This window comes from Pholcus phalangioides, unplaced genomic scaffold, assembly GCF_987345545.1.
Source record: "Pholcus phalangioides strain wild (caught in Gottingen) unplaced genomic scaffold, Ppha-v1.0 ptg000008l_1, whole genome shotgun sequence".
Classification (NCBI taxonomy): domain Eukaryota; kingdom Metazoa; phylum Arthropoda; class Arachnida; order Araneae; family Pholcidae; genus Pholcus; species Pholcus phalangioides.
In genome coordinates, this window is record NW_028301601.1 from 56,396,444 (window position 1) to 56,462,858 (window position 66,415).

At 37.6% G+C, this 66,415-nt stretch overlaps 1 protein-coding gene and 1 long non-coding RNA gene across 2 annotated transcripts; both read left to right on the forward strand.

The window, feature by feature from the left end:
• Positions 1–26,906: 26,906 nt before the first annotated feature.
• Positions 26,907–28,595, forward strand: LOC149084570 (uncharacterized). Its single transcript, XM_089235328.1, has one exon. It carries the CDS (start codon positions 26,907–26,909, stop codon positions 28,593–28,595), a length of 1,689 nt encoding a protein of 562 aa, XP_089091454.1.
• A 26,700-nt stretch (positions 28,596–55,295) lies between these two features.
• LOC149084571 (uncharacterized) lies at positions 55,296–60,669 on the forward strand. The gene is made up of 3 exons (XR_016192991.1): positions 55,296–55,616; positions 56,863–57,130; positions 60,421–60,669. It is a non-coding gene; the product is annotated as an uncharacterized LOC149084571 (long non-coding RNA).
• The last annotated feature ends 5,746 nt before the right edge of the window (positions 60,670–66,415 follow it).

Here is a 66,415-nt window from a genome sequence, read left to right on the forward strand (position 1 = left end):
AATTCTGCCGATTGGTCCGTTTCTTTCTTTCTTTTTTGCTTCCCCCTCTTTTGCGGATGTATCATCACCATCATTATAAAACCCTTAAATTTCAGAACCCCACCGGTAATATTTCCTCTCTATCCTCCTCCCCTTTTACTATGTGTGGACATCTCTTTCTCCACAGCCCACGAAATTTTTTCTTCCCAGTGGCAATTCTTGGAACTCGTACCTCGTCGTTCCACTATGAGCGTAGCCTAAGTGTTCAAATTTGTTAGTTTAAGATTGTCAGTCAGGTCGCATCTGTAGTAGTCCTGGTCCGATGGCGATATTCCCTGAACGGATTTCAGATAGGAACAATTATATTATAATGTTGAAGTAACTTTGAAAAGAAAAATGCGCAGCTACTACATTGAGCATGGAATGACCGGACCCACCCCCCCCCCCCGCTTCTTATTTCAGAGAGAAATCGAAGCTTTCCCGGAGGATGGGTGTATCTGGATTTTTTTTTTCTTTTGTAATTCAAAGGAATCTTCACGAGGTGCATTTTTAAGGTTAAATAGTTGTTCTATGAAGATTTCGACAACTGGCTGATGCGAAAGTAAATCCAGCCGGTGAAAAGAAAGAAAAGATAATTCAACTGGGGTTTTTCGAAGAATCAAACCCACGTCCTCTCACTTACCGGGTGACTGCGCTAAACTATAAAATCAACAAATCCTCTTGCCTTAGTGCTAGTGTGTACTGAAAGGGACCGTATATGAACAGCCAGACCATCTGTTGGCAATGTCAGAAATTGTGAGCTTTGGCCTGAGTTAGGTCTTTCTGTTAATGTATGATTTCGCACGTACTTTAAGGAAAGATGATTCGTTGGCTCTGTAGTCTAGTGGTGCTCACCCTGCAAGGGAAAAGACGTGCGTTCGATTTCCTGTGCGGGTGGAGTACTACTACTACTTAACCGCACATGCATCTCCTGCACATTCCTCTACGGAATTTCTAACGAATCGGCACATGCCGGAATGTGTATCCTAAGTGTATGCTTGGCTGTAACGTATTTATGTTTTGTGTTCATGCTGCCATCTGGCTGCTGTTTTCTGAAGTAAAGATGGCAATGCTTGAATTTTCATGTTTTGTCAGTATCGTGTTGTAGTCCTGCCTGCTGCTCTCTGTGGAGACACTTCTTCAAACGGGAAGCAGACTCACATTCGTGCCTCGAAGCTGGAAAACAGCATAAAAGCAACTTCAGCCGATCACGACTGTGCCGTCAACGGGGTTCAAACCTGGATCCTCAGGACGAGAGTCCAGCACGATGCCCACACGACCGCACAGCCGCTCGGATGGAGTGCTTCAAAACTCCCTCTCCGGCAAGACTCCATATTGTCAGAAAGTTATTTTACATGCATGAGAATCACATCAAATGCAGGAGACAAAAACCAAGGGGCGATGAGAGACTGAACTGTTTATTAATAACAATTGACAACATAATTTTGTTAAGGAAGTTAAAAACATTCTAGGTGGTAGTTATAAAAAGGTGCTAGCAACATCCGACCAAGCAAGAAGGTTAGGTGAAGAAGGCCCCATCTAGAATCGTGACGATCTTCATTTTATAGCCGAAGATTGAGGTAGTGCGCATGCGCCGCTGCATAACTCCGTCCCCAGTGTGTCGGTAGACGATACTTGACTCTTCTTCCACTCCTGTTTATGTAATTATGGCCCATTGGTTGATCTTCTGGTTGAGCATGTGACGTTGGCCGCTGGCTCGTTGATTCAGACAAAATCTTGGCATCGGCAGGTATCATATACGCGGTTTGGTTCGATCAATATTCACGAATCTTTTTCCTGTATTGAAAAGAATAAGAAAATTTTTATCAAATTGCTTTTTTACCAAAAATGGTCCTTCGTAGAGGGGTTGAAGAGACCTTTTAGTTGAACCGCGTCGCACAAATACACGTGAACAAGATTTAAGTTCACCGGTACGTAAACTTGATGTGATGAGTGATGTTCAGCTGGCACCGGTTTCACTTTGCACATTAATTGTTGAAGTTCAGATGCAAAGTCCGCTGTCTTTAGAGGTTTTCTTGGTTCAACGACCATGTCCCCTGGTAGTTTAGTTAGCGCGGTAGCCCAGGTCGATAAGATATTCGCCTGAAGTACCAAAGGATGATTAGAGGTTCGATTCCCGGTTCGTCCTTGTCAGAAAACTTTCCTGACATAGGGGTACAGTAGAAACGGTGACATGACTACAGAAAAATTTGCTACTACAGGGAGTCTCACATCGAGGGGTTAGCGCACCATCATCTCGGTGAGTATAAAAAAAAAGGCCGCCGTTCGGAATCGGCAATAAATTGTACGTCCAAGTCTAATTAGCCCTCGTGTGCAGAAAATGACCGTGGTGTGACGAAAATGATCAAATGTCCCCTGGCAGATGTAGTAGAGTACCAAGAGGGATCTCAGCTGACGAGGTATTCAGATCTTCTTGATGAGCTATTATGAACCCCCAGGAGTACCAGTGGCAAAGCATTCGCCCCGTTCAAATCTTTGTGGCACGTTCGAGCTTGCTCGAATAAACGATGTGAGGTCAGTCACTCCATTGCACTTTGGGTGGTAGGAAGTTGCCCTAGCGATTTCTGTACCCATGAGCTTGTAAAGGGCACGCAATTAACAGCCGTAACTGCATTTTCAGAGCACTCGCAAATACCGAAAGGAAATGCACCGCCAAATAATTCACCGACATCAGGTCGACAGGAGTAGATGAACAAGTGACTGAATGATCGAATAAGCAAGTGTACGAATGAGTGAATGAATGGGTGAAACTGACCTGTCACTAGAACTAGCTTGCTCTTGCTCACTCACTCACTAGGTCACTCAGTCAATCACTAGGTAGCTCAATCTATTGCTCATTCACTGTGTCGCTCTCTCTGTCACTCACCGGGTCACTCATTATATCACTCACTCACTACAGGTTGATCATTATATCATTCACTTACTTCCCGTTTCACTCACCAGGTCACTCACTGTATCACTCGATCACTCACTTGATCTCTAGGTCGTTCATTGGTCTCCCTAGGTCATCCACTTACTCACTGTGTGACTCACTTTTTCATGCACCAGCTGGCTCACTCACCATTACACTCATTCACTATAGGTCACTTACTCTATCTCTAGGTCTTTCACTCCTCAAAACTAATCACTCTTTCACTGACCCACTAACTACCGTATCATTTACTGACTCGCTCACTCGGTCATTCGTCGCTTACTTACTGTCTCATGGCTCCTGTCGAACTGTGAATTTTTTGTCGATGAATTGTTGGTGGGAAAACTTTCTTAGCCGTGAATTTTCCGGGGAATTGCATTTCAGTGGATTTTTGACGGTGAATTTTCCCTAAACTATTCCAAAGCTAAATCCCCGATGATACCGATTTCATCATATGAGTATCTAACCACGCGATTCAATACACAAAGAACACATTCACGTCAAATTTTGCTGCCGTGTCTATAACACACTACCCGATTTTTTTTTTCAAATCAATTTCCTATCCTACTTCGTCAGTGCTGGTATCTATTGACTCTTTTGGATGATCTAGTTTCCTTAGAGTTCCATTAGATATCTTCGACAAAAGACATAAATAAATCTGCGTGTAAATTATATTAATTTCTGATTACAACTAATGAAACTGTCTAAAAGATTGGATTAGAGTGCCTGTTGACGTAAAAATTGAGTTTACAAATATGAAACCTTGATTGTATGATGTCATTATCGGTAACCACATCACCTAGTGTGTTTCTTCATGAAATCTTCCTCAGGGAAGTGCCATGATGTTCATTGCTCAGTAGTTTGGTCAACGAATAGCGGTAATAACCTACGTATTTCGATTCTATCAAACATTTTAGTAGTTAAAGGTTTTCTTCTAATTGATTATCGAAAAAAATTTCTCACAAAATCCACTAATGTTTTCAATTACCATACATCACAAACAATTGCGCATGTGTGGAGTGGAATCGCACTATCGCAATAGAGCGACTCTTTTGTCTACCTTGTTGTTTATTAGGAAAATCGATCTGACTGACAATGAAGATATATCGAATATTGGAACTTAGACGTCAGAACATTGGGCGTCACACAGTTCTTCAGTTGTTTGTGCTACTGATGAAGGAACTTCATATAGTTCCGAAACGCGCATAGCCGTGGTTCTTGTGCAATTTTGGGTTTATTTACGTCGGCTTTCAATTGTAGTATCTAACCCAAAAGGTAATTAATTTCTATGTGAGACGTGTTTTTTGGATGACCTTGATGAGAAAGAGAAAGAAATGACTGCATTATAATCGTTGCAATAAAGTATTCGAGAAGAATGTAATTGCATTTCATACAGGGCCGCCTTTACCATGCATGGGGCCCGCATGGTTTTACGTGGAAACGTCGATAACTACTACCAACCTGCACCACTGGAATTTCTCGAGGTCTTAGACGAAAATTTTGAGAAATTTAAGGGATTCAGCTTTGATAACGCAGGTATGGACAATTTCTTCATATCACTGCCGGTCCTTACTTTCAACGAAATACGGCTAATTGAGTAAAAGAGATTTCACACAGTAGTTAGAGGGTGCAAGCTGAACTATTTGCCCAGAACGATAACTATAGGCCTGCTCTATATCACTGAATGAGAGCCAAGAGAAACATCGTTATACGAGAGTTTCACTGTATGATATTGAACATGGAATTTTGAAGGCAGGAGGATGAATTGACGCAATCGACTGACAAATTGGGAATTTTGAAAATGAATTTTGAAATTCGGATTTTCACAGAGATATATTTTAATAATCAATCATATTATTTACTTGAATACATGTGTAAATACAGGTATCATCAATACACTCCTGTCATTGATTGACACATTACTTCAACAGTTTCCATCGGACCTTCAGTTTATAGACCTCAGTGTAGAAGCGCCGACGGTATCATGCTCCTTATCAGACTCCTTTAGTTGAGTCATGATGAGGACCGCGTAAGTCACAAATGTCCCAACGCACGTTAGGATACTGCTTTTGCTGATATTAAACATGTCAGCGGCAGTCATGTATATAATTTCTCTATCGACCATGGATCTCAGTAGATGCGGATAATTACCTGTCTGAGAATTTCTTCGATTGGTGAATACGTAATTTTCGTATATTTTTCGGCATTCCGTCTTCACCTGATGTTGGGCTTGAGGAATCTTAGAAGATACGACGATAATTCCGAACATCGTGAAAACACTGTAAATCGAGTAAATTGTGAAGGAAAAGACAGTCTTGGGATCTGCCTTGTTTACGTCACGATTGAAAAAGAAATTTGAAATCAGGAGAAATAACATCGCGTAATTGTACATGAAAATAACCATCAAGGTATCAGAGAACGCGTTTCTCATCTCTTGAACGACACTCAGCATTCTTTCGTGTAAACGAAACATCAATGAAATCTTTCTATCCGATACCTGCCCTATATTCAAACACGTTTCTTTGAATGTCATGAACATACAGTAAATGTTACTACAAAGCACATAGTACACTATTATCAAGAATGTCGGGGCAACAGCTAAGAAATGCGATTCAAGTACAAACCCAAACATAAGAATGAAAACCGACAAAATTCGTGGACATTCCCCTGAACTGAAACAATAGTAATGCATGTAGTGATCAGGGAAACGTATAATAGAAGAGATATTAACCACTAGCGCCAACACATTGTACGTGACTGTCACGAAAATCATTTTGTGAAATAAACTGAATTTTAATGTTGAGAAGTTATTCTTTCTAAAAATTGCATCGACATGATATGCAACCGCATATATTTCGCTGGAATTGAACTGCACCGACAGCCAGATAATCGAACGTAGTAATTTCATGCAAAAAAAGAAAAACGTAACACCAACGTATACTTCGTAATTATTGACTGAAATTTCCCGCATCGCTGCTCGCACCACGTGGAGAGCAAAGACGTAGATGTAGCAAAGCATGCCCAGAATCGTGAACTTGTTTGACAATAGTTTGCGACAAAATATCCCATGACGTAAGCGACTGTCGATGCAACATATTCTCATGACTCGTATTATGCGACGAGTAGTCGCTCGAATCTCTGATCCGGACTTGGCATCGTCAGAATTTCCTGAAAACCACATCATATCCCAATATATTTCGACTTTATGACGATGTACTTTGAAATTACAAGAGATAGTTAAATGTTCTCTCTCTCCCACATATATCTGTATTTCCAATTTACATTTCTCGCTTGTAGATTCTAGCGTGAATGGCTCTGATATCCCTACAATTTCTCAAATGCGTTAGACTCTCGAACACTGCGCATGTTTTAAGCGAGTTGAATGTATACTTGTTTCTGTTGCAAGGAACGTCTAATGTATGTGTATTTAATCTTCTTCTTTATTTTCACTTTTCGCTTCATACATAAACCTTTTTGTTTTCCTCAAATAAAAGAGAGGGCGGTAACTACATAAGCAAACTGATAACATACAGTACATACAGCGATGAGAGTCTCATTACTTTGCAGAAGTTGAAGGTCGAGCTCATTTGAATTGCTACAACGACGCCGAGGCGAAATCATTGATTCAATCTCATCTTGATTTTTTTGGTTTCAACGTTTTGCCTTTTTTTCAATCATAAAAAACCAGACATATACAAAATACAGCTTCTAATAGGATTTTGGAAGACGAATACACACACGTACGACATTGTGGAAAGCACTCAAGATAATGCCCGATAATCGTAATAAGTTTTGATCTCTCCAAATCGTAATAAGGTAGTTTCTACTGCTAGAACATCTATTTTGATAAATGCGAATCTAGATGCTATTGCTGTAGTAATGCTTTACATTTTGTAAATTTATTCCATATTTATTAATTTATATTATCTTATATATATAAATGCGAAAGTGCATGTATGTTCGTTATACAAATCTACAATTTCAGACCCATCGTCACCAAATTTTGCATGCATACCAAACAGAACCGAAATTGGACCATAGGCTGCTTTAAAACTTAATAACTTGGGCAGATGCCCGAAATGGGCGAATAACTGTCCGGCGAAAGTGGTTCCTGAGGCCCCAACATTCACTTTCAGAATGTTTACTTCGGTTGTCGTGGCTCTCTAACAATGCGTTTCAGACTTGCACATGCCTTTACAATGGCTTGTCACTTCTTTAATGCTGCATATGTATAACTAGCAAAAATGACCCGTGCCGCCCGGGTTTTCTGTTTATGTATAACAGTTTATTCCTTCATAATGGTTTGCCACTTTTACAATCCTCCCAGTAATTGAAGAAAACCCGGGAAGCGCTGGGTATTTCTGTTAGTTAACATAATAAATTTGATGAATTTGGACATGACGATGGACTTGATTTTTGTTTACCCTACGCATACACACAATCATGCTTTACGCATGTATATACAAAATTGTCTTTCTTCATCACGCCTTAGAAAGGCTATTTGTAAATCGTCAGGCATTCTGCAAATTATTAGGTTTCGAGACGACGAAATAAATTATATTCGGTTCTGTGTGTAATTGTCACCGCCCACACAATTTCTTACATAAAGGGTAAATTAATGGTTTCTTCATCGTGAATATCGTAACAGTTACAAAATTTACTATTAGTTTTCTAACATTCCTTAACTACATCGAACATTCTAGAATGTTTAACACGGACAACAGACAGACAGACAGACATGACAGCTGACCGCCCAGAGAGACCATCTTGGGATGGTTTGCGCTCTTTCCCAAAGGGATGGACGGTCTCGGAGAGCCTGATATCACACTCGAAGAATATCACACTGGATGAAAAATACTGGCGCAAATCAGTCCAGCCCGTCATACCTCGACACACAAACTCTCAAATATTGACACGTTGATATAAATACATATTACTATTCTTAAATTCCAATTTATGTACATTGTATGCTTATACCTGTATGTATAACCTGTACCTTTTGCATACACTTTCGATTGTCACGAAACACATATTATAATATTGCACACATTAAAACATATGCACAAAGCAAAATGAAATTGAGGGGGGAAAAAATTATCAGTCTCATTTGAATCAGAACCAGAATCCAGCTAGCATTCACGGACAACCACTTATCACACACACAAACACACACACACAAAAATACTCATCATATAGTTTCATGGTGGACAGTAGCGTATTTACAGGGAAGGGGGGTGGGGGTAAGCCGGCTATAGCCTATATAATTCATACTGTTCCGGATAATTTTTTACAAGTCCTTGCAGAGGAGAGGTAAACACTTTGCAGAACATTACAAATTTATTCACAGAACAGCAATTTTTACATGTATTTACAAGCTGAGATACACGCTAATGAGATCAGAGAGTTCTCTTATTGAGCGTGTGGTCGCCGCATGTTCACGATATCTACAGACAAAATGTTCGGAAGCCCGTATTCTGTTCCCTGATTGGTTAATTTAGTAGAGGGTGGTCAGGCCTGGCCATTTATCGTTGGCGACAAAATAATAACGTTAGCAAACATCCTAACATAAATACCACGGGAAAAAAATACTTGAAGCGGAATAGCAAATATTAAAAAGAAAAGCCCCTCCCCCCCCCCTTCCATTTCATTGGATCTCTTGTGATATGAATATTAATTTCAAGAAATAATCATTTCCTGAGGTGTATACCCCGAGCAGGGCCGCAACTAGATACTTTGTCATCCGAGGCAAGCCAGCATTTTGGCGCCCCTTGATGTAGAAGAAACAGTTAAAAGGTGAATTCGGCGCCCCCTTCTGGTTCAGCGCCCGGGGTACCAGACGCACCCCCTCCCCAGTTACGGCCATGGCCGCAACTGGGGGGAGTCAGACTTTCCACGGGTCCTTCTATAGTTAATTTAGAGCGTGAAAAAGTAAAAAATTATGAGAATTGTCTCGGGCCCCAGAGTTAGAGCCCTGTCAGCCCCGCCCATGTGGAGGCCGTGGTTGCGGCCCTGAAATCCCAGCCGTAGGCATATATATATATAATATATATGAATTGGCGTCGTCGTGTTCCCCCAGATGTTCAAGTCTATCATCGCCTATGCTGGTGACCCGTGTCCACCCACAATTACGGGTCTGACAGAGCCAGGATGATTCTTTTTACTATTTTTTTAAATTTTTATATTTTTCACAGAACAAATTTACTGTGGGGGATGGGACGCCAAAGATCCCAGCCGAAGGATGTGGGGTAACCTATACATTTTTTGTGTAAGTTACCGTAAATATAATAAATCCGGTGATTATGGACCATCGTGGCTCCCACAGCCTGAAGCAAGGTCCCTCCCTAGGCTGGGATATTTTGTGGGCCCGCAGACCAAACTTTTCATGGTCCCTTCAACAGTGAATTTGTAGCATGAAGGGAAATGATTGTCCCGGGCCCTACCTAACCTTGCGGGGTCATGGCGACCATTATATATTGCATACCATCGTGCCCTTCCCCCAGAACTTGTCTATGTATGCCTTACACGGGTGGAACAGTGTCATCTTAACACAAACTCACCCGAGCCTGGCGGGATCGTCTTCAAATTTTCTTTAGTATACATGTAAATTCATAGGCAGACCATTTTTAGTCAGGTAGGACCTCAGAAAAATCTTTGTCAGACATCCACCCGCGTCTCAGGTAGCTGTTTAAGATCTGAAGTTGTCTTACATAGCCAGAAATTTTTTTCTGCGGGGAGAGAGAAATCTACTCCTTTCAATGACCTTGCTTTGATTGCACCCAGCATAATGTTAATTCTTGAAGTGGTTTCCAATTGGGCTGTTGAGCAGCACTCGTGGGTGCTAGCAAGCAATAGGCGAGATGAGTTTTAAATCATTAATCTATAGAGAAATTCAAAGGCATCTCGTTACAGCCTTCGCTCCTCTGGACCATTTCATCAGCCCCTCAGAAGTTATTGGTTGACAAGGAGGAAATAAGTTTGGGAAACTGGGCTGATCACTTCCCCATGGTGTCAGAAGTGTTTCAATCATGTGGATGATTGTCTTGAGCTTCACATAGGAAATTTTTTGTTTCTGAATCGATTCTGGAATTATTTATTTTAATAATTTAGGATTCTCATCAATTTTGGAATTATCTCTATATCTAATTCTAAATTTTCGATTAGTTTTGGAATAGTTTCTTAACTAAATATTAGATTTCTTCAATTCATTGCTAGAATTATTTCCTTCATTTATTCTAGAATTATTTCTTTTATAAATTCCGAAATTACAGTATTTATTTCTTCTTGCATAAATTCTGAAATTACTTTTTTCATTGATTTCGAAATTATTTCTTCAATTAATTCTCTAGAATAAATCATTTTTCAATGTTTTCAACTATTTTCAGGAAATGATCAGCGGGCCACACGTTCAAGACCCCTGGTATAATGGAAAGGCTATACAGTACTTACCATAGCGGTTTCTTTGTTCGTCACATCTTTTACTCTTAAAAACAACGGTTTTTCTCTCCTCGTCATTTCTGATTACTTTATAACAGTAATTACTAGGAAGATCCTCCATTGCGATCAATGTGATTTGGTCCTGAGAAGCGCCTTTTGTTAAATTAATAAAATTAAGCGTAAGATTGAAAATTTAAAAGATAAAAATCGAGAGAGATTGCCGAGAGAAATGTATAAAGAACGTGATGGTAACCTCTCTCTCCCAGCAAAATTCCCGCAAAAATTTCCCATTTGACTAAATTTTTCTCACGCATTCCAAAATCTTTATGCAAGACGGAGATCCTCCACACATTGCAGGTGTGTTAAGAATGTTCGTAAAACACATTTTAAAGAAGAACGTGTCATCAGCCAGCATTTCCCTAAGCTATGTCCTCCCCGATCCACGGACCTTAATCCGTACGATTTTTGGCTTTGGAGGCATTTGAAACGTCTGGTAAGTTGTGACAATCCCAGAACTTTAACTGACCTTAAAGGCAGCATTTCGCGCCACGTACTGAACATTACCCCGCACACGTCTTTAAAACTTCACGTAGTCTATCATGCGTTCCGTGATTGAAGCTGTAGTCACAGGATCAATAATTTTCCAAAGCCACAATAAAAGTGGTTTCGCCTTACTTGCTGACGATTCGGCACACCTCAACCCGACTTTAACATGGCCGTGGATGAACCTCGAATTTGGGATCCCCTGCTGCACGAGTCAATGATTTTCGTCCGGATTGATTTCTCAACGCTACCTTTACCCCCTTATGACACTCTTAGGGGTGGAATTTTAAAAAAAAAAACCATCCTTGATACTTAGTCTGATACTATGAAGCAAACGTTGTGACCAAATTTCATGAATATATAGCTTTAGCGGTTTCAGGTGATTTCTCAATGTAACCTTTGAAGCCTCCTCTGGAGTTGACTTTGGAAAAAAAAGTTTCAGTTAGTCATTACGTCATGAATGAAAACTTGCAAATAAATTTCATGAATTTTCTTCATGAAACTTCAGGTTTCGGCAGGGCGATGATGAATCAGTCTGTATTAAGGACATGCTATTTTATATGATTTGGTGCCTACCCGAGCATCTAACATCGAACTTTGGCCAGGGATTTTTCAGCTACTTCACAGGCCAAAGACCGAATAATTCCTGATATTTGACAGTTACGTTAGCAAGTCAACTTTGATGAGAACTATGAGAGCCGTAAACAAGGATCTCAACTTTTTTGATATCAAATGATATTGTATATATAATCATTTTTACCTTTCTCAAAAAAAAAACCCAATCAACTCTACTTTTGAAAAAGTATATATAATAAATAAGCAAGAATAATAACTTCTGCAACAGCGATTCATTTTGATTGCAGTTTCTCATCGACATTTCAAAAAAATTTAAGAAGAATTAAAAGTAAAACGTTCCAAAATTGTCAATAGATGACACCACTAACATAAAATAATGATCGTTATTCCAGTGTAGAAATTGATGCATAGAAAGTGGAATTATATTGCTTATAGTTAAAATACCCAACTTGCTAAACTTTTTTTAATGGAAGTGATTTTGAAATATTTTTACGTGATTTATTTTACTTAGAGAAGCGTCACAGACACACACACACACGAGTAGAATTCTCATTTTTGATATGAAACCTATTGGTGTTGAAAAAGTGTTTTGCTTTAAAATTTACTTTAAATGAAACTACTTTCATTTCGGCGGAAGGCGAGCCAAAGCGAGAGAACAATTGAAATGGACAACTTTTTTCCCCTCATCTTTTTTTTACGGGGGGTGGGTCTGTTCCCCCCCTTCCCTCTACGTACTTGTTTCATCAGAAAAGAAATCTTTACTGGACTAAACTTGCATCGGTATAACATGATGATAATTATATCTACAAAACAATCATGTTCAAGAAGTAGGCGGAAAAAAATCATGCATGGTAGGTCAGGAATTATTTCACAGAGATATATTTTAATTATCAATCATATTATTTACTTCAATACATGTGCAAATCTCGTCAATTGACTCGTTATTGATTGACACAATACTTTTTTGTGTCAATTACAGTTTCAATCGGTCCTTTAGTTTATAGACCCCAGTGTAGAAACGTTGACGGTTTCAGGCTCCTTATCAGACTCCTTAAATTGAGTCATGATGAGTACCGCGTAAGTCACAAATGTGCCAACGCACGTTAGGATACTGCTTTTGTCGATATTAAACATGTCAGCGGCAGTCATGTATATGATTTCTCTATCGACCATGGATCTCAGTAGATGCGGATAATTACCTGTGTGAGAATTTCTTCGATTGGTGAATACGTAATTTTCGTATATTTTTCGGCATTCCGTCTTCACCTGATGTTGGGCTTGAGGAATCTTAGAAGAGACGACGATGATTCCGAACATAGTGAAAATACTGTAAATCAAGTAAATCGTCAAAGAAAAGACATTCTTAGGATCCGATTTGTTTACGTCACGATTGAAGATAACATTTGTAATTATGAAAAATAACGTCACGTAATTATGCATGAAAATAACGATCAAGGTATCTGAGAACGCGTCTCTCATCTCTTGAACGACACACAGCATTCTTTCGTGTAAACGAAACATGAATGAAATCTTTCTATCCGATACCTGCCCTATATTGATACACATTTCTTTGAATGCCATGAACACACAGTAAATATTTTTGCAAAGCACATAGTACACTATTATCAAGAATGTCGGGACAACAGCTAAGAAATGCGATTCAAGTGCCAATCCAACAAAGAGAGTGAAAAACGACAAAATTCGTGGACATTCCCCTGAACTGAAACAATAGTAATGCATGAAGTAATCAGGAAAACGTATAATAGAATAAATATGAACCACTAGCGCCAACACAACGTACATCACTGTCACAAAAATCATTTTGTGAACTAAACTGAATTTTAATGTTGAGACGTTATTCTTTCTAAAAATTGCATCGACATGATATGCAACCGCATATATTTCGCTGGAATTGAACTGCACCGACAGCCAGATAATCGAACGAAGTAATGTCATGCAGAAAAAGAAAACCGTAACACCAACGTATACTTCGTAATTATTGACTGTAAATTCCTGCATCACTACTCGCACCACCTGGAGAGCAAAGACGTAGATGTAGCAAAGCATGCCCAGCATCGTGAACTTGTTTGACAATAGTTTGCGCCAAAATGTCCCATGACGTAAGCGACTGTCGATGCAACATATTCTCATGACTCGTATTACGCAACGAGTACTCGTTCGAATCTTAGATCTGGAATTGTCATCGTCAGATTTTCGTGAAAACCACATCATATCGAATATATTACGACTTTATGACGATTTAGTTTGAAATTACAAGAGATATTTAAATGTTCTCTCTCTCATATATTTGTACTTTCAATTTACATTTCTCGTATGTAAATTCTATCGTGAATGACTGATAACTACAAGTTCTCAAATGAGTTGCACTTTCAAATACTGCGTATGTTTTAAGCGAGTTGAATGTACACGTTTCTATTGCAAGTGACGTCAAAGTTATGTATTTAATCGATTTTTTTTCACTTGTTTCTTCATACATACAATGTTTTGTTCTCCCCAAACAAAAGAGAGGACTGTACCTATATAAGCACACTGATAACGCACAGCAATGACAGTCTCATTACTTTTTATAAATTGAAGATCGATCTAATTCTAATTCTTATTGCGAGGCCGAGGTAAAATCATTGATTCAATCTCTTCATCTCCGAATTGGTTTTTACATTTTCTTCAGCCAGGCGTAAACAAAATATAGCTTTATAATAAGATCTTTGAAAGATAAATACACACGACATTGTGGAAAGCACTCAAGATAATGACCGATAGCCGTTATATTTCTTGAACTTCTCCATATTGTAATAAGGGAGTTTCTATCCATAGAACATTCATTTTTAAAAATGCGAATCAAGATGTTATTGGTATAGTAAAACTGTTCCATATATTCATCAATTTCTATTATTTATATGATCAATTTAATGAGTTTGGACATCATGGAACGTTGGACATGGTGTTTGTTTATGCTACACATGCTTGCACTCATGCTTTACACATACATGTACAAAATAGTCTTTCTTCATCACGACGTCTCAGAAAGGCTGCTTGAAAGTCGTCAGAGTAGCTTATTAGTCTTATAGATAATAAACAAATAAAATTATGTTCTGCTTGTAGTTGTTATCTTCCACAATTTCTTGCAAAATGGACAAATTAATGGTTTCTCATCGTGAATCATTACAGTTACAAAACGTATTATTAGTTTTCTAACGTTCCTTAACTACATCGCAGAATCGAACAATCTGGAATCTTGAACACAGATGAGCATGTATAAAATGCTCATCATCATACCTGGTGGACAGTGGAGTATTTACAGGCGGGCTATGATCCGGTGCGGCAAGTTCAGACAGAGCTGCAAATTTCAGAAATGAGTTGCCAAGAAAATTAGTAGAATTATACGGGAAGTTCAAGACGAATTTTGTAATACCCTCAATAAATCCGCCTCTGCCCAGACAGCAAGGGACTAGGTCAGTGAGTAACCAAAACAGTGACCTGGAGAGTTTGCAAGCACGTGAGTGAGCAAAAGAGTGACTTGGAGCGACAGCAAGCATTTGAATGACCAGACGAGTGACCTACAGAACGAAGGCCCAGGTCAGTGAGTGACTTTGAACGTGCGTAATTATGTGAGTGACCAAAGCATTGTACAGGCCTGTGAGTTACCAAAATAGTGTGCAAGCCCGTGAGTGACCAAGACAGTTTAAAAGCTTGTGAATGACTGAAAGAGTGACTTCAGAAACACAGGTGTAGTTGCAGGAGGGGGGGGGGACTACAAACGGGATATAGTACAGGTTGGCGAATTCGGGGAAAGAGTGGTCAAGACAATTGGGACAATTCTCCCAACAAGCGGGAGATGGGCAGCAGAATTCCTGTAGCCCGCAGGCGGCAAACCCATAAATGCATCTCTAATGATTAGGTATATGTAAATTTCGCAAAAAAAAAATTCAGGTCAGAAATTTCGTAATTTGTTCACAAGAAAAATTTTATTTTTCACAAAAAATAAAAAATTAAAAAATAAATAAAATATATTTTAAAAAATAGCATATCATAGGCCCTCGGCTAAAATGATATTTCTGAGGGCCCCTATCTTGCTAGAAATGCTTACTGTCGGTAATTCGAACCAGATCTCATTTTACTCAGGTCCCTCTGCATTTGAGGTTTTTGGGCCATGGACCCAGTCGGACCCATGCATCAAGTCGACACTGGTTGGATGTGATGTGTAAAGTCGATTTATTTCAACTCTTTTCTGCTGCTGTGTCTTCAGCAGAATACTATGCAGTTCATCAATTCCAACATACAGTAGAGTCCCGTTTATCCGACGTCCCACCGCATAAAAAAAAAGATCAAGCACCAACTGTTGAGAGTTCATAATTTCACATAACGATGTATTTAAGGCTCTAGAAACTGCAATTAAATGCATTAAGCAACATAAAGAAGCTACAGGGAATCGGCATAATGATGCTGCAAAGATGGCGAGATTTGGCACTTTCGAAGAAACGGCAGTCGTCAGAAAAAAAAAAAAACAGGCTACGATCAAAATTTTTTTAAATCATCGCAGGACTGAACTTTTTTAAGTACTGTATTTAACTTCAAAATATTCTGTAACTGTAAATTCATTTTTTCACTTAATTTTTTCTGTTGTTTTACTGCAAACATGATTATTAGGTTCGTAATGTGCAAAATTAAAACATAGTTTGACGTTTAATAGGCTTTTCCTTAACACCTCCCTATCATCCGACGTTCTGCCGGCCCATTTATGTTGGATAAGTGAGACTCTACTGTACCAATTTGTCAATTTTTTTTCCTCGTAAAAATGTCCTTGAAATTTGAGCACAAAAAATTTCAAATCTACTTACTTCACAAAACATGTGCGATTGATCCTTTGAAATTGTCGATTAGCATAATTTTCCTACAGAACTCGGAAACGAAAGTCAACTGAACCCGTATTTCAGGAGCTGGAATTTCATTGCCAAAACTTAAGAAATTTATGCTGGAGTAATTGTCTTCATATTTAATGAGAAAAAGCAGCAATATATGATATTCGCTCAGATGAACGACACCTTTGAATCACGAATTCTACCTGGTTACTACAGGCGTCGGGAAGGATCTTGCTGCCAGTAATAGCCTACTCTTATGCAGTGATATATTTTTATCTTTGGTATCAAATACGCACTGCTCTATAAAAAAAAAGGCTGCCATTCGGAATCGGCAATAAATTGTAGGTCCCGGTCTAATTAGCCCTCGTGTGCAGAAAATTGACCGTGGTGTGACAAAAGTGATCAAATGTAACCTGGCAGATGTAGTACAGTACCAAGCGTGATCTCAGTTAACGAGGTATTCAGGTCTTCTCTCGATGAGCTACTCTAATCTCCAGGAGTACCAGTGGCAAAGCATTCACCCAGTAAAAATCTTTGTGGCACATTCGAGCTTGCTCGAATAAACGATGTGAGGTCAGTCACTCCATTGCACTTTGGGTTTTAGAAAGTTGTCTTAGCGATTTCTGTATACCCGTGAGCTTGTAAAGGGCATGCAATCAACAGCAACTCCATTTTCAAAGCACTCGCAAATACCGAAGGAAAAAAATGCATCGCCAAATAATTCACCGACATGAGTGAATGAACAAGTGACTGAATGATCGAGTAAGCAAGTGAACGAATGAGTAAATGAATGGGCGAAACCGACCTGTCCCTGTAGAACTAGGTTGCTGTCGCTCGCTCACTCAATCACTAGGCAGCTCAATCTATTCCTCGCTCACTGTGTCACTCACCGGGTCACTATATCACTCACTCACTATAGATTGTTCATTCACTTACTCCCCGGTTCACTCACTTGCTCACCATGTCCCTCACTGTATCACTCGATCACTCTTTCAGTAGGCCGATCACTCACTTGATGTCTAGGCGGCTCATTTACACCCTAGGTAACTCACTTACTCACTGGGTCGCTCACTTTTTCATGCACTCACTATGCCACTCATTCTATCATCTGCTCACTAGGTTGCTCACTCTTTTATAAACTCAATCAACTGGTCGTAAATTTTCTTAGCCGTGAATTTTCTGGTAAATTGCATGGCAGTGAATTGTTGGCGGTGAATTTTCCCTGAAGATAAATCCCCGATGATACCAATTTCATCCTATTAGTACCTGACCACGTGATTCAAGACACAAAGAACATATTTACGTCAAATTTTGCGGCCGTGTCTATATGGACACACCCTACCCGATATTTTTTTTTAAATCAATTTATTATCTGAAAAAAGAAGTCATACTTCGTCAGTGCTGAATGAACGTCAGGGTCTCTGCCACCGGACTTATCCCGTTGCCGAGATTTCTTCTAGCCCAGCTTCGTGGCAGAGTCTGGAACAAAGTGAGTGCACCTACTAGTCTAAGTGTGTAGCTAGTGTTGTGTGTGATATTTCAGTGCTGCTATCTATACTTCAAATTGTGAGTGAAGTGCAATGATTGAATATTTGTAACGTTGTAGGCCTGCTGCTCTCTGTGTCGAGACTTTTTAACGGGGAAATCGGCTCGCATTCGCGCATTGAAGTTGGGAACCACAGGAAACCAACTTCAGCCGACCACCACTGTTCCGCTGGTGGGGTTCGAACCCGGATCCTCGCGATGCGAGTCCGTCACTATGACCACTCGACCACCACAGCGGCGCTTCTACAGTGCTGCTATCTATTGGCTCTTTCGGATGATCTAGTTTCCTTAGAGTTCCATTAGATATCTTCGACAAAAGACATAAATAAATCTGGATGTAAATTATTAATTTGCAATTACAACTAATGAAACTGTGTAAAAGATTGGATTAGAGTGTCCGTTGACGTAAAAATTGAATTTACAAATATAAAACCTTGGTTGTATGAATATTATTATCCGTAACTACACCACCCCTCTCTAGTTAGTTTATCCATGAAATCTTCCTCAAGGAACTGCAATGATGTTCAGTAGTTTGGTCAACGAATAGCGGCAATAACCTATTAAGTTTTCCATTCTATCAAACGTTTTAGAAGTTAAAGGTTTTCTTCTAATTGATTATCGAAATAAATTTCTCACAAAACCCACTAATGTTTTTAATTACTATATATCACAAACAATTACGCATGTGTGGAGTGGAATCACACTTTCGTAATGAAACGACTCTTTTGTCTACCTTGTTGTTTATTAGGAAAATCGATCTGACTGACAATGACAACAATGAAGATATATCGAATATATTGGAACTTAGGACTATCTAATGAGTGGAGCTCTACGAGAAGTATCGACACTCAATGCTGTCAAAGATGCGGTAACTAAAGGCCGCGAATTTCTGAGCTCCTACGAGGTGTATTAAATGCATAAGAGAAAATATCAGCTTTGACGTTCTATTGCAGTTTCCCAAACTTTTTGGCCCATCGCGCCCCTTCTTTAAAAAAATTTTCACCTCATCGCCCCCAACTCACACCATCCAATAGGATCTTATACTAAACCCAAAGCTTCTACCGCCCCCTGGATCTTTCCATCGCCTCCAGGGGGAAGATATTGCCCACGCGAATGGGAAAGACTTCTATTGTATGTTGAGACTACCTGTAACCTACCGCTTCGTTTGGGTGAATTTGGTAATCTGGAAATTGTTCTGCAATGATTTCCCCCCCCCCCCATATAACATTTGGACGTGTAACTACGCCACGTCAGATGGCACGGGATCATATCAGACATTATATGGTGTGCACACTGGTCTGATGTTTTAAGAGATGCATTAAGGCATGATGACGAATTTGTGAAATGACTGTATTAATCGTTGTAGTAAAGTGTTCGAGAAAAGAATGTGGATGTATCCCATACAGGGCCGCCTTTACCATGCATGGGGGGCCCGTCGCGAAAATAATAGCTGGTCCCCTTAGCCCCGATTTTGTTTTTCTTCTGTGAGAGAGAGGATTCGAAAATTCAGAAAATGAAAATCATGAAAATTCGAAATAAATGTTAGGAGAATATTTTTTTTTTTTTAGAATTGGTAAAAATATAGAATAATAGAAATATAGTGAAACCTCGCTACAGCGTTACTCGATACAACGATATTTTTTCAAGTTTTGCTCAGAAATGTCTATATTCGAATGTTAAACGATATTTTTCCCAGGTCCGCAGAATATAGTTATAACGAGGTTTCACTATAATTCCGAAACTGGTGAAAAAATTCAGAAATTATTAAAAAACAATTTCAGATATGGTGGAAATTCAGAACTATTTCTTTCTAAATGAAAATGCAGATTTCCAGAATTTATGAAAGAAACTATTACTACCGCAAAAGCGGGTCCCCAAAACGCAGGGCCCGGTGGCAACGCACATGTCCCACACCCTTAAGGGCGGCTATGATTCTCATAAATGTAGATCGACAGCTGTCTGGCGAACCTGTAGCCATTGGATATATCAGGCCGACGTTTGCGAAATCTTTACCTTTTTCTGCAGCACATTCAATGACTATAGAAGAAATGGAAGATTTCAGTGACGTCATGAGCTTGACCCTATCCACGGGTCTGGGTCATAATCCCGACGAGCGAAATTAAATTTCGCCGTATAAGCCGCGCATCGAGCTTTCTGTCGGGATTTGCGTTTATTGCAGCGAGGGGCGTTGTGCCGATACTAATAATAAATTGCGATCAGAAAAATAGAATGTATTTGATGTAATTTATATTATTCTTATCAACGCCCCACACCGCGAGAAATGCAGAATCCTACAGAAAGCGCGAACTGCGGCTTATACGGCAAAATTAAAATTTTAAATTCGACCTCTTCGGGATTATGGCCCAGACCTATTGGTAGGGTCATGCAGAGAATTTGACCGAATATGTTCGATAAGTTCTTTCATCGTCAAAACGCGAACAAAACACAACATTGATCAAAACACGAACGAACAAAAAGAACGAGAAAAACAAATACGGCGTCTTCACACTGCTATTGACGAAACTCTGAAAGTTTTGATTTGTTTTTGACACGTAATAAGGCATGTCACGTAGGATTTCATAGTCCGACATACTCCCACGTCACGTCAGCACAGTGCGAACGCGTACCTACACAAAACTCATAGGTGGAATTTTTATATCGCACGCATTTCTACGTGGTCCACGTCACGTCAGAGTAGTGTGCACGGATTTTTGCGTGTTACGTCAGATTACATCATCATCATTTACCACGTCACGTCAGCACAGTGTGAACATACCGACAGAAGACTCATCGGTGGAACTTTATATCACACGCATTAACGTGTGGTAACACGTCACGTCAGCGTAGTGTGTTTCCGCGCCTTTAATCGTGTTTTTTGATGCATGATGTGGTGATATAAATTCACGATAATGTGATTCTGTGGAATTGTCATTAGACAAATTGGTCATTACTTTCAGTGCTTTCAAAAATTTCTTTCGTCAGATCCTATTAGTGGTAAACTTGTTTCCTTAGTTTGCTGTCATCTACACAAAAGCCATCAAAAATCATTTTAACGTGAATGCATCGTAAACGATTCGTATTGAGCACGCCCCTCGCCTTGAATCGTTATTATTATAATTTTAAGCTGATGGGTCCTCAATTTTCTAATAGCAGTGGTTGCTTTTTATGTATTTTGTCAATCTCTCAGACACAAGCTTAGGCTACATCGGCACCGACGTCACAAGTTGGAGAGATGAATTGACAAAAGCAGTCGAGATATTGAAGAACAGTTGGACTTTGACTCGAGGGTGAACTAAAGAAGGTAGACTGAAAATAATACTGTCACATGATCTCAACTGAATATCACGAGTACCTCTGGCTATAATCTTCCGAAAATCGAAATGGTCTCTAGACCGGTGGCGTTTACATTGAAACCACATGACGTTACACAAAAAAGAAAGATTCGTTCGAGTACTCATTTGATAATACAACTCATGAGATTGTGTTGTATCGACATACGCTTACGTCGCTAGATATTTTGGCGCAAACTATTAACCAACAAGTTCACGATTCTATGCTGGAGTTGCTGTATCTACGTCTTCATTCTCGAAATGATGATGGCGATATCAACGCCAATTACAACCAGATACCATGCGTACGTCATTGCAATTCATTTCTGTGTGCAATTACTCAGTTCGATAACATGGTTGTCGGTGCAGCTCAAGTCCAGCGAAATAGTCGCGGTTTCGTATCATGTAGATGCAATTTCAAGGAAGCACAACTTTTCGATGTCGAAATTTAATTTCTTTTACAAGATAATGCTTGTGACGCTGGTTTACATTGTATCTGTAGCGGGGATTCGATTGCCTTCTATGATACGCTACGATAACCGACATTTTCGGTTCTACTGTTTCAGTTCAGACGACTGCCCACATTATTTGTCGATTTTTACTCTGGTAGTCGGCTTGGTTCTGAGAGCGTATCTTTTAGTGATTGTTCCGCCATTTTTGACATTAGTGTATTGTTTACTAGGTGCTGAAATTCACTCAATGCTCCTGTCATTCAAAGAAATGTGCGCGTCTTTCGATGAGATTTCGGACGAGAAAACGTCTACCATGTTTCATTTACACAAAAAAATGCTAAACGTCGTACAAGAAATGAGAGACAGTTTCTCTGTAACTTTGTTGATCGTTTTTATGCATAATTACGTGATATTATTTCTAATGATTTCCAGTGTAGTACTCGCTACTAATTTTGTGATAAGTGATTCCGCGTATGTGGCTTATTTAGCAGTTCACGTGCTTTACGGTGTTCTTTCGATGTTCGCAATCATCGTCGTCTCCTCGAAGATACCTCAGGCTCAGCATCAGGTGAGGGCAGAATGCCGAAAAATCTACGAAAACTACGTCTTCGTCAATCGAAGAAACACAAAGGCAAGCAATTATCTGAAATTATTGAAAGCCATCGTGGACAGAGAAGTTATTTACATGACGGCCGCCGGCATGTTGAATATCGGCAAAAGAAATATCCTAACATGCGTGGGCACATTCGTAACTTATGCAGCTCTCATCATCACTCAATTCCAGCAGAACAATAGCAGCCACGGTAGTTACGGAACTGATAACGCCAATGTTTCTAGTGTATCGTAATGCTAAGCTAATTTTTGCTGTATCGTAACCCTTTAGAAGTACTATACAGATACTATGCTCCTCGATATAACACACATTCGGATATGCCGTACCTATCAGTTTTTCTGTTTATTCATCCTTGCTTACAATGTTGATGAAAATCCAATGACTTCTCGAATATAGAGCAACATTCTTCGAGACGTTTATTTTAATTTTCATTGCAGTTTGACAAGAAATCCCTGGAATTAGGGCTGATCACATTCAGGGAATGATCATCTGATGTTCTTTTGGTACCTAACGGTGACAAAACAAAAAAGATTTATGACTTTCATTTGCTAATTAATATTTCCTGACTCGTAACGAGACATTACGTACTTTTTGTAATTATGTAATTTCCGCTTATTATGTAATTCCGCTTTCCAATTTTTGTCGGGAATGGACGCTGTCCCACATTTATGATTACGATTTCTCGCAGATGCTTCAATAAAATATGATCAAATGTGTCAGAATAAAATTTTAACGATAGCAACTTAGTCATTTTTCAACAGTATTCCATTGCATATGATTATATTTTCATTTTTGAAAAGTCGTGAAAACGTCAATCAAGGTTGTCAATCAAGGGCACAGGGATGGTTAGTTACGGCACTGGTGCTACTATTTGTTTTTTGTGTTAACACTAGAACCGCGGAGTGGGTCAATTTGACCCAAATCAAACTTTGTTTTCATTTATCTCAAAAACTTACCGGCAGATGTTAAACAAATTTCGTGACTTTTCATGATATCATATGAATATTAATTCACGAAAATTTCATTTTATTCCCGTTTCGTGTTCTAGAGCTATAAGTACTTATACCTAGAACCGCGGTTTGGGTCATTTTGACCCAACGTACTATTCTATAGGAAAAAAAGTTTGTATAATTTTCTTGGAAGTGGGTACCCTTTCTAAAAAGTATTTCTAAATGAAGATAGTGAAGAATAAAGGTCTTTCAAGGTCAAGGCCGATTCATTGTCAGAGCAGATTATCTTTTTTCAATGGGGGAATGGCAAATAGAGCTAAATATATATACGGGGTGATTATAAAAAAAACTATCCCGACATATGGGCCCCTAACTATCATACCATTCACAGAAACTGAATGAAATTTTGGCATAAGGTATTTTGAGGTATGCGCTCAAGAATGATATGGAAAACAAGTGTCACTCTAACAGTTACGGTTACAGTGAGAAAATATCAAATGGCAACACAAAGTTTTTTGTATTGGAATGCGATCTCCATACTGAAAAACACTAAATAGCGTTGGAATGGCACCTGTAGCACGAAAATCCCCGGAGCTAGGCAAGGAAAAAGTAAAAAGGACTTTTCCGTGCACCAGAGCATTAATGTTCGTTTCATTCGTCACACCGTTTGAGATCCCAGCCTGATTAGTCCTCCACAAGGTCGTGTGGAAAATTTGTGAAACACAATAAAATGCTTTATTTTATGCTGCTTCTCTGTCCTTATTGGTTGTCCTCACTTTTAGCCTATCTACCGCCGGTGATTTTCATGCTACAGTTGCCGTTCGAACGCTATTTAGGGTTTTTCACAATATAGATCACATTCCAATACAAAAAACTTGGTGTTGCCATTTGATATTTTCGAAATTTTTTCACTGTAACCGTAACTGTTAGAGTGACACTGTTGTTTTTCATATCATTCTTCAGCGCATACATCAAAATACCTTATGCCAAAATTTGATTCAGTTTCTGTGAATGGTATGGTAGTTAGGGGCCCATATGTCGGGATAGTTTTTTTATAATCACCCTGTATTTTTTTCCTTTGTAAACTTTAATACCTGGAATTCTGACGAGACTCATAAAAGATTTTGGGGGAGTAAAAGTTTAACTCTAGAAAATACGTGTAGTTGAAATTTCTGTAGGCAAACGATGTCATAGAAAAAGAATAAAATTCTGGCCTGCATCAAATACGTTTTGAATGGATTTCCAAATCTTGGGAAGTATCAGCGCCCAACGAATCTCTCTCTTTCAGAGCACATAGTGATGCAACTGATCAAGTCATTTGAGAACAAGGGCAGAAATGGCTCAACTGATACTTTTCTTTTCACTACACTGAAGCTGGCTCAAATGCTATAAGCCAAAAAAAATAAAAAAAATAGAGCTTAGTAGAGACGGTGAGACGAAATCGAAGAGCAATATTATCTGATGCAATAAAGATAGTGAAAGTACAGTTGTATAGAACAATGATGCCACAATTACAATTTATCAAGGAAAGAACAATATGAGTTTTTCATTACTCAGCACGCTTCATCTGGCAGTCAATATTGGCAGTAGTAGCCCCAAAAAGCTTCCACACACAGAAACTATTTCACACTACAATTCAGCAAAGTGTTACGATCGCAGTTGTAGCGATCAAATGCCCAGAAAATATTCGGTGAAGGTGCAATATCACAGACGTTTTCTACAACATCCTGGACCTGACTATAAACATATTCCTGTATTTTGTATAGCGCAGTACAGAAGGCCAGAATTAGTTTTTGGAAAGCAGTTCCTCTAAAATCTTATTGAAGAACTGCATTCCACATACGTGTTGCCCTTGCGCAAAAGTGTAAATTAATTAATTAATTATTAATAGTAATAAATAAAAATAAACGATCTGATGTGTCAGGTAACATAAAAATGTGGAAACAAAACTGTTAATTTTTGCATGGGATGTGCAACTTCAACATGCGATGAATGTGCAAGAATGATATTAAAAAAATTTGCTCAACTGCTCATCATAAATTCCCCTTATCAGTAAGAAATCAATACTTATTTGACAGAATCATATTATAGACTTTCTCATATTCAATTTGACACGCTTATTTTACATCTTTGTCCTATTATAAGATTACTGAAAAATGTTTTTGGACTGAATACAGTAAATAATGTATACTAAATCTTATTTTTCCTGAATGACATCATTTTTTAGCTAATTTTGAAGCCCATTATATATTCATAAAAAAATATAGTTTTCCATTATAAATACGCAATTAAACAACATTGAATAAGAGTAAGGAAAAACCCAGGAACCAAAAATGAATTACTTTTTTTCGCTATGAAATACCGTTTTTTCACAGTTTGGGTCAATTTGACCCAGTCCGCGGTTCTAGGTATACCGAAAGTGCCGCGGTTCTAGTGTTAAATCTCTCATCCATTGTGTAATAAGGACCAAAGCCATCAGACATCCGATATTATATGCAATTGAGAGAACTGGGGATAGCGTATCATTGTATTATATCGTTCGATATGCTGTTTTCTCAAGTTTCAACTGCGTTTCAACCCTATGATATCCAGGGTAATTCAGAACTCGTGAGCAAAACTCCAAGCAGGGATAGAACACATCTAAAGCCTAGTCCACACATGTATATAATGTTGCTGAACAATTCGCGAATTGTTTCTGACCTGTTGTAAAACATTGTTCCGCAATATTCTGTGAATATCGTTGCTCGTCCAGACTGCAGACAGTGTCCCAGTGTTTCTCATACATGTTTTCGAGACGTACATAAAAGGGAAATTTTAAGAAGCAGTTAGACAGGGGGGGGGGGGCAAAGGACTGTTCGTTTACTAAAGTTTCTTCAGTTCGACTACAGTTTCTAGTGTTCATAATACTATGGATATACAGGGTGTCCTGTAAGTGCTAATGAGGCCTTTATCTCATCAACCGTTTGCCGTAGTGTGGTATGGTTTCACTTTAAAAACTGCTCAAAATGTGTTCAACTCTGTACCAGTTTTGAGAGTGAGAATACAGTGTGTGAGAAAATAAAAAAGACTACATTTTTAAACGGTCCCCACGTCCCCTAACTTCCAATTAAAATGTAATTGCTCTGTTTCTGTTTAAGGCGACTGCCTACGTTGAAACGGCCATTTTTTTCAAAATTTGCGAATTTTTTTTTATTTGCTCATTTGAAAGTATATTTATTCAGGAATCTAAAAATGGTTTGTTTTTGTTCCTACGTTAATTAGAACCGAAGTTATAGCTCATTTAGTTAACCGGAAGTGATAATTTCCAGCACCGGAAGTACTATTTAAAGGGCCTAAAATATGTAAACAATGACGTTTCTGTTGTAATAAATACTTATTTTGCATAGAAATACCCTTGAATCACATATTTTTTACTTATGGATTAGTTAGAAATATTTCTGTGTAATGTTTATAAATAAATATTAATGTTAAATTCACATAATCAGGCGAGTGGCAACAAAATCGAAAGCACTGTTTGTTTACATTCTAGTTGCACGTTGTATACCAAACAACTGTTATTTTAACTTGTATTTCTTCGAATTTTTGGTTTTGAAGTTCTATATAATTTTTTGTAACGCTTTTTTGAACATTCACGATGCCGAAGGTACGTGCAAAGAGGAGCAAAAAACGTTCATTTTGTGGAAACCGTCATACGAAAGCTGTCTCCCCTGATTCTAACATTGCCTCCGTTGACACACCTATTATGACTGCTAGTTCATCGAAATTGAACATTTATACTGATAAAAAGAAAGCCACATCTCCACAGTGTGGAGAGTTGAAGGGAAATAGAATATTTGATATCTCTATATTAGTATCTGTGTTTTCTGTTCTTTGCTGCCCAATGTGTTACGAGACTGGCATGAAACTGAACGAAGATTCAAGATTCGGACTGTGCTCGAACTTCGCCTTATCTTGTAAATGTGGGTATTCGAAAGCATTTGCCTCAACTGGAAAAAATAGCAGCAGCAAAAATGTTATAAATTCATTAGTGGTCCTTGGATTGAGACTTATTGGCAAAGGCTACACTGCTGGTAGAAAGTTCCTGGTAACTTTGAATTTACCTTTTCTTTCAAAAAATGCATTCAGGGACCGTGAACTATTGTTACAAAAAGCTGTTCGTTCTGCTACTGAGCAAAATATGAAAGAGGCTGCTAATGAGATAAGAGCACTGAAGGAAGTTGGACAAGAAAAAATACCAAGTTGTGGTGTGTCTGTCGACGGTACCTGGCAGCGACGTGGTCATACATCTCTAAATGGTTGTGTGTCTGCTATTTCTATTGATTCTGGAAAGATATTAGATTTGGAAGTGATGTCACAGTACTGCAGAATTTGTAGGGGAAAATCTTTAAAAACAGTTCATGTGTGTTCCAACCACAAGGGCTCGTCTGCAAGTATGGAAGTAGTTGGAGCATATAGAATTTTCGAAAGATCAATTCTAAAGCGGGAACTAAAATATGCAGAATATTATGGGGATGGTGACTCCAAGGCATATATGAATGTAAAGGACATCTATGGCAGAAATAGTGTCACTAAACTGGAATGCATTGGCCATGTTCAGAAGAGGGTTGGTGCGCGTTTGAGGAAACTCAAGAAAACCACGAAAGGACTGAGTGGTAAAGGGAAATTAACCGATAAACTTATAGATAAACTCCAAAATTACTATGGCATTGCTATTCGTAGCAATGTGGGAAATTTAAAAAATATGCAGTCTGCCGTCATAGCTGCATTTTTTCATTGTTGCTCCAGTGATAAAAAGAACATGCATGGACAATGTCCAAGAGGTCCCGACAGTTGGTGTAAGCATCAGAAAGCTGCACATGAAGGACATAAAATTACTGATAAATCTCCTGGTCTCTCTAGTGACATCATAAATGTAATAAAGCCAACATACATGAGTCTCTGTGCACAATCCCTGCTTTCAAAGTGCTTGCACGGCATGACACAGAACTCCAACGAAAGCTTCAACAGTGTGATTTGGACGATTTTGCCTAAGGGCACTTTTGTCGAACTACAAACAATGCTGCTGGGGACCAATATTGCAGTTCTGCTTTTCAATTCTGGTTATGTGGGCATATTGCCGGTTCTTGAAAACCTAGGAATCCCAATCGATGAAGAACTAGCATCTACTTATTCTGGGTTGAATGAAGAGCGGGTGAAGTGTTCGAGATACCATGCAACGCCAATGGCAAAAATGGCCAGAAGAAAAAAAAGAGGAGCAAGAAAGTCGAAGTTGGAGAAATTTGAAGCAAAGGAAGGTCTGACGTACAAATGTGGAGAATTCTGAATGTTTACAGTGTATGAGAAACCTTTTTTTTTCAAATGAAATCTTTAAATGCGTTTTCTGAGAAACTGCGATTTACGTTATTCTTGCCAGCGGAAAACATGATATCTCCAAAACTTTACAAGATATCAATATGAATTTTTTCTAGTGGGTTTTATATGAGCCTGACTGTGCAATGAACTAGGATCTAAGCAATATCTTTGAAACTTTTTGATTTACATCATTTTGAATTCAAAATATCAAGTTTTTTAAACGAAAAATGTGTATTTTTTCACGTAAACAACCATATCTCAAAAAGTTTTCATAGTACTCCAAAACTTCTAGTTCATTGCACAGAACAATACCATAGCAACATTCTGTGTGAAAAACAAGTTTATATAAGCAGTAGTATTTCATGTACCATGTTTAGCGTAAACACTGAAATTATGCTAATTTTAGGCATATAATTAGCAATATAAATTTTTCTTGCCAAAATATTCATGAAAAAACATTTATTTTCTTAATTCCATTCCATATTCAAACTAAAAACATATGCATTTCATCCAAAATGACATTTTTTAAAAAAAAGTACCCCGCACGTAGTCAGTCGCCTTAAGCTAATATAAAAGAAAAATCCAAGTTCCTTAGGCCGGTATCACACTATAAAAGTTTGATAAAAGTCCTATTATAAATTTCTTGCAACAGGTTCTTGTCTTGCGGCTTTTTTTTGATGGACACATTACACATCGAGCTTTCATCTTAGGTGGCTCATCATCGTCTTGGCTTCCTGATGTTGATCGTCTTTGAAAAGCGCCACTTCTTTTCCAAGTGAAATCAGAATTTTTTTTGTTTTTGAAATAAAATAGCCAAATAGGGTATGTAAAGCACAGTATTCATTTAGAGCACTGACATTGACTATGTTGTAAAAAAGTGCTAGAGGTAATCTCTTTTTGTCTTTCTCTTCGTACTATAGCATTTAGCCATTCGATCTATGGTATCTAAACCAGAATTTGTTTTGTTATAATGTAGGATTATTTGTGTGGTTTTCCTTCTAGTGTTGAATTATCAACCTCCAGTAGATTTGTCTGAGACGAGTGACCGATTTATTCTTCATCGGACAGGAAGATAATACCATTGAATCATTCTGGAATCGAAAAAGACTGCTGGTTAGTGTCCTGTGTAAACTATATTTAGCTACTTTCACAAAAATAACTGAAGGGTCGAAGGGGGTGGGGGAAATGGTTTCAGTCCACAAAAAAAAATTTTCTTCAAAATTTATCCTCAATTTCATAAGCACAAAGCTCTTACTACACGTCAGTAAAGCGTAACAAATACCACGCACTCAAATATCGCTTTATGCGCATGTCACAAATTAGCTTCTACTGCGCATGTGCTGGACTCAATCAAAAATCATGTTGTTCCCCTTTATGACATATTTTTCTTACTTCATTGCAGCGGACTGAAAGCATGCTTGCCCCTGGTGTTTTATGTGGTTGAAAGAGACGGTACTGACCTATACAAGACCGCAAAAACATTAATTTCGAAAAAAAGGGAGAAAGCATTTTTCTCCCCGACTCTTCAATTGGAAGTTCCACACATTTATTTGATGGTACGTGAGTTGCCGTTACTCGAGTTTACGAACAAGAAATAGGCTAGTGAAGAAATTATCGGCGGAAATATATCTACCAGTACCTAATATATATGCCTCGCCAGTTTCCAGAACTGTTTCCACCTTGATTGATTTCCCTCCCCTGTTGTGATCTCTTTCCAGTGTATACCTGCATGTTGCTCACATTGCTTGTTTTGCTATAGCAAGTGACCCAGAGTCTTATAATATATTTTCGTAGAAAATCCTAGGACTCGTAAAAGTCTAAGTTAAACGGCGAGGGACATTTTTGAATGATTTTGGCTAATGAAAAGTTGAATTTACGGTCAAAAGACCAGCAATGTTGGGGTATGGATGAGCGGTTAAAGTCATGGATGGTTACGTATCTTCATGCTGGTTTAAACGTACTTAAGGGCACGTTTAGTTTGACCTATAGATAACCCGCATTGGCATGAAATGCTGTAGATGCCCCAGTTGTTGAGTCGGTGAATGGGATCTTTTAGTTTAGAGAAACTGATTTTATTGATGGGGATGAAGATCACAGAAAAGTTATATTTTCAAAGGATTTTTGCAATACGTTCTCAGTAAGTTTTTGTGTTCGAGTTTAGGTTTGGTTGCGGAAGTGTTTCTGATAAGTTTGCTGTGTAAATTGTCAATCAGGGAGCAGCGGTAGCCGTGATCGACTGCTATTGCTTTGAAGATATCGAGTTCAGTTGCAAGTAGCGTCGGTGAGGAGCAGATTTGAACGGCTCGCTACACGAATGTATAGAAAGAACATATTTTTGTGGCGGAGGATGCGCAGAGAGGTTGGGGGGGGGGTGAAGAAACCGCAAACGGTTTTTACGAAAGACAGTGGCAGAGACATTTTGTTCGTGACGAGTGACCAATACCTCCAGAAATTCAAGTTGGTTATTGTTTTCCTTCTCTATAGAAAATTCACCGCAGGGGCCAATGGAGTTGAGGATATTTAGAATGTGGTGAATATTAACGTTACGGTGTAGGAGGACGAAACAACCAGCATTTCTGGACGTATTGGTAACTCGTGACGAGCAAAAATTCTCTACTACTGTCTTTCGTAAAAAAAGTTTGCAGTTTCTTCACCCTCCCACCACCACAACCTCTCTGTGCATCCTTCGGCACAAAAATATGCCTCCTTTCTATACATTCGAGAAGCGAACCATTAAGATCTGCTTCTCACCGACGCTACTTGCAACTTAATTCGATATCCTCAAAGCAATAGCAGTCGATCGCGGCTACCGCTGCTCCCCGATTGACAATCTGCACAGCAAACTTATCAGAAACACTTCCGCAACCAAACCTAAACCCGAACACAAAAACTTGATCATTTTGCCTTTCTTCTCAAAAACCAGCCAAAGTATTGCAAAAATCCTTCGAAAATATAATTCTGCTGTGATCTTCACCCCCATCAATAAAATCAGCTTCTCTAAACTAAAAGATCCCATTCACCAACTGGAGAATCTACAGAATTTCATGCCAATGCGGGTTATCATTAATATAAGTTAACATTAATATAAGGACGTAACCATCCAAGACTTTAACCGCTCATCCATAGCCCAACATTGCTGGTCTTTTGACCATTTTCCACCATGGCCCACGTCTCCTGAGACGAACCAGCTTATATCTCCTAGGAGAACAGAGCGGGGCCATGGTTGGTCTGGGGGTTGACCATAATCACCCCCTTTTGACCATAAATTCAACTTTTCATCAGCCAAAATCATTCAAAAATATCCCTCACCGTTTGACTTAGATTTCTACGAAGCATACCGCATCTACGAAAACTCAAACCAACTGGTCAACGACCTAACTAGCACGCCACACTTCTCAAAAATCTGGCAATGATTTCTACAATAATTACTTTTACTCCATCAGCATTACTATCATGTTCTCGTCTGTGAGATTTTCATCACCATTTTCCTCATGTTGCCGGACACTTCATTTCTTAGGTCTTGAACTCTTTTCTTGAACAGCGAGTAACTGTCGCTACAAGGAGTATTTCCCCCCTTCTACTGCCTTAGCTACTGAAGAAGAAACTTCATACAGTTCCGAAACGTGTCTACGTGTCATTTCTTCCATTTTGGGTATATTAACGTTTGGGTATATATTGCTCACCCAAAAGGTTATTCATTTCTAGTTAAAGAGCATATTTGGAGAGACTGACAACTTCACTTAAAAAGGGAATTTCATTGTCAATATTCATTATCACACTGTAGATATGCATTTTCAAAATTCATCGACATTTTCTTCCGTATTATTAATACGACTCATTTTTTTTATTATTTGTATTTCAATGCATGAATAATACAGAATATGAAGTTGGCTAAAACATATCATATCATAACATTCTGACAATTATTTAATTTTTCAACCGAAAAAAATTGTATACGTATCAGATTGACTGAAACATACAGAAGCAAATTAGTACAATAATCACTAAATATTCCACGAGATTGAAGAAAATCGTGATACAGGGTGATGTAATGAAAGTTACCGTACTCCGAGTAATTTTTCCTCTAAAACTACTTATCCGAATACAGCTAAATTTTCAAGATATCTTAATGAGACTATAGGACACAGAATGAGACTATGGGTTTAATTTCCGACCTACAAGTGAAACAGCGGCGCTGTTTTTACTGAATTTTCCGTTTTCCTATGGACCATATAGCGTATATACCAAGTTTTAATGGAATACGTCGTCCAGAACAGGCGCTTCATAGGTCGCAAGTGATTATACTGGCGGGTGCTACATGGGCCTGAGCAGTGTCTGTATACTGTAAATCTACTCAGACCTATATAGCACCCGTTCTGGCAGACGTATTCCATTGAAACTTGGTATATACGCAATATGGACCATGGGGAAATGAAAAAGTGCCACTTTTACACCTGGTGGGGGGAAATTGAACAATTTTATTTTATAAATCTCTTTCCCATGGTCTTATTAAGATATCCTATAAATTTGGCATATTTGGATACGCAGTTTTTGAGGAAAAACTATGAAGAGTATACGGGAACTTTAATTATAATCACGCTGTACATTTCTCTCTTAAAATACATATTGCACATGTATTCCTATTACAGATTTATCATGCGTTCTAAGTTATATTTGAATCAATTTATGCATTGTTATATGCATAACTTACGGTGTTGGATATTTGCATATATTTTATACGAACTCAGTACACTTGTTACCTTTTATTTATACAACATAAAGTGTTATAATAAATATATATATTTATTATAACACTTTATTATATATAATATTTCTACACACAATCATTTCTCCTCGTTTGATAACAATATTAAATGTTAATATTTGAAAGTGTCTCCAATGAAACATTTTCTTGTGTGTAATTTTCAAGGGAAAAGATTTTGGGAAATCGGAGCTTTTCACTAAAGTTAAATGGAAACTAGATTATGTGGAATCACAGAACTCTCTCTTGTTCTTTTAGGTCCTAAATGACATCGCTTTGGTGCTGTTTATCGATGATAATCGGTAGAAAAATTGTTAGTTTTGAGCTTTTCTGCAGCGATTTTATCCATATGCTGTACTGTTGTGATGCTGTCTGTAACTCGCACGCTATATCACAAGCTGTGGTAGTATTTTTTGGCTTCAGAGCGTTTTCGGTAAATGCGTTCGGTAAATCGAGAAGCTATCCATTCTTAGAATAAGACAACCATAAGTATTCTTTATGGGCGTTGTATAATATTTTATCATGTGTATATATTGTTTATAATTTGTATTAATTGCATTTTTAATTGGGTTGCCGTTTTTTTTCTTTTTTTTTTAAATATATGACATCCATATTTTTATGGGCATCTTTTATCAGCCACCTCGTTGGGCATTTTTCCTGTTGTGGCGTTGTATTTGTATTTAATGAGAGAACACAGAGGGCTCTTGTTGGTACACAAGGCCTGAGCCATGAAGAAAGACTTGGTTTCTTGAATATTTTTACATTGGAAATTTTACGCATGTGTTAAGGGGATATGATTGAAGGGAAATGGAATAGTTTACGTCAGGGGTAGTAAATTCTAACACAATTGAAACGTTTGAAAAGAAATACGGTAAAGAATAACTGGAATATACTGGTGTAAATCGAGAAGCTATCCTGGATAAGACAACCACAATTATTTTTTATGGGCAGTGTGTGATAATATTAATTATTAGTTTTTCTTTCGTGATACATGCTTTCACATAGGGTAGCTGTATTTTTGTAATATTTGATGTCCATATGTACTACGGGCATCATTTTTTATGGGCAATAATAATAATAACGTATTATAGGCAACGGCCACCTCGTTCGGCCTCGTTTTGCCTGTTATGGTCTTACATCTGTATTTGTACAAATATAACAGGTAAATTGCCGAAATAGGAGGTTATTTGACCGATCATAGTCACTATCTGGTAATATTTCATTCTCGCGTTCTCTATGTTCTCTACAAGATTCGATGACAATTATCTTAAAACACTTATTTTCACAGAACTGCAGTTTACTTCAAGTTCTATGAAACATATACGACTGACTAACGGTATATGTTATAACGTGTAAAAACATGCATCGTTTTCGATATTGCGCTTGGTCAACTCTTTCCATATTCAATGAGTAAAGCTCAATGTTTTTATTTTTCTGTCTCGCTCATGTTAAGAACGCTATTAGATCGGAAAAAAAAACTTTATCAACGATGAACATAAATTTGAATGTATATTTTTATGGATTGAAGCTTTCATAATCGGTGATTATATCATTTACGTGTGTCACTGTCTTCAATAATTTACGATCATTCAAAGTCCAGTTGTAAACACTAAATTCAAAAGATATCGTTTGTCCATTGTAGTTCATGGACCCCAATGTAGAACTGTTGATGACATCAATCTCCTCATCAGCTTCCTAAAATTGAGTAATGATAAGAACCGCGTAAGACACAAAAGTACCGACGCACGTCAAAATACTACTTTTGCCGATATTAAACATGTCGGCGGCCGTCATGGAAATAACTTCTCTGTCTACCATAGCTTGGAGTAGCTGCGAATAATCGAACGTCTGGGTATTTCTTCGATTTTCAAATACGTAATTTTCGTAGATTTTCCGGCATTCCGCCCTCACTTGATGTTGAGCTTGAGGTATCTTAGAGGAAACGACGATGATTCCAAATAACGTAAAAACACTATATACCGAGAAAATCATCAGATAAAACGTACCCGTGATATCACCTACTGAATCGAAAATTATACTTGATATCATAACAAATAGCAACACGTAATTATGCATCAAAATGATGATCAAAGTAACTGAGAACACGTCTCTCATTTCTTGGACGATGCTCAGTAATCTCTTGTGCAAGTGAAACAGAACCGCCATTTTTCCATCCGATAATTCCCCGATAGTCTCGCACATTGCTTTGAATGCCACGAGCATGAAGTGAACGTCGTTGCAAATTATATAATACACTAATGTCAAAAATGAGGGAAGAATCATGACGAAATACAGATCAAACACCAACCCGACCATTAGCATAACAATCGACAAACTTCGTGGGCATTCATCTAGACTGAAACAATAGTAGTTTAGGAAGGCATCGGGGAAACGTGCAATACAAGAAACTTCAACCGCTACCACACACACCGCATACGCTAACGTCAAGAGAATTATTTTGTAAACATATCTGAAATTTGATGTTGGGAAATTGTTCTTCCTGATAATTTCATCTGTGTGACAGGAAACAGCAATTATTCCGCTGGAGCTGAACTGCACCGACAGCCAAGTAATCAAACAAAGTAATTTCATACAGGAATAGGTAACACCTATTTGTACCTTGCGATTATTCTCTGTACTTTTAGCCATCAACGTTAACATCACCTGAAGAGCGAAGACGTAGATGTAACATAGCATGCCTGCGATTGTGAGCTTGTTAGAAAATGCCTTGCACCGAAACCTTCCGTGATATAAACGAGTATCGATACAACATAATCTCATGACCAGTATCATGCGACGGGTGTTCGTCAAATCCTTTGATCTGTTCTTGACGGCTTCAGATTTCCGAGAAAACCACATTGTTACAATTTTCTGCAGATTCAGTGAGATTGATTATTTAATTACAAGCGGTATTCAGTTTTTTGGTCGAAAATGCATCAAAAAATATTATATTCACTTGATGACTGTATATTCTTATGAGAATTGCCGATAACCCTCCAGAATCTCGCTACTTCCGTAAGTTGGACGTCTGAGCCGACGTGTGAGCTACAGCAATGACAACCACACTACTCTGTAAAAAATTGTAGATCGATCTCATTCTAATTTTTATTACGGTAATAAAAAAAGTTATTGGATTTGCTGGGCGTTGTCAAAGCAGAATATTTGTTGTTCCTTCCCATTTTAATGGGTTATATGTTCGTTGAATAAACAAAAGATAAAGGGAGAGCGAAAAAAAAAACCCTTTTTGATGAGATTCTGTACAAGAAATGATGTCAGGAGAAAGCACTTAACAACATTTAACGTAATGGCTGCTCACTGCAACTCAAGTTTCACTTCAGTATTTTAGTTTCTTTTGTCAGATAATGCTTACTCTACCAAATATGATATACTGCTCTACATTCAAATACAAATTCAAAGCCAAAAACACGCAAAATGTCATACGAAGTGGCTGAGAAGAAAAATTAACGAATAAATTACTAAGAATACGGATATCAAATAATAAATAGAGCGAACTAGAAATAAAGCATATTTTACGAAAAAAAATAGAAACTTCGGAAAAATATATATGTATAATACACTGCCCATAATATGTCTGCCAATGCCATTTTAGTATTGATAGCTTCTCGATTCATCCAGTTATAAACATAGTATTTTTTAAAACGTGTCAATTGTGGTAGAATTCGACTCCCGGAGATAAGCTATACAATTTATTTTCAACACCGTTAATTAAAAATTCCCTACGACACCACGACCTGGATTTTTTCTTTCTCATTGATGCTGTTAGACCGTTGTCGAAGCACTTTATTGGCGATGTATAAATAACTCATACTGTTTCTGAAACTGGGAAAGGATCCGGACAATATCAATTCATACCGTCCAATAACTCTTCTAAACACAGTGAGCAAAATCCTCGAAAAATTGCTGACACAAAGGATCAATTATTACATCGAGAAAACGAAGTGGATCAGCGATAAACAACATGGATTTAGAAGCGGGTTCTCGACGGAGACAGCGCTCTCAAACATTCATGACAGTATACAAACATTTAAGAGTCAAAAACAGGATGTGTTGCCCTAATATCTATAGATATTTAGGGAGCCTTCAATAATATTTCATACATAAAATTAATTATAATTAAAAATAATTCATACATGTTTCATTACGTAAAACAAAAACGAAAAATACAGTCGCAAATCAGTCCAGTTTTACGCTTTTTTTATTCACTGGCTAGTTTCATACCTATATATAATAATGATCTATCTATGTAATCTATAAAATAATATAAGGGTCAGTCATCTAAATTGGTTGCTTATATACAGTTGTATATCAACAATGTACATTGAAATCCACTTATATTCATGCATTAGTAGTTATACAACTTTGTATATATTTTAATTTGTGACTCTGAATCATATATTCTATTACTTATTTATACAATATTCAACACCCTTTTGCATTACTTTTTTTCAATAGCACAAAATACTATTTTATATTCTCTATAAGCACAGGATTTTGAGTTTGGTCATGGTTATTTTGGTATAAGTGAAACAAAACACGATCGTATATACCTTCAATGTGATGCTCTAAAAATTTCTTGAGGGAACGGAAGGAAAATCGTCGACAAAGTGTCGCTGTATCCGACGAGTTCGTTATTTATTTATTTATTTCAAATAATTACAAGAATACAGAATATCATTCATATAGAAGTAAAAAACAACCAAGGAGAGACATTACTAGTCCCATACTGGTTGTTAGTCAAAATGTTTGTGTAAAAGAATTAAAATTCTTAGGTTTTCAAAAACGAAATAAGGAACGCTTATCATCATTGTTTCCTATAAGAGTCAGCCGGTACTACCAAATATTGACGTTATATATATATAACCGAGATTAACTTTTTTTTTTCTTCTAAAGGCGACACTGGCAATCAGTCGATATTCTTATAAATGCGATTTAAATATTGGAAAGTCTTAAGTATTCAAATTCAAGACCCGTGTCCGGAAAATGTGCCGACAACAATTCACCGCCAGGAAAATTCACCGACAAAAAATTCACCGAATGGTAAATTCATCGCTGGGGAAATTCACTGACATCATTGAATGAACGAGTGAGTGAATGAATGAGCGAAATCGGTCTGTCACTAGAGCTAGATCAATCTCGCTTACTCACGCAGAAGGTCACTCAGTCAACCACTAGGCTGCTCATTACATCACTCGCTCACTAGGTTGCTCTATACGTCACTCACTCACTAGGTTGCTCACTTACTAACTCACTCACTTACTAACTAGATTCTTAACTTACTAACTCACTCACTTACTAACTAGATTCTTAACTTACTAACTCACTCACTTACCAACTAGGTCATTCACTTGCTCACTCATTCTAACACTCTCTCACTCACTAGATCCCTCAGTCTACCACTGGATCACTCATCATGACACTCACTCACTAGGTCAGTTACTCTATCTCTAGGTCGCTCACTCGCCAGTACTAACCACTCTGTCACTCACTCATTAACTACTGTATCATTTACTGATTCACTCTTACTCGGTCGTTCTTCTCTCACTTACTGGCTCACTGATTCGTGTCGAACTGTTGTCGGTGAATTTTCCGTAAACCGGTAAGACCAACTCACATATGCTCCACGAAGTTGAAAAACCCACAGAGAACAGCTTCGTCTCTTTCGATGGCTGCAGTTTCCAAATTGTGTATAAGTAGCTTTACAATAATTATACTGATTGATATCACTACATAATTACCTGGTTTACTTATTATTATTTTTTCAATTACGGCTTTCAGGAAAAATCGGTGAGATGGTCCATTCGATAATGTTCCAGAAACGAGGTTAAAAACTCCCAATATCAGCGTTTAAAATAAGAATTCCTCAAATTACGACGATATCCCAAAATGATTGCTCGTTCTTACAATCGGAGTGGATCACTGCCATCTAGAAACAAAAATAAAAGATACATGAAATTTGCATTTCAATATATTTAAAATGTATTCGACAACAATTTTTGGAAATAAATTCTGCGCCAATATTACTATAATTACGCATATTTAAAAAATATTAATAGGTAAATAAATAATTTAAATTAAAAAAATGTAAGTTGAATTAAGTATAAAAAAAATAGAAGAAATACCTCCATAATACCTCCTAAACCTTAATTAGCAGAGTTCAAAGTTAGCTACGGTTCTCTCTCTCTCTGTGGCTGGTAAAAAGGTGGAGAACCAGGCCAATGTTCCCCAAAATGGATGATATTTTTACCTTGGTGGGGAAGATGGTTCGGACCAGGTCGCGGGTTAAGAAAAAACTATAGATACAACATGGGATCCTATGGGTAGACTCAGCTATGATTAGGTCGTTTTTCTCTTTAGACGGGCGTGGGGGGTGTGATGAGAAAAATAAGGTTTGGATGGCTATGGACTGTAAGAACATCATCTTAAACATGTTACTCGCGAGCTCTCCCTGAAGCACCCAAAAGTGCTCGATGGCGGATAAATTGAATCACTAATTTTCTATAATAAATGAATATTCTCTAATTAAATGACTGCATCTAACAGAAAGAGAGAGAAATATAAAAACTATTTCCCACTATATTGACAAGTCACAAACGAATGAGAACCAAGCGGTGGTGTCTTCTTTCCCGAAATTCATCTCCACTTCCATCCAGCCATTTTTATTTTAAAGCGAATTGAATCTACGGAATGTCGTAAACTTTAAATGCATTTCAGTACCTACTCCTTGCGTATCTACTGATTGTTTCGTTACATAATTAAGAATAACTTGTACGTAAACGTAATTCCCGTATATCATTTACGGCTTTATATATTTCACTCATTTGGTTTCATTTCCAAAAAGGTCTCTTCGCGTTCTCCTAAAGTCATTCTTCCGCTTTTTCGAGGCTTAGTTCATCCTGGACTGGAGTGTGCTGTAAGGTTTTGGAGACCATACCTACGGAGGGACATAGACTAGGTTGGAGGGGTGCAGAGAAGAGCTACGCGTGTCCTTATTGGCACACGGGGCTTGAGTTATGAAGAGAGACTTCATTTTTTTGAATATGTTTACACGGAATGAACGCAGGTGTCGAGGAGATATGATCGAAGTTTTCAAAATTTTCAATGGGATGGATAGGATGGACCATGAACTTTTAGTACACCACCAATCGACTGCTTTTATAAGGGGACACCAGTATCGATTGGTGAGGGACAATGCAAGGCTATGGTGTCGCAGGGAATTTTTCTCTAATAGGGTTGTTGATAAATGGAATAGCTTACCCCCGGAGGTAAGACAACCATAAGTATTCTTTATGGGCATTGTATAATATTTTATCATGTGTAATATATTGATTGTAATTTTTGTTAATTGCATTTTTAATTGGGTTGCTATATTTTTGAAATATATGACATCCATAATTTTATGGGCATCTTTTTCTCAGCTACCTCGTTGGGCATTTTGCCTGTTGTGGCGTTGTATTTGTATTTGTCTAAAGCGACAACGTAAAATAACGATCGCGCGGTAAACACGTACGCACTGTATGTACCTTCCCTAAAAAAATTTGACTTGATATTGAAGATAAACAAATTGCCACATTTTGGAAATAAACGGTGTTGATTTTTTTCGAAAAAAAAATTTCAAACAGATCTCATTCGGCAAACATTTCACAAAAATCTGGTGACAAAATTTACCAACATACATAGATAGATAGAACCGCCCACAACCCCGGACTGATGCAAAGCACCTTACTTCCGTTACCTCAAAAGAGGCAGAGTTGTGTCGGAAAAGTTAGCAAAGATTTATAGTGGTGGCTCCCCTTGCCCCGTGCTCGCAGGTTTCGAATTTCTCGCGTCGTTCTCCCCATGAAGACAGCCATCAACCAATACAACATACAAGCCATTTGACAAAAATGGGTGACTGAATCCAATGACTAGGGAGAAAAATTGCACGTGCCCCCAGTGACACATAAGGGCCGGAGACCACAGCCTGGGATCCCGAAAGAAATGTGGAAAAGACTTGGCGAGAAAGAAGAAGAAGAAGCTGGCATGTTGAAGTGGGAGAGATTTGAGAGTGGTCTAAGTACACAATGCATACAAATTACATATATACAGCGCCTCGACTGTGACGGGAAACGAAGAAACAAAGCCTCCGTCCACAGTGCTAAGCAGTTTTGTTTGCCTGTCCTGTTACAGAATATGCAATATACACACACATAGAATTCACACAGAACCTGCACTGCAACGGGAATAATCAAACAGAGCCTCCGTTTACCAACATATGAGACGATGCTAATACATAAATTATACGTAATAATAAGGTTATATTATCACATTATGCCAATCGTGAAGGAAGAAGGTAGAACTTGGCTGCTAATGGTTATTAATGGTTAATCAGTTAATTTTCAAGAAATGACAACCCGCTGATGAAGGAGAAATGTACTTTCGTTCGGAGTTCGGCACATAACTCACCGTTAGAAAAATGACAACGTCACGAAATTTCAAACCTTATAACTCACTCAATATATTCGTCCGATACTAAAACGGAAAACACTTTTCTGTATTAGTTTTTTCACAAAAAATCACTTGTGTAATTATTTTGCGGTCTATAGTTACCACCCTGTATAGACATAATATCAAGTTCAAACAGTAATATTCGACTGAGACTGTTGGCCTTAATGTATGAAGTAAACAATTTACAGAATTTATAAAAATTTAGGTTCAGAAAACTTTTTAGTGTCAAATTTATGCTCGTCTTTAATCGAATTATATAACCGTACTTCTTCCAAGAAAACAGAGACAAAATGTATTAACAAATAAATGAAGTGAGAAATGTGTGTATAATTACATAAAGAAATTCACAAAAGATGAAGTACAAGGATATGACGTCACTCTCCGCTACCATACGAAGGTTTTTTAACAACTGGCTGTTGCGAAGACATATTTTGGAAAGAGAGAAAATTCAACTGCCGAGAATCGAACCCACGTCCTTTCACTTTCCGGGTGAAAGCACTAGACTACAGAGGCACCGAATCTCTCAATCTTTCCTTGGAGCTCGTGTACACTGAAAGGGACCGTACATGGACGGCCGGACAAGACTCAGGCCAAGCTCACAACTGCTGACGCTGCCACCAGATGGCGGCTTATACAAGGATGACGTCACTCTCCGCTAGCTCCAAGTAAGACGCCCTCATATACTATGTGTATTAAGGAGTTCTAGCTCCAAGTAGAACCCCTTAATACACGTATATGAAGTCGTCTTAGCTCCAAGGAAAGATTGAGAGATTCGGTGCCTCTGTAGTCTAGTGGTCTAGGGCGTTCACCCGTGAAAGTGAAAGGAAGTGGGTTCGATTCCCCGCAGGGGCAGTTGAATTTTTCTCTCTTTCCAAAATATATCTTCGCAACAGCCCGTTGTTTAAAAACCTTCGAAAATATGAAGCAAAGTTGGTTAAAGTAATTTCAAAAATACTTTTCATACCTGCAATAAAACACATGTTTTTTCCATAAATTTTCAATAATATACAGTTTTGCAAAAGTAACAGTGTCAAAATACACATAAACGTATCATCTTGTGGATCAAATGTAACAATGATTAACTATCATCGATCAAAAATATCATTTGATCCACCCTTTTTCTTACACATTGAAGATAAAAACCGTTCGACATGGCTAAATATTGGATTAATACTGGTTATACAATGCATTAATTATGTAGAATGATGAATGAAATATATATTTCAGTGAAAATATGTTTTGAAAAGTGTCAAAGAACCGAAGCATCTTGAAGATGAATGTGTTGCCAGACAATAATTATGATTGCTCAAAATATACTTTTTCTCAGTTTAAACAGCTCAAAAAACATTCAAAGTGCATTCCTAGCAATATTTGTCTGCTTATATAATATATCGGATACGATATCGAATTTTGAATTCACTAGTTATATTCAGTCCCCTTTTTCGAAGGTACTGGTAGATCTTTCACAAACAAGCAGCATAATTATATACGTTGCTATAACGCAAAAGTAATTCTGAAACATCGCTATTCTTTAGATCACAACCATTTTTTTTTGTGTGTACATTGATAATAGCAGGTTGTTATTTTTTTTTAACTATGAACCTGAAACTAGTAAGCATAAGCTCATTGGTAGAAGGAAGGGAAAAAATGATAAAAACACACACACACAATATGCGTAGTCAGAGCAAGTGTCATTTCAGACGAAGCCCTAAGTACGAGTACAAATTTGTGGATGAATTGAACGGTCTCTCGATCTTGCCGGTCGATTTCAGACACTTAGGATTGCCAGCTAGTGCATAAGAGACCCCATAACCGTAAACTACGTAATTAATATTGAGTAAATAAAAAGGCAAGAGACAACGAAGTTATAATTCTGCGTGAACTAAAAACAGTATCTAGACATCGGCTGTATCTGATGCTGTTCTTAAGGAAATGTGCAGTCGCAACGCACAGACCAAAGATGCGTACGAATACACGTCGCATGAGACAGATCATGCGAATATGTTATATCGATACTCGCTCAGGTCACGAGAATGGTCTGCGCAAATTATTTTTAAACAAGTTCACAATTGCAGTCATGACTTGCTACATCTACGTTGTGTCTCTTCAGGTGATGCAGTCGCTGGTGACGCCAACTACGATCGGCAGTCACGAGAGGTACATCAGTGCAACTTACCTTTGCTTCACAATACTTTGTTCGACTACCTGGCTATCAGTGCAGCTCAAATCCAGCGAAATAGACACTGTTGCATATCATGCGGATGACATTATCGAGAATAACTTTTCATCATCAAAATTAAATTTGCTGCAAAAAATATGTTGCATTGTAACGGTAATATACATGTTTTTTTTAATGGTGGTTCACATCTATTGTATTGTACGTTTTTCCGATGTCGTCTTACATTATTATTGTTTCAGCTTAAACGAATGCCCTCGAACATTATCGACTATAAGTGTGCTGGTCGGCACAGTTCTAGAACTATATTGGATAGTAGTTGTCCCGACATTTCTGCCGTTAGTGTACTTCGTACTTTGCAGCGACGTCTACTCTATGCTGACGGCATTCAGATCTTATTGTATGACTATCGTACATATATCGGATGACAAAATGTCAGTCATGTTTCATTCACACAGGCGAATATTGGGCGTCGTGAAAGAAATGAGAGACGCATTCTCAGTTATTTTGATTATTATTTTCATGCAAAACTACATGTTGCTGTTCCTCATTGTTTCCAAGTTAACCTTCATTTCCGATTACATAGCAGAATATCCCACGTATGCCTTTCAATTGACTAGCTGCGCGATTTACAGCGTCTGCGCGATGTTCGGGATCATCGTCGTCTCCTCGAAGATACCTCAAGCCCAGCTTCAGGTGAGGGCGGAATTCCGGAAAATCTACGAAAACTACATCTTCGGGAACAGAACAAATACTGACTCGAACGATTATTCGCTGCTACTAAAAGCTATGGTCGACAGAGAGGTTATTCACATGACGGCTGCCGACATGTTTAATATCGGCAAAAGTAGTATTCTAACATATGTTGGTACTTTTGTGACTTACGCAGTCCTCACCATCACTCAGTTGCAGCAAACCGATGATAATTATGGAGCCTGTAAAGCTGATGCCATCAACGTTTCTAGTTCGTCTTAGTCTATATTATTGTTTAAATCCCTTATATCAGTAGATACACTTAAAATGTCATTTACCTTGTAAAAAAATATGTTTAATTTAATACATATTTTCAAAATATCTCATTTTTCTTATATTTTATGAATTATTATTGTTGCAAAACAACACACAACCCCAATTACATAAAATATTTAAAAAATGACCTGAAAGAGCGCGAGACGATGTTAATTGTAACATATACGGTCTTAGTTACGTCATTAGAACTTAATACAATTATTGTAGTCAATGAGCAATAAACATGCTTTATGAATATATATCCCAGCCTTTTTCAAAAATAAGTTCATATTTTCTCTGGGAGCATGTTTATATTTTCAATGAATGTTTCGAAGTTCCATATTTAATTCACAAATATTATGAAAGTTCCATCCTGAAATGTTTATTTACAGTGAAACCTCGCTACAACTATACCCTATAACAATAGGACTACTTATAAATCGATAAATCCCTCTACAACAATATTTTTTCAAATCTTGTTTGAAATTGCCTATAGTGTAATGCTGAACTCCTCTCGATGCTACGATAAATGTCCTTCCATAACGATATTTTCTAAGCTATTCCTAAAGCACTATAACGATATTCTTTATATTTTACTCAAAATCGCCTTAAATATACTTTTAAATTCCTGATTTTAAAAACTCCTGAAACACTAAAGAGTAATGACATATTTGAGTACTACACGTTATTTGGAAATTTATATAACTAGAAGTATACCGCTAGGATCAGCAGTTCACCGGTAAAATGCCATACAACCTGTTTGCTACGCACCCTGTATAATCACATCAATCAAAATGAGAACGGTGTAAGTAGTCGTTGAAATACTTTTTTGGTGCATGAGGTGTGTTATTAGTCAATTTAACGTTCAATCTCGTTGAATTCGTTCTGCCTCCGGTTCCAATAAATTTATAAATTGCAGCATAAACGGATTTTAACAGCAATGAATGCAAAATAGACTTTAATCAAATCCCGTGTATCGCAGAACCGAAGAGGAAAAACAGGTGAATATCATATTAAGTGTTGAAAAACATCACGATGCAATTCGAGGGCATAAAAAAAATTTAAAATTTAATTGGAAATGCTTTTGGTAAGACTTTTATTTTGTGTCGCCACCTATGAATCATTTTATAAGCTGCACAAAATCTAGATCTTTTTATGAAATTCTAATAAATATAGAAAGGGTTTTCGAAACACAAACTAAAAAATACAACAAAATTATTTTTTTTTAATTACACGAAAAAATTTTCAAAGTTAACTTTTAAAGAAAATAAAGTTTTTTTATATGCAGAAAAAATATATCAATTGTTGTCGAACTATTACATTCTCTTTCTTCTGTAGCTGTCAGTGCCTGATGCTGACAGAATATTAAGAAGTAACTACAATGCCCGGATTTTCTTCAATGAGGCTTTCGGATCGCGTCATACCTCCCTCTTTCTTTGAGGGACATACAAACCGTTTTCAAGTTGAACCAATATAGCGACTTACTGCGCAACTCATGAAATAAACAAATCTAGATTAAAAGAAACGTAGAAATGAATATATATACACTCATGTCCATAAATTGAGGATAATGCCAGCTCCGGCAAATAAAGGTTCAGAAACAAAACAAACGTTACTTATTCATAAAGTCCATTTATTAAACAAAAGATAAAGAACAAAAACGATGGTGTATGTATGATACCATTCATAAAAACTACGATTTTTGCTCCCTGGAGCAATTGTAAAAAATATCTCCTTCACAAAACTCTCTATTACATGGTTGGTATGATGGTTAATACATTGTATGTCTCCCATGCGATGAAATACAGTCCGTACAACGCCTAAGCATGCTGAGTATCAAATTATCGATCTGATCTTGGGGAAGATCACTCCACTCAGCAAGCAATGCTCTCCGAAGTTCCGGTACACATGTAGGAGGTGGTTGACTCGTCGGCCAAGCACATCCCACACATGCTCTATCGGATTCAAGTCAGGTGAGAATGCTGGCCATTCCATACGGGTTATATCCTCAGATTCAAGGCATTCGTTTACGATGTTTGCTCGGTGAGGACGGGCGTTGTCATCCATAAACACAAATTCTGCGCCCATGGCACTCCTAAACAAACGTACATGTTGTTCCAGAATGATGTCCCGATAAATTTGGGCTTTTATGGTTCCGGTTTGAACCTGCAGATCTGCTCTGGAACCCAGTATAATTCCACCCCAAACGAGCAATGCTGCACCACCGTAACGGTGTCGTTCAATGATGTTGTCTTGGTGGTACCTGCAAAGCCTCCTAGTTACTACAAGCCTGAAACATGTTTTCGTGACGTCACAACCCGGGTCCTACCGCGTACATGCTTCGCATTTAAAACACGCTATCAACATGTATTTTTTGACAATTAGAAAGAAAAATTGACGATTTTTTTACTGCAATTACCTAGTATGGTATACGGAAAACACTGAATGTTAAATTAATGAATAATGAAATTATAAAAAGAGATAATTTAACAATTATTAAAAAAAATAGGGATTTCACAAATTCTCTGCCAACACGTATTTCTAGGTGTTTTTTTTTTGCTCCCAAGCAAATATTTTTGAAAAATCAGGCAATATATGTTTGACTTTTCATTTATATGACATTAGAATTTGTATTTAAAATAAAAGGATACACAGGCAATGTACTAAAATAAAAACAACAATGTCATTAAAATATTTTTTATTCACTGAGCTACATTCATATTATCAATTCTAATTCAAAGGGAAATTAGTTGCTGCTCTAAACATAAAATTTTTGTAAATGTTCAAATTTATTAATCTATGAGGGGAACTTCGAAAACACATTTCAAAATCCTGATGGAATTTCACATTATGAAAAGTCTCTTGTTGCACTCATTTATAAAATTTCCATAAAATAAATTTTAGTTTCTAATTTTAAATGGTGAATTGTGAACACTTAGAAATAAATATTCAACTAAAATTCCGAAAATAAAATGTTAACATGGGATCAATGTCTTTTTTAAATGTTAAGTTTCAAAATTAAAAAGTATCTCCTGAAAAAAAGCAAAACATTTTTTTCATGTCTACTCAAAATGCACAGAAAACTTTTTTTTTAAATACTCCAAATTTAAAAAATAAACTATTCAATGCAATATTACAATTGTTTTATAGAAGCAAGTTTCTTTTAATCGAAGAGTTCTTTGATGAGGCGTCATTACTTTAAGCATGGCAAAAACTATACTCTAGTAGAAATATTAAAAATACTATTTAACCATTGGTTTATTCTAAATTTTTTACGCATGTTCTTGATTATATGTGCTATCCTATGCTAGTATAAAGTTTTACGTATCTTAGATACTTAATTTTTTGGAAAATTTTCAAAAAAAAAAATTCATTAAAAACAGCTTGCGCGCATGATAAAATATAACAATATAATTGAATAAAAATTGATTAAAAATAAGGAAACGTTAATAAAGGAAACTTTTCAATTCATGAAATGAAGCAAAAGGTTGAGTTTCATTGACACTCAATCTTATTTAAAATTAAATTTTAAAACTTAAATTTCAAATTCCAAAAATTTTTAGTTAAAATTTAATTTTAAATAAGATTGAGTCAATAAAATCTCAACATTTTGCTTTATTTCATGAATTGAATAGTTTCCTTTATTTTTAATCAATTGCATTTATGTCATGGTATTTTATCACGCATGCAAGCTGTTTTAATGCTTTTTTTTTAAATTCACAAATAATTAAGTATCTAAGATATGTAAAATTTTATACCCGCATAGGATAGCACATACAATCAAGAACATGTGTAAAACATTTGGAATAAATCGATGGTTAAATAGTATTTATAATGATATTTCTATTAGAGCATAGTTTTCCACAATGTTAAAAGGTACGAGACCCCCTTTGAAGATTTGGTGTTAAAGTTATGATTTTTAGTTTTTGTGTAATTATTCAGGAATACTTTAGATATTATTTTGATACAATAATGAGAGACTTACCTTGAATAGTTTACCTTTGAATATTATACTGATGTCAAACTTTTAATTGAAGCTTTCTTATAAAATGTTCCAAGCTTGAAATAATAATTACACAAATTTTGGCCATTATCAAACCAACTAACTTCTCAATTTCAAGAAGTTCACAACTTCAGCACTTTTCGTGTTAGATGTTTCACGTTTGAATTCTGTACCATACGCTAGGACATCTACTTTTTGTAGCAATACTTGAAGTAATATGCAAGAGGTAGTATCAGTTTATTTGAATTCCTCACAAAGCGATATGAAGCTGGATTGGTGAAATAAAATATTGATGTCCATAATATCATTTCTGAGTAATAGCGAGCAGCTTTCATAAAACTCAGTTCCAACTATTCATGCAGAAAGGATAAATTCACTTATTTTACCATGAAGTACTCTGAGTTTTTTCCTAGGAACCACTCATAAGAAGACTCAGCTACAAGATGATTATCGTGCGAGACATTCACTCTCTTTGAATTGCTTTTCATTGATTTCATTATTTTTCCTCTGGTGACTTTCTTTTAATTGGTAACTATGTCGTTCCTTTCTCAGTACGACGAGGGTTCCATTCGGTCTTTCGCTTCTCCTTGCAGTTTGACCTACCGCTGCAAACACAGCAGCACCGAGACACCTAAAAGAAAATTTAAAATGTTATAGGTGTAGTATTTATAATATTCAGCATATAGGCAACAAAATTATTTAATTATAAATGCACGTGGCGTGCTTCGTTAAAAACATCCAAAATAGCCACGCTAAGGACCCGGATTGTGACGTCACAACCTCGGCGGAGTGATACATTGCTGCTTGTACTTCTAGGAGGCTTTGGTACCTGGCGTTCTCCATATGAAAGTCCGACGTGAATCAGACTGCAAGCTAAACCTGGACTCATCGGAAAACATCACACAAGCACACTGTGACGATGTCCACATTGCATGTTCTCTACTCCAGGCTAATCGCTGCCGACAGTGAGTTGCCGTGAGCGGAACACATCTGACAGGCCTGCGAGCATATAGACCAATATCTCCCAAACGTCTGTACACGGTTTGCCTTGAAACTGTGGTACCCGTGGCTGCAGATAGCTGACGAGACAGGTCGGATGCTGTGCTCCGTCTGCTTCTTTTGGCAGTTACTGCCAAATACCGGTCTTCATTCGGCGTTGTAACTCGGGGGCGACCTGTACTGTAACGTCTACTGACATTTCCGTTATCTTGGAATCGTTGCCAAAGCCTAGAGATGACACTTTGGGCAATTCCAAGTTCCTCGGATACTTCCATCTGAGTACGCCCACATTCCAGTCGGCCGATAATTCTACCACGTAAAAAATCATCCACATGCGTGCGTCCTCTGTGTCATAACTATTCGCTTATGGCACTGAGCGCCTTACAGAACTCTTGTGAACAATTTCACTTCTTTGCCACCATTCCTTATACGTGTATACCCCCCTCTTACACTCTCGTCATTGTGACGTAGTATCGGCATCATCTGGTGGCTTCCTGAAATTTGCATATCATTCTTGCAGATGTGTGTGATAATTCTACAGGTGAAATTTTTACTTTAGATTTCGATTTCCGTGTGATTCTGAATTATCCTTAATTTATGGTCATGAGTGTATATAGAAGATAGACTATGAGAAAACATGAAATGCCAATCCGGGTCTCATCGACGAAGTATAACTCCCTCTTATGGGTTTACTTTGTGTCCTGCAATTGTAGAATTCACACTACAAACAATTTCCCTCTCTAATCTCAAATATCACCATATTACACCATAACTTGAAAAATGTCGGTCACTTCACTCATTTTACATCGGCTTTTTTTTAATACCGTGAACTATTTATAGTATTCACATGTTACGCAAAATTACGGAGCATTTTGATTAGTTTGATAAATTTATCACATTTACCGGCGATTATGCGTAGCGACGCTTGGGGTGGACTATGGTGATTATTAAATTATGCAATATGATTTGTGCTTGGTATTGCTAGTGTGATTATACAGTATTCACAAGTATATACAGTGGAACTTCGGTTAACGAGCAATTCGCATAACGAGAAAAAATTTTGAAAAAAAATTTGATTCGATTAACGAGCGATGATTCGCATTACGAGAAAAAAAAAATTGGGCTTTATTTACTTATTGTCACGTTATTACAACTGGGCTGGTGGTTTTTCGCTTTCGTCTACACGCGTACTGTGGAATTGTGGGTAATATTCTCCCCTACAGTCTCCAGTCAGCGTGCCTTACTCGAAAATTGAACACCTGCGTACGGGCTTGACTGGTTACAACAGCCGGATCTTATGGAGGGTATTTTTTCTGAGGAAGAGAAAAGTGCCTCATTTCGAATAAGGCACTGGTAGTTTGGAGGGCACCAGAGAGCTGAGAAGGAAAATTTAGGTGTGAAGAAATGAAGCTTTTAAGTCAAGAGTGTTCAACCCTTTGAAGAGTGCGGGCCACACTTTCATTGGTTTGAAAGCGTGTCGAGGGCCACTCAAGTGACCTGAAAATGTGCCGTAAAGTCAGTTAAATTATCTATAATAGTGCTCCAGGTTAATTTATTGATTTGTAAATGTGCAGCAGGCCACTTAAATGTGATGCTTCGTTCATTTTTACAAAGTTGGAGGTCGCGGGCCATATCAGATGACTCTGAGGACGACATTTAGCCCGCGGGAAACGGGTTGAACATGTATGTTTTACGTGAAATATAGGAGTGGGGTGTGACTACTTATAGAATCCAACAAAACCACTCATAAATCCAGGGTTATCTCAAGGCATTTACCCATCCTTGTCTGACCCTCTACATTTTACAGCAGGGACCCTAGGATGGGGTCTTAGACAGCAGGACCCAACCCACACGGGTAAAAGGCTTACATCCCGGAAGGGACAGCGCCTGGGTCGTGTCTGGTCTGACAGGATAAGGTCTTTCATAAGTCTCCTGGGTAGATTTTTCGCGAGTTCCAGTATATTAAATTAATACTGTGAGAAAACACAAATTGATGAGAATAATATCGGGTGTCCAGGCTGCAGCTCTGTCAGTCCCATTCCTGTGAGCGGGAAATGCCATGACGGGGAGGGGGAATCTCGTATGACCCCCCACCCCATGAGATTTCATACAGTACAATAAATTTCGAAGATAAATGGTAAATACTGTTTGTAGGCCGTTATTCCCAGCTAAGTATGGGGCTATAGAACATCACTTTTACTATGGGCCGATGATGGTGAGACTGCCCTAAATAGAACTCGGACTAGAGGGGTGTTCAATAAATTCTAGCCCAGTGGTCTGGAGATCAATCTTATTTACAAAATTTTTGTTCAATATAAATTTACTGTAAAAATCAATTCAATACGTAGAAAGAATCTCGCTTCAGGATGAGGTGTAAAACGTGCCTTAAAGGCCCGTTTGCACGCGGTAATTTCGCGGCCCAAATGAAAAAAAAAAAAAAAACATTTTGCGGGCCCCGTCTAAAAATTTTTGATGTAGTTGCACCCCGTCTTACGAACTTTTCGAGTTACGAACGTAAATCTTGAAGGGAAAATTTTTTTCACGAAGAAACACATTCTATCACTCTTATTTTTTTTCATTATTTCAGGAACGCGTTGATAGTCTGGATCGTAATCAAACACGATATCCATTGAGAAGGAATGACATTTAAATTAATTTTACAAAATTCATAAATTATTAATAATAATTAGCGCGTGGTCCACCTGCTGACACTTCATCGTGGCTCGAATTCTATTGAACAGGCGTAAATTTTTGTCATGCTTTTAAAGCGCTTCATCATCTCTTTATCAAATATACGGTGCAATTCGATGACTTTGATCATTAGTCGAATTTTTATTGCTGTTTTTGTTTAATTAATGTAAATTAATAGAAGTAAAGGAATCAAGCGTACTGCAATTCCATGAACGCCACAAGGGTGGGGCTGACAGGCAGGATCGTCTTAAGAGCATCCTGGGTCCCCGAGCCAAGGGATTTCTTGGAGGCCCTACCTGAAAAATTCTCGAAAAATTCAACTACGTCTCGTTTTTCTGAGGCACTTCTTCTCTTGAGGCCTTTCGGGCACGGCCCGGGGGGGGGGGGGAAGGCATGCGTTAACACGGCACTGCCTAAGGTTCGCACTAGGCGTCCTCCTTTTTCAGTTTAGAATCTGGTAACCCTATCTGAAAAACCATATAATCCGTATTTTCACTTATTTGTTCGATCATTCATATTGTCCGATTTTTTTTGTGGAAAGAAATAATTATTTTTTCTACATAAAAAAAATCGATTATTTCAAATGTACGAATTTTTTTACCGAAATTTTCGTCTCATAAAAAAATTTCATGCTAAAAAATATATAACAAAGAACACTCTTTTTTTTTCATCATCCCGTGAGTTGCCTGAAATTTCGAGATTGGATGGCTTAATGAAAAATAATTTCAGCATCGATGAGATAATCCAAAACTTAATGAAAGAGATAATGAAATGCATGAAAGCGATAATAAAATGAATGAAAGAGATAATGAAATTGATGAAAGAGATAATGAAATTGATGAAAGAGATAATGAAATTGATGAAAGAGATAATGAAATTGATGAAAGAGATAATGAAATGAATGAAAGAGATAATGAAATTGATGAAAGAGATAATGAAATTGATGAAAGCGATAATAAAATGAATGAAAGAGATAATGAAATTGATGAAAGAGATAATGAAATTGACGAAAGCGATAATAAAATGAATGAAAGAGATAATGAAATTGATGAAAGAGATAAAATAAAATTGACGAAAGCGATAATAAAATGAATGAAAGAGATAATGAAATTGATGAAAGAGATAATAAAATGAATGAAAGAGATAAAATAAAATTGATGAAAAAGATAATAAAATTGAAAGAGATAATAATAAAATTAATGAAAGAGACAATTTCAGAATTAATGAAAAAGACAATTTCAGAATTAATGAGATATAATTTTAGAATGAGATATAATTTCAAAATCAATGAAAGAAATAATTCCAGAAATAATAAAAGACATAATTTCAGCATTAATGAAAGAAATAATTTCAGCATTAATGAAAGAAATAATTTCAGCATTAATGAAAGAAATAATTTCAGCATTAATGAAAGAAATAATTTCAGCATTAATGAAAGAAATAATTTCAGCATTAATGAAAGAAATAATTTCAGCATTAATGAAAGAAACAAATCCAGAATTGATTGAAGCAAGTATTCCAGAAGTAATGAAAGAAATAATAATTATAAAGGAAATAATTCCAGAACTAATGAAAGGAATAATAATTATAAAGGAAATAATTCCAGAACTAATGAAAGAAATAATAATTATAAAGGAAATAATTCCAGAACTAATGAAAGAAAATTCCAGAATTAATGAAGGGGAAAATCCAAAATTAATGAAGGGGAAAATCCAAAATTAATGAAGGAAAATTCAAGAATTGATGAAAGAAAGAGAAATTTTTCAGCATTAACGAAAACAATTATTCCAGTATTAATGAGAGAAATTATTCCAGTATTAATGAAATAAATAATTTAATATTTTTTGACCTTTAGAATGAGTTCTCCATCTTTTTTGTTTTAATCTTTAAAACGCAATATTTAGAGACCGAACTGTACATTTCTATGGGCAAATTGCCAGGCGGGAATTTTGTTTCCAGCGAGTCACACGTGATTTCCTTGCATTTGATGTCGCTGCAGTCGCGCTGGCTGGATGCTCCCTCCTGTAATATAAAATCTCTGTCGTCTGCTTCTCTCCAGGTTACTTGTTTTGGGCGCCTCCTTGTGTCCTGAAAAAATTACTGAACTGGCAGTTTAAACTGCCAGTTCTGTTTGTGAGCTTAGCTTGTAGGGAACCGAACACACCGTCTGTCGTCTGCTCATTAAGAGGTTTTTGTTTAGGACGTCTCCTTATGCTCAAATAAAATAACCGAACTTTCAGTTCGAATTTCCAGCTCAGTTTATGAGCTTTGTTTATAAGGAACTGAGTGGAATAAGGAATATAGTTTTTTTACTTTAAACTTCATCATCACCAGATGAGTCACTTTTAAACTCGATATTAGATGGCAGCACATTACTATAAAATGGAGTTTGGAAAAATTCACTTTTTACGATCTTACCTGTCGTCTGCTTATGTGGAGGTCCTTCGTTTTGGATGTCTCGTTGATGAGCCATTAAAACCCAAAGCGGCTCCGTGATATGATTGGCTGCCGATGATGCAACAAAAATGAATGGGTTACCGGCTGCGAGGGATTTGGTGAAGAAAGTGGCAGTACATGGTTGGCGTCGAAATTTCATTTTGTTTATGCTTTCCTTTTTCGCACCGCCATTTTCCCCTCACGTTTTGCGCTTGTTTTTTGTCGGGTTTTTAATTCGTAATTGTCATTCCATGACGAAAATAAACGGCCAACAAACAATACATTCTCTTTCGACTACTGTTGATGCGTTCAGAACGTGAAAGCACTCGGCTCAACATTCTTGGCAATCATCTGATTGAAAGCTATTGACATGAAATTGAAAGCCAGGAGCACGTATGTTCATCGATCTTGGGTGAGTTGATTCGTTTGTTAAAATTATTCGTAATAAAGTGTCGAAGTTCGATTTAACGAATTGTGTAAAACCGGCATTTCCATACCTTAAATTGAGAAAATTGTTTTATCGGGAGGGGAGGGGGGGGTGACATTATTAATGCAGATATATGCACAGAAACTTCCTTAAATCAAGGAAATCGTGATACGACCATCATTAAAATTGCTGGACAAGGGCGTTCTAAGAGCATCACGGGCACCAGAGGCGTACGCAGTGCCGGGGGGGGGGGGGGCCTTCCCAAACCGACCAAAAATTAGGAAAAAATGAGGGACCTCCCACCTGGACAGAAATTGTTGCCCACCAATTGCCATGCTTACTAATTTAAACCGGATCTCAGTCATGCTGCTCTGGAGACCCTCAGGCTGTCACACGCTGGGGTGGTCCCATGCATTAAGATAACACTGGCATCAAAGTTACAGTAGCCTATTTCCTGCCTTAATGGTATGCCTTAAAAATTAGGAGAGAATCCAGCTTATTGAAATTTGTAGTCCAGTCCATTTCCAGCATGCGGGAAAACCAAGGTTCAATGAGGATATCGTGATACATTTAAAAAATTGATTTCAATTTATATTGAATAAATAAGCTAATCAGAATAAAATAATGGTTTTTCCACTATAGGAAACGTTGAAGAATCGGGTAGTGATAAGAACGTGGTCGTTATAACGTTTGTTCACTGTATTTCCATTAATTCATTTAATCTACGTAAACAAATATCTTTAGTATCTGATATATTTCTTAAATTATACGCTTGTTTGCATGTAAAGCAAACACAAAGCTAAAACATTTTTTTTTTTGTTCACCCCATCATGAAATCGCCAGTGGCGACAACTTTAAAATGACTGAAAATGGAAATTACGCCAGAACCTTAACCCTTTAAGCGTTTTTAAAATTTTCCTGATGTGCATCGCAATTGCCACTTATGTTTATAAAAGTGTGCTAAAAGAACCCGAGATATTTTGGGGTGACCAAAATAAAGTAGATCAAGTTTAACAAGATATCTCAAGATTGCTGCTGTAAGGGTTTACTGTGATTTTTGTGGGGCCAAGTGCGATTTTGCTGCTCCCACCACTAGAATTTGATTAATGATTTTGCAACTGTGTTTTTTCCCCATGTAAAATTAGCAGCCCTTCTGAATTTTGTTGCCCCCCCCCCCTCAGTTCTGGCCCTGAGTTGTGTTTTTGAAATACATGATTTTCTTTTTCTGTAGATGTTGATCTTTGGAAAGGCAGTCAAAATAGTTCTATCAAAAGCAGCATCGGAATGATACAAAATGAATGTGGAAGACCTTTGTCTGTCATAGGTCAGGATATTTCGCCGGTAGATGAACTAGCCATATAGGTTGGAAAAATCAGGGTAGCGGAAAGATGAATGTCTAGTGTCCTGCTGAAATAATATTATTTTAAAGTTCAGGAATCAAAGTACAGCATTGGCAAAGTCACTTTGGGCAAACCTTTGGCTCTTACCAAAGCAGAGAGGTAAGAAATTGTTATTCGTCCCCCTTCCTTAATGCATCTTTTCTAGTTATTGAGCTACCTCTATATTTAATGACATGTTGGTTGTGAAGTCATTAACACGCTAAGCTACATTTCTCTATATTCAATTGTGCCTTCTTTTTTTTTTTCAAAAATGTTATAGCCATGAAAACTACAGAAACAATCCAAAAATCAATGTTATATTAGAAATAGTACCATGGGCCTTCTCAACCAGGGGCAGCTCGAGCTTAACGGCGGCCTGGGCGCAAAGCCTTGTGTGCTGCCCCTAAAGAAAACTCTTGTGAGAGAGGCTGACATTAGGGTTTCTATAGGTGCCTCGAAATTTCAGGCAACTCACGCGATGATGAAAAAAAAGAGTGTTCTTTGTTATATATTTTTTAACTTACTGATGTCAAATAGTTTTTGTTAACCTGATAGATAGGTTGAATAACAAAACACTTTTATGTAGATTAGCATGTTTTTATATTTTGAATTATAATTACTGAGCACAAAATATCTATTTTGATATTTTAAATTTTCTGATCTACCCACAAAATTTTATTCCATATAAAATTTCTCGTGTAGCATCTGTTAATACACTAATTGTGCTCATTTATTCTCACCTAAAAATTTTATATCTTAGGTCATATAAATCCAGAATTTTAACAAGTATTTTTAATCAAAGAACTGGCAGGACATGATGCCCATTGCATATTTAGATACAGCTTCAGTCAAAAAAACCATTGCATTATAAATGCTAGTAAATATACCATATCATAGTAAAAAAACTTATCCTTACTCATGCACTAAGTTACAAGAGTTTCTTAAGCATTATATACAAGCCAGCACTGCCAAATTAGAGAAAATTTTAGTCTTACAATTTATTATTTTGATTGCTAGATATATTCAAATGTTTACCCCCGATCGCAACACCATGGCTTAAATTCATTTTGAGCGGGAATTACAAGAAAATTCGAATGGACCAATCGGATAGCACTATTCCGCAAAGGTCCAATCAGGACGCTGCATTAGTATCTCACGCAGGCTCACAGCTTCATTCTGACCACGACGTTTGAAGTGAACAGACGTACTTCTTCCGCTGAGCAACCGAGCGTGAAGATTTGATATTCAACCCAAATGGAAACTCGGTCAGCGGAAACTAGTGGTTAAATGTTTCCTCTGAAGACGGCACCCATTGGTGTTGAAATGCATTAGGACTTTTATTATTTTTTGTGTATTTGCCTTATTCGTTGGTGTCTTCTAAATATTCTTGGGCAAAGTGGATCAACTCTTCTATATTCTAATGTTATGCACAATAAGGGTATCGCTTTGAATATCAGTGATTATTTAGATAATTTAATAATAACAGAAAACAACATTACATATATAATGTAAAAGAACTTTTTTAAATACCTCTCTGTTATGAAAATAGTACAGCAGATGATTTATATCAATACACATATATAAGCAGTTAAAGAAATTTTGGAGGATCAAGAATCATCTTGGATTGAAGAATATTAAATCATTCCATAGTTTTTCGTTCAGCATTTATGCTATGCTTTTTTAAAAAGTGTATATTTATTAAAAGTGTATTTGTGAGAAAGAAAACATATATTGTCCAAAATAATTCTTTAGAGTAGAAAGTTATTTTACAATCATATTAAGTATTTATTCTTTGTATAACAGTCACTTTGAACATTACATGTAATTAACATATGCATTTCCAATGAGAATTTTTATATTGAAAAGCAATATTTGAGGTTTTTGATGTGAATGTTTAAACCGTCAAAAACTTGCCAATCCTGGTAAAAATGCAACTCTAAAGTGGGCATAGCTTCGGTTCTAAGCGTCAAAGGCCTGGTTTGGAATCACATAAAAAATGAAGAAAAAAAACAAACCAATATATTTTTTTTCCAAAATGAGGACTCTTATAGTTTCTGATAACAATAACCAATTGATAACTAAGCCGAAAGAAACCCAGAAGCCAAATGATGATCTTGAGTCCTACTTGGTCAAACAGGATACATGAAAACAGGGCAACTCCATTTTACATATAACTCAGGGCTTGACAAATCTCAGTCGACGTGGTGATTATAAAATAGGTAAATGGTCGCCTGAAATTCATGTGATTATTAAAATGGAGTCTAAGGGTGGCACAAAATTTTCTGATTTTATTGCAGTGTGCCTTTCAACATCAGGAGGAGTCATTAAGTCTCTGAAAAGTCGAAAAACATTATTTAGGACTGTTTTGAGGAAAAATCATGCTGGGGTTTTTTTTCCCTTTAAGCTAAAATCTTTTTTTTTTAATTCAGTCATGTGTTTAATTTATGTACTGTATGTGTTCCATAGATCCCTTGAGACAGTCTTTCAAGTAAAAACTCGATTTGGATAATTGACCGAGAATTTGAAGTTTCTTTTCTTGATCTTACCTTTAGTGTGCCTACATTGCCGGAAGCTCATTACGAAAGCAGTTTCACACGTCCATGGATTATAGCAGCTAATAATATTCAGATAGCCTATCGATGTCATGTGCAAGCAAAAATCATCATCCAGAATACAGAAATGTTTGTCAATAGGGGGGGGGGGGAGGTGTTACATTTTTTAATCTACAAAAGTATGGTTAAACCTCAGCTTCTAAATGCAAAAAAAAAAAAAATAACAAAAGCCTATGTCCTGATAACTGTCAATGAACTTTTGCCTATGTTACAATATTGGTCCATTCTATATTTTATATTAGTGATTGATAGCAATATCCAAATGATAGCATTATGCATGATTTCAATAAACCGCGTCTACTGTATTGGGTAAGAAGAATTTTGGCCTCCTCCGATACCCTCCACCTCCCTTGTCAACAAAATTTTAAATATATTATAATAATGATTTCAAATATTTTCAGAAAAAAATATTGCAAAAGAAAACACCTTTTACGTGCTATTGTAATCATTTTTTAAAGTTTTTCTGTAGAAAATTCCTTGTCCCCCCTCCCTCTCAGAAGTCAATTCTGCTCAAGTGTATTGTAGCACGTTTTTTGTTCCATGCATGATGCTAAGGTGAAAATGGGGTTTCACCTGTTCTGCCAACTTTTTAAAACTATCCCATCTCTTTTGGAACACCATCTGTTTGCTCACCGTCCTTGCTTGAGTTAAAAACCTATTCCCAGCATCAGTCCTCGCTTGGGAAATTTCCCTGTTGTGGCCTTTGAGTTTGTATTTGTATTATTAATTGTTAAATGAATGTTTTTTCATCATAACTGCTTATCTAGTATTTTACAATTGTTTTCATTCTCTTTTCAGATAAAATGAAAGCTGGGGTCTTTCTCCACAAAACACTAGATGATATCAGATTCATTAGTTTCAGTTCTCAAGGAAACATTTAATCACCAAAAAGACAACATTCAAAAGGAGTTTGACACTTTTATGCTAAGAAAGTAGAAATGATCGAAAGTTTAGAAAGTCCTTTGCATGTGCATAGTGGCTGCAATCATACGTATTGTAAATGAACATTAGTTGATATTTTTTCATCAATAAATACTTCAATTTCAATTTACTTTGTGATTTATTTACAAAAATGATGTGAAATTTTCATTGAACTCTGAAGACTTGCTAGGATTTGGAGCGGAGGTGCTTTTGAACTTTTTCTAAACAAGTCTGTCTAAACAAGGTATTTGGGTATTGCTTTTTTGGCAATAATGGTAGCCTATACAAAAAAAATGTTATTACCCTTTCAGACCTTGAATTCAATGATAACACACCTACAATCCTTAAAGTCAGGGCTGAACTCACTAAGTCAAAAAATAAAATCTACAGCGAGAAAAAGTTTACCACATTTGTGCTTTCTGGGATCCAAGTCAATTAGCTCGAGAAAAACGCCAGTGACACAATATTTCTTGCACTGTCTTTACAGCCGGGGGCCACTAACTCTTTTCCCATAATATTTAGTGCAATGTAAAAACAATAGGTTGCTTGTTTTCCCATCCAAGCCATCATTCCTCTAGTGATTAAAGCACAAAACTTGGGTGAAACCTGATAATGCGAGCGCATACAAACAAACGAAATTTTGAATAGCTCAATTTATTTGTGCAGTATTTTCAATACAAGTGTAAAACCAAAGCATAGAAAGACTGGCACAGAAGAATTTAATTTGATAGTTTGTTGTTCGAACAACATTTCATTTTGTTTCAACGTCTCTTTTCCAGCAATTAAAAAAATCTGCCAAATTACTGATCTCCCCGTTGGTCTCTGCTCAGTAGCGTACGCAGGATTTTCTTAAGGAGAGGTGCTCATTTTTTTTTTACTGCAAAAAAAAAAAACACTGATAGCTTGGGGAGGGCATATAGGTTCCCTGAGCACCCACCCCCCCCCCCTCCCTGCGTAGGCTTCTGTTTGGGGGTTTTGAACCCCATCTTGCGTACGTCAGCGGTTCTGCGCTTTTTTTTTCAGTATTTTGCACATTAGTACAGCATACTCAGTATATATATAATGATGAAAACTAAAAATATGAACATATAATAAATAAAAAATTATGAAAATTTAGAATTGTAAGAGATACATTATTAAAATCTAATGTGAGAGTTAATTATAACCCCATTGTTGAAAATTTAGAATGAATGAGAGAAATACGCAATTGAAAATTTATGACAAGTAATTATAAAATTGTATTTTTGAGAATCAGTAAAAGCCTTCAATTGTCCATCAGTGCCGGGAGGGGGGGTCCATCCCCTCAAAACCTAAGAAAATGACAGAGATATATGTTATAACATGGTACATTCGTTTGCTCTCTATTACTCTGTCCCCTCCCCTTGATGTTTCATGGGAATATTTTTCACCATATCACTGTATATATATATATATATATATATATTTTTTTTTTCTCTCTTCTGTCCCGCTCATTTAACAGAACTGCGATGTTTGTCATGTTCTTTCCTGACAATTTCCACTTGATGTTAAGCACTTGCTGTCATTTTTGTTCAGTGCTTCCATGTGCCATGTATGCATGTTTTCTTTCAGGTGGCAAAGAAGCTGAAGCGAGTGATTGGCAACCGAGATCCCAAGGGTCCATCTGCGGATGGATTGGTGGGGACGGAGTGCGGTGATGGCATGGACGGGCGCGGGCTGCCGGAGGGGGACGGACGTTTGGTTCCGTTCTGTTGCTCCTTTGGGCGATGAGTGGCGGACGGGGGTGTTCCCTCGTGGACTGGGGGAGCCGAGTGCCTCGGAATGTTTTTGCTGGGTCGGAGATCTGGCGGGCGGTCCACCTGTACTCCTTCTTGACCATCGGAGGTTTCTGGGAGCTTCCCGGAGTGTGGCTGCTTGGGATGGAGTGGGGTCCCGGCGGGACGGACCCGGTGGCTTGCGAGTCGGGGGATGTTCGCCGGGCCCGGATGTCAGGAGAGTTCTTCCAGCATGGCCCAGCCGCAAGGTAATCCGCTTATATCCCGCAAGGGACAGAGCGGGGGCCATGTTTGGTGTTATGTATGTCCCCTCCCCTCAAAAATAAATTTCTGGACAGGGCCGCAACTGTAGATGCTTAGTTAGCAGATGCAAGCACGCATTTTGGTGCCTCGTCCTTCTAATATTGAATACAAATACAACGCCACAACAGGCAAAATGCCCAACGAGGTGGCTGATAAAAAGATGCCCATAAAAATATGGTTGTCATATGTTTCAAAAATACAGCAACCCAATTAAAAATGCAATTAACACAAATTACAAACAATATATACACATGATAAAATATTATACAATGCCCATAAAGAATACTTATGGTTGTCTTATTCTAAGAAGGGATAGCTTCTCGATTTACCCCAACATGTTTATCGTATTTCTTTTTAAACGTGTCAATTGTGTTACAATTTACTACCTCCGGGGGTAAGCTATTCCATTTATTAACAACCCTATTGGAGAAAAATTCCCTGCGACACCATAACCTTGCATTGTCCCTCAGCAATCGATACTGGTGTCCCCTTGTAAAAGCAGTCGATTGGCGGTGTACTAAAAGTTCATGGTCCATCCTATCCATCCCATTGAAAATTTTGAACACTTCGATCATATCTCCTCGACACCTGCGTTCATCCAATGTAAACATATTCAAAAAATGAAGTCTTTCTTCATAACTCAAGCCCTGTGTGCCAATAAGGACACGCGTAGCTCTTCTCTGCACCCCTTCAACCAAGTCTATGTCCCTCTGTAGGTATGGTCTCCAAAACCTTACAGCATACTCCAGTCCAGGACGAACTAAGCCTCGAAAAAGCGGAAGAATGACTTTAGGAGAACGCGAAGAGACCTTTTTGAAAATGAGACCAAGCATTCTATTCGATTTTTTGACAACCGCTGAACAATGTTCAGAAAACTTAAGTCGCTCGTCAATGAGAATTCCCAAATCGGTGACTCTAGTTGCATCCGGGATAGTGACACCATTCAACTCGTAAGAGAACCGTGGGTTGTTCGAACCAAAATGAGCGACCATGCACTTATCTACGCTAAACGTCATGCTCCATTCATTTGCCCATGCTGCAATCTTGTTTAAGTTGGTCTGGAGCAACTCCCTATCGCTTTCATTTCCGATTACCCCCATTAGCTTCACATCATCTGCGAATTTGCTAGTAATTCCATCGATACCCTGATCGAGTTTGTCGATAAAAAGTGAAAAAAGTATGGAGCCAAGGACACTTCCCTGAGGAACTCCACTTGTGACAACTGACCAACCCGAGAATTCCCCGTTCACCATAACTCGTTGCGACCTATCTCTTAACCACGATTCTATCCAATTCAGCAAGTTGCCCCCTATTCCAATCTCGTGTAAACGCTTCAAGAGTTTGCCATGTTGGACCCGATCGAATGCCTTCTAGAAATCAAGGTAAACAACGTCGACATTTTTGCTCTTATCCAAAGCCTTAGTCACGTAATCATAGAAGCAAAGGAGGTTAGTTACACATGACTTCCCCTTCCTGAACCCATGCTGATTATCCGACAATACATTATTCTCGTCTATCCACTTCACAAACTGCCTTTTGATGATAATTTCCAAAATTTTCGAGAGGGAGCTCGTCAAACTCACTGGACGATAATTAGACACCACTTCTCTACTACCCTTCTTAAATATCGGAACAACGTTAGCCAGTTTCCAATCTCTCGGGACGATACCCTCAGCAACACTACTCCTGTATATCTGTGCGACTGGCCCCAACAATTCATTAGCACCTTCCCTGAGAACCCTGGGATAGATATCATCTGGTCCTGGTGCTTTGCTTGCACATACATTTCTTAGAAGATTTAGGACCTCCACGTCTTCCACTTGAATATCGTTGAGCGTTTTATTACCCCATGCAACACCCGTATATCGAATATACGGTGGGGTTAATAGATTATATTTCCGCCCCCTTTGGTCCGGGGCACCATATCTGTTCGCTGCCCTAGTCCTGGGGTCCATTTGATCTAGTGGCTCTCTTATTGTTAAAACACTATACTGATAAGGATCATGACGAAACTTTTTTCGCTTATAAGCTTGGAAGTGAAAAAAGTTTAGTCCGTGTGATTACACGGACCAACTGGAATCTTGCCATTGACCCTTAGCTTTAACATTACTGTAATGCAAGGATACTCAATCTTTAGGAGAGCGCGGGCCACTTCCTCGTTGATTTGAAAATGTGTCACGGTCCACTTAGTTCATGTGGAGATATACCGTGGGCCACTTGAGTGATCTGGAGCTGAGCCACGGGTAACGAGTAATATGTGGAACTGCACCGCAGGCCGCTTACGTGCTCTGGAACTGCGCCGCACATCACTTAAGTGATCTGTAAATATGTCGTGGGTCACTTGACTGATTTGTAAATGTGTCGCGGGTCACTTGAGTGATGTGAACTGTTCCAAATTCCCCTTAAGTGATCTAAAATGTGCCGCGGGTCACTTGAGTGATGTGAACTGTTCCAAAGTCCCCTTAAGTGATCTAAAATGTGCCGCAGATCACTAAAATGATCTGGAAATGTGTCGGGTTCGCTCAAGTGTTCTAGACCATGTCGCAGGTAAGTGATCTGTGTATGTGTCGCGGGTCACTTGAGTGATTGATGTTAAACTGTTCCAAGAGCCATTCAAGGTCTCTGTAAATGTGCCACGGACCGTTTAAGTGTGCTCTGGAACTGTGCGGTGGTCACTCAAGTGATCTGAAAATGTTTACAAAATTAAGTTTGAGGTCGCAGGCACATCAGATAAGTCCGAGGACCACAGTTGGCCACGGTTCGAGCATGTATGAAACAACAGCACAGTAGTATTGAATGCAACCAATATCTCAAAACGAGAAATTTCATGGATGGGAAATTTTCATTAGAATTAAAAATTCACGGTTTGAAAAAAACTTTTTTCTCTCGAAGACGAAAATCCACAAAATGCGTATTTTTACTAGAAATGACGTGATAACGGGGGAAATTTTGCAATTTTCTGAGTTCTACGTAATTTCGTCCCGTAAAATACAGATTACATGGTCATATGATTTCCAGATACAGTTCTGTTTTGAAAGATAGCAACATAAGGTCATCTTGGCGACTTGTTTCTAAGATGGAAAAGTATAATTTCTTGCCAAATATGATAAACTAATGAAACCACGTTAGTACGTTTATACTGACGTCACTCCCTCATCAGCCAATCATATCACTGAGCCGTTTTGGGTTTTAACGGCTCGTGTCTCGTTGGGTCTTGACAAAAATACTGAACTGGAAGTTTGATCTCTCAGGTCGGTTTATAAGCTTCGTTTATAAGGAGCAAAGCTGAATGAAGAATTTAGTTTTTTATACCTGAGCTCTTCGTCATCACCACATAAGGCACTTCTGATTTTGAAAGTAGGTAGCAGCACCAACAATATTTTTAAAAATGAATTTCTTAAAGTATTCTAGAGTATTAAATTAATTTTAATTCCCTTAAAATTTTTAGTGACATTGTGAATTCGCTGCAAATGCTACAAGGAAACAAAACTGCTATTATGACATGAATGTCGCTCTCCACTTGTTAATACAAGATATACGGAAGACTGGATGTTGTGAAGATATTTATTATTTCAGATGTTTATTTTTTAAGGAAGGAAAAAACTCATCTCTGCCTCCACCGGGAGTCGAACCCGGGTCCCTCGATTGCCGGACGAGTGCTCTGACCACTAAGCTACAGAGGAGATAGAGATTTTCCTTCGCTAGAGCGTATATATGCCGAACGGAACCGTGCAATGGACGGTGAAACCGATCAGCTAATAGCTCATTGACGACGAGCCACCAGAGGGCTATATATATGACATGAATGTCGCTCT

Excerpts from the sequence above, each read along its gene's own strand:
- LOC149084570 (XM_089235328.1), top strand. The coding sequence starts at position 26,907 with ATGCCGAAGGTACGTGCAAAGAGGAGCAAAAAACGTTCATTTTGTGGA.